Source organism: Pelophylax lessonae (assembly GCF_965119305.1).
Source record: "Pelophylax lessonae genome assembly, chromosome: 7".
NCBI lineage: Eukaryota > Metazoa > Chordata > Amphibia > Anura > Ranidae > Pelophylax > Pelophylax lessonae.
Window position 1 is genome coordinate 53943601 of NC_138774.1, and position 60998 is coordinate 54004598.

Genomic DNA, 60998 nt, shown 5'->3' on the forward strand with positions numbered 1-60998 from the left:
TTTCGGCCGAAAAGTCGGAGTCGGTTCTTGGAAGCACCATACTAACAAACCGAAAATCGGCAGATCGGTCGTCGGACGAAATTTCCCAGCCGAATTTCTACTCGTGTGTACGGGGCTTTAGGCGCTTGAAAACTGCCTATAAAATCCCAGGTGCTTTTCAAGCGATTTTGAGGCGTTAGCGGTGTGCTTTTTTGAAGGCCACGTGACTCAAAAGAAGCATTTTTAGGCGCTTTTCAGGCTCTTTTGAGGTGCTCCCCCTTCATTTCAATAAGAGGGGTGATTTTTAAAGCTCTTTTTTTAGCGCTCCAATGATGCTGATTTCAGGATTTTTTTCACCGCCCCACCAGCGCACCGCCGCAGTGTGAAAGCATTAATTGATTTTAAAGTGCCTCAGTGTGAAAGGGGTCTTATGGCTAAATTCAGAAAGAAGATTGTAAAGGTTGTACAGACAATATTGAAAGGAGTCCGATTGGTTCGGTTGATTTCAGGGAACACAAAAAATCCTAATGATCTGAAATGAGAGTCTGCAAAAAAACCCCCGAAAAACTTAAGTCCCGTACACACGTACCGAATGTCGGCCGAACGATCGGCCGTCTTTTGTCCGTTGCTGTCCTGTCGGTTGAAAAGTGCTAAAGACTGCACACGAATTTTGTCGGCCAACAACAGCCAACTGCAGAAGTGATGTCATGTGATGGTTAACTTTCCGTGTGTCTTTTCTTCTCTGAGCATGCCCAGTCTTGCTCATCTGCTGTTAGTCGGCCGAATTCTGTACTGACTGGCTAACAATCGGCCGTTCTGGTGACGGCCAACAAAAATTTTATAGCCTGCACACCCGATTCTGTTCGGCCGAAAAGTCGGAGTCGGTTGTCGGAAGCATCATACTAACAAGCCGACAATCGGCCGATCGTTCGGCGGCCGAATATTTACGGCCGACAATAGATACGTGTGTACGGGCCTTTAGACTGCAAAAATCATAATGGTCTGGAATAAATTGCAAAAGATATCCCTGAGCAATGCAAAGAAACATCTGAATGAAGAAATCTGCATGAAAACAGGAAGCAAGAAAGTACAATGCATTCAGTCTGAGCTGCTGGAGGACATTTCTCTAACCAACAGCAGCAAGCTGAAGGCAAACCTTTTTTTTTTATTTTGTATACAATAAGGGAGGGTTATAACCCCTGTAAGGTTTATTTTTGCCACCTGGGCCTTATTGGGGAGATTTCCCTTCATTTCCTGTACCATAGCCAAACAGGAAGTGAGAGGAAATTCCTGCAAATGAAAGTGATTCTAAAGGATCAGGGTGTTTTACCCTTATGCATTCTATGTTTGAAAGTAAAAAAACCTTCTGTGTGCAGCAGCCCCTCTAATACTTACCTGAGCCCCCTCACGATCCAGCAAAGTGCATGAGTCCCTCGGCTCTCCAGGGACTCTGCTTCCTCATTGGCTCCCACTGCTGTCAATCACAGCCACTGAGCCACTGAGGGGACGAGGCTAAGCAGCAGCTCTGTGTGTGTCCCCATTGCAAGCTGCTTGCTGTGGGGGCACTCAGCAGGAGGGAGGGACCACGAGTGCCAGCGAGGGACCCGAGAAGAGGAGGATCCGGGCCACTCTGTGGAAAACCAACTGCACAGAGGAGGTAAGTATAACATGTCTGATGTTTTTTTTTTTTTTAAGAGACTTTAGCCACTTCTGGAGCAGAAGGTTTTACCCCCTTAATGACCAGGCCATTTTTTGTGATCCGGCACTGCGTTTTTTTAATGGACAATTGCGCGGTCGTGCGACACTGTACCCAAATAAGATTGATGTCCTTTTTTTAACCATAAATAGAGCTTTCTTTTGGTCGTCTTCGGAGACGTCACTGGATGTGACGAAACGCGTACGTTTGGAACGCACAGCGTGACGTGTGATGACAGGTGGAACGCAAGCCGGATATCTCCCGCTCGCCACTCTACAGCTGGTTTGCTACTAGCGTACACACGATCACAAACGGCCTATAATGGCCTAAAAAACACTTTTTAATGTTTTTTGCCATTTTACCTGTACTTGCTTGATATTACTTGCCCATGGAATGGGAATAAAAATTTATTTTTAAATACTACACTATCCGGAGCACCTTTTTTTCTTCCTATACTGGTGAGAAATGAGGTGAGAGGAGAGGAGGAAGCCCACCACCCCATCCATCCCACATTTGGAGAGCCATGAGGAGACCCCTATTAATCTGGAGGCTACTAAAACGATATTGGTCTTGATGCTATAAGGCATACAAGACCCACTCCATCTGGTAAGTGACCCACCCTTATCTTACCAAGGTGGAAAAGGAATCGGAGCTGCACTTTTGTCACAAAGTGGACCGAAATTTCCACGTTGAGCACCTGCACTCTTTTCGTTGGATAAGCGTTACTTGCACATTTTTTGAACTTTTATCACTACAGTTACAATATATGAACTTGAATAAATAAGCCACAAGCACTTTATATCTCACCAATATATATATATATATATATATATTTTTTTTTTTTATTTTTTATTACTATCACTATTGTATGAAATATATGTATATCATTTATCACTATTTATAATTTTTAATAATGAATCAGATGTTTTATATGGTGTGAATCAGCTAACATATTGTTTATAAAACACCAGGGTACATATATAATCTTTACTACAGATAAAAATACATTATTTTCATTTCTGCACTAAACCTCTTTATTAAAGTGTGCACATACCAGCAAGCGCAATCGGTAGCCTCACTACCAGGATGGAAAATAGGGTTCGGATTTGACGGATCGGATGTCAGCAGACATGTCTCCGCTGACATCCGATGCCCCATAGAGATGCATGGGGCATCCATTCATATCCGCCTGAAAAACGGGCAGTTTTTACCTTTATTTCCAAAGTTCTTATTTAGACCCAACCAGAACAGAACACTTTTCTTTGTTTTGCATTATTCTAATTTTTTTAAATTTCTGGGTGCTAAAACCAAATATCGGATTATGATTTTTATTGCCTGCTAATAATGTTTGCAATAGGTGACTGGGCAAGGAGCACTTGTAGTCAGTGGAGGCTTTGGGAGAGATGCATTCTGTCAAGTCTTCAGCTAGCGATTGATTAGGAAAGTAAGTTCTAAAATGAGTGAAATATTCTCATAGTAGAAATACAGGGGCATACATATTTCTGGGCAAAGGTTCCTAAAATAGCACTCTTACCCAGCTATGTACCAACAGCTGTGGCTGCCGAGTAGATGACCTCCTGCTGTCAGAGGACCGATGGTCACACTGCTCGAGCGCTCTATTCTCTCAGGTTCTTAGGAATAGTAGGAGGTAGATACAGCTTGATCATAAAGGTGGTTCTTTTCTGATATTTATGCTTGGTATATATCTTCATTTTGCATTTCAATAATTTATATTAGAGGATGAGAAAATAAAACTTCTCAGAATTTCCCATACTGTTGCTTATACACACAATGCTCCGGCATTCTGACCCCCTCCCTCTGGATCACACTGCTGCCTTATACACACAATGATCCGGCTCTCTGACCCCCCCCCCTAGATCAAACTGCTGCCTTATACACACAATGCTCTGGCTCTTTGACCCCCATCCCCCTGGATCCCACTACTGCCTTATACACACAATGCTCCGGCTCTCCATCCCCCCCCCCCCCTCTGGACCATACTGCTGCTTATACACACAATACTCCGGCACTCTGACCCCCTCCCCCTGGATTACACTGCTGCTTTACACACACAATGCTGCAGCTCTCTGTCCCTCCCTCTGGATCACACTGCTGCCTTATACACACAATGATCCGGCTCTCTGACCCCCCTCCCCCTGGATCAAACTGCTGCCTTATACACACAATGCTCTGGCTCTTTGACTCCCCTCTCCCTGGATCCCACTACTGCCTTATACACACAATGCTCTGGCTCTCTGCCCCCTCCCTCTGGATCACACTGCTGCCTTATACACACAATGCTCTGGCTCTCTGCCCCCTCCCTCTGGATCAAACTGCTGCCTTATACACACAATGCTCTGGCTCTCTGACCCCCCTCTCCCTGGATCCCACTACTGCCTTTTACACACAATGCTCTGGCTCTTTGACTCCCCTCTCCCTGGATCCCACTACTGCCTTATACACACAATGATCCGGCTCTCTGACCCCCCTCCCCCTGGATCAAACTGCTGCCTTATACACACAATGCTCTGGCTCTTTGACTCCCCTCTCCCTGGATCCCACTACTGCCTTATACACACAATGCTCTGGCTCTCTGCCCCCTCCCTCTGGATCACACTGTTGCCTTATACACACAATACTCTGGCTCTCTGCCCCCTCCCTCTGGATCACACTGCTGCCTTATACATACAATGCTCTGGCTCTCTGACCCCCTCCCTCTGGATCACACTGTTGCCTTATACATACAATGCTCTGGCTCTCTGACCCCCCTCCCTCTGGATCAAACTGCTGCTTTATACACACACTGCTTCAGCTCTCTGCATCACACTGCTGTCTTACACAGAACTTGCATTGGAGCTCCGTGCTCCCTCCCACAGTCGGTGATCAGCACTGCCATTGGAAGTCCCCTCCTTCTTTGCCTTGAGTTCACGGGAGGGACAACTGCGCAGGAGGCATCAGGTATCAATGCACGCTGACAGTATTGACTGTCAATGCGCATTGAGAATAACACTGGAAACAACATTGGGATGTATACATCAGTCACAATGTTGATTTGCCGCAGAACCCCCAGGGACCACCAACATTTTCTAAAGGACCACTGGTGACTGCTGCTTTAAAGTAAATCTTTGGTCACAGCATTCGCTTTCATTTTTTAACATCAGCATTGTAATTACAAAACAAATAATGGAAAACTGTATCAAATACTTACGATAATTATGCTTTCCTTGCGCCAATCCATGGCAGTATACTACCACTTGTATGCTGCCACGTTGACACCAGGAAAGTTATTTTTGACAATTCAATATACAGTAAGCTTAAAAATCTCCTTCCATATACAGGCAGTCCCAGAATTACAAACATCCTACTCATACTTACAAACCAAGGGAGGCGACAACCCAAAATGTTTAAAATCCAGTTGTCACAGAGATAGAAAGTGAGGTGAAATCTTCATATCAGGGGCACAGATAGCAAAAGAAATTCTTCCAGGGGTGTTAACCCCTTCCGATGCTATCCAAAAAACATACAAAATATTCTTTTTGGCTGGATTTATACCTAAAAAATTTACCTGTTTCCCATTACATACAAATTCAACTTAACCACTTAAGCCCCAGAAGATTTTACCCCCTTCCTGACCAGGGTTTTTTTTGCGATTTTTTTACTGCGTGACTTTAACAGACAATTGCGCGGTCGTGCGACGCTGTACCTAAACGAATTTCACGTCCTTTTTTTCCCACAAACAGAGCTTTCTTTTGGTGGTATTTGATCACCTGTGCGATTTTTTGATCATGCGCTATAAACAAAAAAAAGAGCGTAATTTTTGCAATATTTTTCACTTTTTTTTATATGAAATTGACCCAAAAAAAAATGTAAATTTTTTTTGCGGTACTGCGACATTGCGGCGGACAGATCGGACCCTTGACTGACATTTTTGACACTTTTGGGGGTACCAGTGACATTACTGCAGTAATCAGTGCTATAAATATGCACTGTTACTGCAAAAATGACACTGGCAGGGAAGGGGTTAAATGTATTGGACAGGGAGGGGTTAAGTGTGTCCTAGGGGCGTGATTCTAACTGTAGTGGGACATGGCTATTGGTGTAAAAACAAAGATCAACGGTTCTACATAGTAGAACCGTCTGATCTTCATTTTTACACAGGGGACAATGACAGGCGGTTTGTTTACATCAGCCGCTCCGCCTTTCTCCCGCTGTACCGACGATCGGCGAGTGACCGGCAGACATCGGGTCCGCTGGTCACACGCTCGCACTCCTCCCTGAACGAGCCCGCTATTGGCTCCAATACCAGTGACAGGCGAGTGACGTAGATCTACGTCACTCTGCCTGGCCGGGGCTGACTGCCGCAGTAAATATACTGTGCGCAGTCGGCAACCGGTTAAGAACAAACCTACAGAACCTATCTTGTTTGTAACCCAGTGACTGTCTTGAGATCTGCCTGTTTGCTGGCCTTCTCTTTCCACAACTTTGGTGATGGGATGGGGATGGGGGGGGGAGATGATTTGTGCAGGCAGGGAAGGATTTTAAGGTGGGGGGGGGGGGAAATATGTGTACTAGGAGGGGAAATTTTAGGGGTAGAGGTTTTGTGCTAGGAGTGGTGAATTTTTTTGTGGGGGGGGGGTGCATTTGAGCTGGGGGGATTTGGGGGCAAAGATTTGTGCTGAGAGGGGGGTTTTCAGAAGGGGCAGATTTGTACTGGGAGGAGGGGGGATTTATGCTTAGGGGGTAAGCATACAGAGTTTTTGTGGGGGGGAATTTTACTGACGCATAATGCTCATACATCTTGGGGGGGGGGCACAATTTGGCATGTTCGCCCTGGGCTGTAGATGACCTTGTCCCTGCACTGCTGAACCCACCTGAGATAACCTGTCGGGAATCTGTCAAAGCCGTCAGCCAATCATAGGCTATGGAAGCATTCCCTGCCCTGCAGCAGTATACATGCTGCTTGTATTTGTGCAGCTGCGGGGCAGGGAATGCCTCCATAGCCTATGATTGGCTGTTGGCTTTGACAGATTCCCAGTGGGATATCTCAGGTGGGTTTGGACTCATGTCTGAATCCGTAGTCTGGATTCCACCAGATAGCTGAGGGCTACCATGAGTACCAACCATCCATTACTTTCAAAGGCTGTGCTGTGCTGATCCACATAGTAAAGAGCTCAGCAACAGGGGTCTCGACTTCTATACAAATTAGCTCTACATGTCTAAATCTCCCTTTCCTCTAAAGCTCGATCTGTTTTCAGATCACGCTTCAGAGGCTACTGACAGATGGTGAGGAAGCAATGTGACGCCTCCTCACCACCTATTTTAACCCCATTTTTGCTGACAAAATGACACTTCCCCATCTGCTTGAGTATTTAGCGTTCAGCAGGCTTGCATCTTGGGGGGGCATTGGCAAAAATGCAGCTCAACTGCTCACTTTTGCCACTCCTCCCCCCCCCAAGTCTAAATGAAGCCTAACTACACTGCTCAAAAAAATGAAAGTTCACATCGGGCCGATTTGACATGTGATTTGATGTCAAATCGCATGCCAAATCAGAGCCTATTGCTGGCAACGGCACTGTCCAAATCGGGGTGACGCCGACTTTGCGGCTCTGCACCGATTCCCAAAAGTGGTTCCTGCACTACTTTTGGTGACTTCAGGGGAGATTCCAATAGACATTCTGTGTATCAACCCGGACAGATGTCTCTCAAATCGCACAAATTTGCACGATTTCAAAACCGCATTCAGTGTGAACCTGAACCTAGGCTAAATCAGAGTATAGCATCAAGTCAATTAAACTCCTGGGATATTGATCCTGTCAGTTAGGTAGCAGAGGGGGTTGTGAATCAGTTTCAGCTGCTTTGGTTTTAATGAAATTACCAACAGGTGCACCAGATAGACAACAATGAGACAACCTCCAAAGCAGGAATGATTTTAGTTAGAGGACACTGACATTTTTTTCCCTAGTCATCCTTTTTGACTGTTTTTCACTAGTTTTGCATTTGGCTCAGGTCCGTGTCACTGCTGGTATCATGAGGTGATACCTGGACCCTATAGAGGTTGCACAGGCAGTCCAACTCCTGCAGGATGGAACATCAAAACCTTCCATTGCCAAGTTTTCTGTGTCTCCCAGCAGTCTCATAAGCTTGGAGGAGATTCCAGGAGACAGGCAGTTAGTCTAGGAGAGCTGGACAGGGCCGTAGGAGGCCCTAAACTCATCAGCAGGACCGGTATCTGCTCCTTTGTGCAAGGAGGAACAGGATGAGCAATGCCAGAGTCCTACAAAATGACCTACAGCAGGCCACTAGTGTGAACGTCTCTGACCAATCAAAAACAGACTTCATGAGGGTGGCCTGAGGGCCCGACGTCCTCTAGTGGGCCCTGTGCTCACTGCTCCGCACCATGGAGCTCGATTGGCATTTGCCATTAAAGTGGAGTTCCACCCTAATTTTATACTTACCTCCATCTTCTCGCTCCGGGTCACCTGAAAAAGAAATGGCTAATCGCATTTTTTTTTTTTTACTTACCTCGTAGCGAAGAAAATATACTTACCTTACTTCCTTCTTCCTCCTTCCTCGGCCGCGGCCCGTCGTCACTTCCTGGCTCTGCAATGATTCCTGGGAGCTGAACGTCATCGCTCCCAGGAATCCTTGCGCCTGCACCGGCCCCGACGTCAGTTCCGCGCGACCCGGAAGTGACGGCGCGCCCGGCGCAGGGCATCGTGGGACCGAAGGCGGCGGAAGAGGACGCCGAAGAGGATCTCGCTGGCTTCAAGCTGCCCACATCTGAGATGGCAGCGATGGACAAGACGTTTTCAAGGTAAGTATTTGTCCTAACAGGTAAGTGCAACCCGGGACAGATCAGAGGCTAGCCATTGTGGAATGCACTAGCCCTGACTGTCCCGGGGGTATTTAAATAAAAAAAAAAAAAATCCAGGGTGGAACTCCGCTTTAAACACCAGAATTAACAGGTCTGCCACTGGCGCCCTGTGCTTTTCACAGATGAGAGCAGGTTCACCCTGAGCACCTGAGAGATGTGAAAGGGTCTGGAGAAGCCATGGAGAATGTTATGCTGTCTGTAACATCCTTCAGCATGACTGGTTTGGTGGTGGGTCAGTGATGGTCTGGGGAGGCATATCCATGGAGGAACACACAGACCGCTACAGGCTAGACAATGGCACCCTGACAGCCATTAGGTATCGGGATGAAAACCTTGGACCCATTGTCAGACCCTACGCTGGTGCAGTATATTCTGGGTTCCTCCTGGTGCACAAAAATGCCCAGCCTTATGTGGCGAGAATATGCAGCCAGTTACTGGAGGATTAAGGAATTGATACCATTGAATGGCCCCCACACTCGCCTGACCTAAATCCAATAGAACCCCTCTGGGACATTATGTTTTAGTCCATCTAACGCCGCCAGGTTGCACCTCAGTCTGTTCAGGAGCTCAGTGATGCCCTGGTCCAGATCTGGGAGGAAATACCCCAAGAGTACCATTTTGAGTTGCTGCAGTGAAATTTCAGCAAAATGGACAAACCTGCTGCATGATTTTTTCACTTTCATTTTCGGGGTGTCTTTGAACTCAGCCCTCTGTAGGTTGAAAATTTTTATTACCATCAATCGATGTGGCATCCTTTCATTCCTAACACATTACCCAGTCCATGTCAGTATAGATATCCAGCATGATGTTTTTCTCCTTTGAGATCTGATGTGTTTTCAAAGTGTTTCTTAAATTTTTTTGAGAAGGGTATTTACCAGTCCAGCGTAAGACCCTCAGCAGCTCTGGCAATTGGTCGGTAAATGGTAGCAGGGCTTAGGCACAACTTGGACACAGACCAGGCCTGGGATCCAGGATCATCTCCTGGCACAAAATATTTGATTTAAAGACAAACAGGAATACTTGTGGCCACAAAAATATGCTCACATTAAAGTGGTTGTAAACCTCAGAAATATGAACAAAGCATATCCCTCTATAGTGTGTACTTGTCTCAATCCAGAACACTAAGTGTAATTTCTGTCTGCTGCTTCGTTCCTCTGCTATCGGCATGAATCACTTCTGATAAATTCTTACGACACCAAGAGAAAAATGGTGACAGAGGAGGGACCCCCAGCTGAGAGACAGCCTCCGCTCTGTTTCTGTGTGAAGGGGGGGGGGGTTGTCCCTTCCCCCCAATCAGCTCTCCTCACTGATGTAACTTCAGCTCTACGCCCCCCTGCTTTTCAGAGCTGAGAGATCCGGTGTAAATTCTGCACTTTGAATGAATGTAGGGGAAAGACATCTGTAGATAAACAGGTACAACTTATGCAGGATTTGTTTCATCTCTGTGTATAACCTAAGACCAGTCACTTCATTCAGTATGCATGAGGACTAATGCTGGTTCCCACTGTAGTGATGCCAGACATTCTCACCGCTGTGCAAATCACATGCGATGCCTGTGCAATGCAAATTCAAATTGCATCGCATTTGGACCAAACTCGTGCAGGACCCTTTTTTTGGTCCACCCCATAATTGGCGAACACCCATGCAAATCCAATCCCTGTCCGAATTGACAGTTCGCACTGTGATATGCGCACTGATCTGGGGGTGTCATTAACTTTGTATGGACACTCCTAGCGGCCAGTGGCGTCACTAGGGGGGGGCAGAGGGGGCCATGGCCCCACCAAAATTAGTCTGTGCCCTCTCACGTGCCCCCCCAATTAATTATGTGTAAATATACACTGACTGTCATGGAATATTCTGTCCCGCCGTGCCGCGCAGCGCCTCTATAAACACACTGTACAGCAGGCAGGCGAGCGGGATGGGCAGGGCGGCGCCCCGACGAGCGGGCGGAGGGGGGCGGTGCACAGCGGAGCGGCATTACGTCAGGGAGAGTGCGTGGCGCGCATTATGTCAGGCCGAAAGCACGCGCGGGAGTGGCGTGACTGGCGGGCAACCGACCGGACGTACGTGTCAGACTCAACACAGCAGTCACGCTGTCCACACTGTGTGTTTGGCCTGTCGGGACTCGGGGACCGGGACGGGACGCCAGGACGGTCGGGACCAGAGGGTGAGGCGGCCGCGGCACGGAGGCAAGTCCAAGACACACACTGGCGTCTCTTTGGCAGGAAGCACTGCACATTTCCTTTCTCGTACCGCTTTCACGCCCATGAAAATGACAATGTGGACTGATCTGCTGACAGAACTTTACAGTTGAACATGGCAAACATGTATAGTACATGTCCGTACGTTTGCTATGTCCAGCTGTAAAATTCTGTCAGCGTGTCAGTCCACATTGTCATTTAATGTTTAAGCTTTTAATATCCATTGTCAGGAATGCTTATCTCCGGGGAATTCACAGGGGCTGGGATAGTGTTAGTGGGGAGTGGGGCAGTAGTTGGTGGGATGGGAATCTGTCAGTAAGGGGGGGCAGTAGTTAGTGGGATGCGGGGCAATAGTTGGTGGGGTGGGGGGTCTGTCAGTGAGGGGTGGAGCAGTAGTTGGTGGGGTGGGGGGTCTGTCAGTGAGGGGTGGAGCAGTAGTTGGTGGGGTGGGGGGGTCTGTCAGTGAGTGATGGGTCAGTAGTTGGTGAGGGTCTGTCAGTGAGGGGTGGGGCAGTAGTTGGTGGGGTGGGGGGTCTGTCAGTGAGGGGTGGAGCAGTAGTTGGTGGGGTGGGGGGTCTGTCAGTGAGGGGTGGAGCAGTAGTTGGTGGGGTGGGGGGTCTGTCAGTGAGTGATGGGTCAGTAGTTGGTGAGGGTCTGTCAGTGAGGGGTGGGGCAGTAGTTGGTGGGGTGGGGGGTCTGTCAGTGAGGGGTGGAGCAGTAGTTGGTGGGGTGGGGGGTCTGTCAGTGAGTGATGGGTCAGTAGTTGGTGAGGGTCTGTCAGTGAGGGGTGGGGCAGTAGTTGGTGGGGTGGGGGGTCTGTCAGTGAGGGGTGGAGCAGTAGTTGGTGGGGTGGGGGGTCTGTCAGTGAGGGGTGGAGCAGTAGTTGGTGGGGTGGGGGGTCTGTCAGTGAGTGATGGGTCAGTAGTTGGTGAGGGTCTGTCAGTGAGGGGTGGGGCAGTAGTTGGTGGCACCAAGTATTTCCCGTGAAACGTTGACGCTCATGTGTATTGTATTTTCAACAAATAAAACAAAGTGAATTTGTAACAAGGCCTCTGGAGTGCATTCTATTATAGATAGATAGATAGATAGATAGATATATATATATATATATATATATATATATATATAGCGTTTTTATAGTTGGCCCCCCTACTTTTGTCCCTGTCCCCCCATGTGCCCCCCCCCTAAATATGAAAGCTGGAGACGCCACTGCTAGTGGCTCGCATATGGCAGTGTGAACTACCTGTGAGTTGGGTGCGATTCGTGAACCCACAGTGGATTTGCAGGGTTCCCGCATCGCACCAATGTGAACCGAGCCTAAAAATAGAATGCCAGTTCTGTATTCATTTAATGTTTTTTTTTTAACCACATGTCTGCTGGGCACTTTCACCCCCTTCCTGCCCAGACCATTTCTCAGCTTTCACCGCTGTCACACTTTGAACGACAATTGCGCAGTCATGCAACACTGTACCCATATGAATATTTTATCTTTTTTTCCCACACATATAGAGCTTTCTTTTGGTTGTATTTATTCGCCACTGGGTTTTTTTGTTTTTTTTTAGCTAAACAAAAAAGTTTTGAAAAAAAAAAAAAGTTTTAGTTTCGGTTATTACGTTTTCTAATGTATAGGGACAATAGTGATCCTTACTGATTCACATCATAATATACATTATTAGGAATAAGAATAATCTCATATATGGTTGTGTTCTCTCCATTTTGGTTAAATGAAGCTAAAATGGCCACTTTAGCTGTATAGTAAACAACTCTTTCAAGTAAACAGCTTAGAAGGGGACTTTCCTGGCATCTCGGGATGCCCAATGGATGTTTTTATGTGTGTTCAGTTGTATGATAGGAAACCATATATAAAGAGGATGCTCTGATAAGCATGCCAGAGCACATACTGAACAGCCAGTTATGTGATTGCCATAATTATAATCCAGAATTATGTAACAAATAAAAATAAATTGGAACTTTATCTCGCCTGCAATTCAACAGGTTTCCTGCAAATTAAGGAACTTGTAGAGCTGTACGATTAATTGTTAAAAAAAAAAACGCGATCTCGATTCACCCCCCCCTCACAATCTTAAACCCCCCCCCAAAAAAAAATACCCGTGGGGGAGGGTCTGCGCCCAGTTGTGTCATGTTCAAGAGGTCATTGTCTAGTATTTAAAGCAAAGGCTTAAAGCTGTTACTAAAGGGCCGTACACACTTGACGAAAATCGGACGAAATATCCTCCGATTTTTCTCTGTCTTCTCAGCGTTCATTACCGTTTTTAGTCGACAGTGCATAAATGTTCACGAAATTTCTCATTCGATTTTTATTTTTTTTGGGACATTTGTTCCTAGACTTCCGGGTTGTCAGTAACTTCAGATCATGCGCGGTCTTTCGTATCCGATTTTTCACAGATGTACTGCATACACATTAAACGAAAATCGGTCGTCTGGGGACGGACGGAAAAAATTTTGGTGTTTGTCCCTCCGTTTTTTTTCATTGAAAATGTCGGCATCGACTGCTGAAAGTTGTGTATACACTAGGCGAAAATCGGACGATTTCACATCGGGCGGGAATTTTCGGCAGATTTTCTACTAGTGTGTACCCCACTTAAGGCTCTGAGGCAGAGGCTAAAGACTCGTACACACTTGACGAAAATTGGACGAAATATCCTCCGATTTTTCTCTCTCATGCTCAGGGGTCATAACCGTTTTTAGTTGAGTGCATAAATGTTCACAAAATTTCTCGTTTGATTTTTTTTTGGGACATTTGTTCCTAGACTTCCGGGTCGTTAGCAACTTCCGATCATGCGCGGTCTTTTGTATCCGATTTTTCACAGACGTACTGCAAACACATTAAACGAAAATCGGTCGTCTGGGGACGGATGATAAAATTGTTGGGGTTTGTCCCTCCGTTTTTTTTTTTGGTTGAAAATGTCGGCATCGGCTGCTGAAAGTTGTGTACACACTAGCCGAAAATCGGACGATTTTACCTCGGACGGGAATTTTTCGGCAGATTTTCTACTAGTGTGTACCCCACTTAAGCCTCGAAAAGCGTAAGTCTTTCCAGCTTCAGGGGACGGTACAGCCTTTGATCTTGATGCTGATGACAACGTACCTAATAGATATGCTTTTACCAAGAACTCATTTGTGAGTACCGGTATTTTTATACCTTTTATTTGAATAAACCATTTTTAAAGGGTAATGCACTGGGCCAGTGCGCCCTTGTGTTTGTTTTTCGTTTTCAGTGTTCTTAGACTACCCAGGTCTTATAATTATAAAGGGGCTGCTAGGCCGAAGTTATCCAGTGATGCCAAGTCGAAAGTTCCCAGCAGCTGCATGATTGTGGCTGAGGAGGATAGAGGATCACACTACTCTGAGCGCAGGAGATAGGTGCTTAGCACCGAATTTTTGGTTTGTTGATGCCAGAAGGCAGACTTCTGGGAAAATTGGTGAGCCAATCACACGAGCAGGAAATGATGTTTCTGAGGTGTGGTCAGTATACATTCTGTGTACAGAACAGCTCCAGGTAGCCATATTGCATTGCATTTTCAGAAAATTTCAACAGCTGCAGATTGAAAAGGTAATTTTTAATAACATTCAATTACAATATGATTTGTGTCGCAAATGTATACGCTATATTTTTTTTTTTTATTTGCTATTTTTTTTCCCCCCACAAATGTCGAGTTACCCTTTAACCACTTCAGCTCTGGAAGGTTTTACCCCCTTAATGACCAGGCCATTTTTTGCGATTCGGCTCTGTGTTACTTTAACAATTGCGTGGTCGTGCGACGATGTACCCAAATACAGTCGATGTCCTTTTTTCCCCTCAAATAGGAGCTTTCTTTTGTTGGTATTTGATAATCTCTGCGGTTTTTAGATTTTGCACTAGAAAAACAAAAAAACTGTGACAATATAGAAAAAAAAAAAAAAACATTTTTTACTTTCTGCTATAAAAAAATAAAATAAAAATCAAATTTTTTTTTATCAGTTTAGGCCAATTTGTACTCCGCTACATATTTTTGGTAAAAAAAAAAAAATCCCAGATTTTTGGACTTTTTATATATTTTTTTTGTCTTTTATTAGTAATGGCGGCGATCAGTCATTTTTAGCGGGACGGCGACATTGCGGCAGACAGATCGGACCCTTAACTGACATTTTTTGACACTGTTTGGGGACCAGTGACATCAATACAGTGATCAGTGCTAAATAATATGCACTGTAACTGTATAAATGACACTGGCAGGGAAGGGGTTAATACGGGGGGGGGGGGGGTGATCAAGGGGTTAAATGTATGACTACAGTGCTTGCTCACTGTCTGGGGGGGAGGCTCTGTGACAGGCACACAGAGATCTGTGTTTCAGCTTAGCTGAGACACACACAATCTCATTGTGTCTGTCTGACAGGAGAGTCGCCTGCCTTGTTTACATAGGCAGATGGCTCTCCTGTCAGTTTCCCTGAAGATCGCGGGAGGCCGGCGGCGATCGGCGGTAAACACAGCGGGAGAGCAGCTCCGGCGGCGCATGTCACCAAGACCACGCGCACATAATCACCTAGATCTACAGGATTATGTGCAGCTGAGCCGCCCTGCCGCAGTAAATCTGCGTGGAGCGGTCGGCAAGTGGTTTAAAGACGAAGCCTTTTTCTGACACTTGTGGTTTACAAGTTAGGCCCCTTTCACACAGGCGCACCGCTCGACGGAGCCGTTCTGCTCAGTGGGGGATCGATCCGCCGATTTCCGCTAAGCAGGCGGATGACAGCTCAGTTTCAGCTCTGTGTGCAGAGATGGAGTTGTCAGATCCTCGCTATCCTCTATGGGGGAATCGGATGAGAATGGACCGCCTGTCCGTTCTCATCCGATGTGATCCTCCAGACGGATGGAAATTAGGGTTTCCATCCATCCGGATTTCACGGACAGGATCGGATAGCAGCGGGTGTCAGCAGAGATGTCTCCGCTGACAACCGCTGCCCCATAGGGATGCATGGAGCATCCAATCAGGTCCACCTGAAAAACTGACAGGCGGATTGGATCAGATCGCCCGTGTGAAAGGGGCCATAAAATCTGTATTTTTTGCTAGAAAATCACTTAGAACCCCCAAACATTATATATACATTTTTTAGCAGAGACCCTAGAGAATAAAATGGCGATTGTTGCAATATATATTTGTATTACACCACACATCTCATCACAATCTTCAAGTGATGTGCAAGTTGACACAGCAGGCATAGGATTTTGCTCATGTCAAGATTCTTCGTTTTGTATGATACGTTGATTATTGTACTTTTTTTTGGGTAGGCCATTTTTCTTTGCTGCCAAGATAAGGAGGTCCTGAGGAAGCTAGTAGATGTGAAACGCGTCGACCTCTCGAATCACATAGCAAAGATAACTTGTTGCAGTCTATGAATATGGCTGACATTGTATACAAGATTGTGTCTCTATGGTTTTACTCATGATTTTAATAATTTTAGTAATAAACATTTAAGTTTTTATAGTTTTGTGTAGTCGTCCCTCTCTGTTACCAGCAAAGTCCAATATGGTATTTTTTGGAGAGAATAGTCAAGATTGAAGAGGTACCAATTATTTCTATTTTTTTTTTTTTTTTAGAACAAATTGAACCAATCAACAAATCGAATTAAGAAATTCGGTTTTATTCCAATCATAAATATTCACCAAAGGATAAATAATAAAGATAATTCAGGCATTAAATTACTAACAAAATCACTTCTCACAAAGTAAGGTCAATAAATACCATCACCAGATATTTCCAAGGCAGAAACACGGACAAAAAATGTACAATACTCGTCCCAGTGTCCTGGAGCCCCCCCAGACTGTGCATGGGGGACTTACCTTGCTAATACCTCATCAAACACTATAAAGGCAAGTCAAATTGTAAAATAAATACAAAGAAAAACATTAAAATGAGGTAACAGCACTGGCCTTTGTAGTCGTTTTTCAGGAAACCAATCATTTGGACCAATGGAGTCCTGAATAGAGGCTGGCGAAAGACAGATATGGCTTTTTAACCCAACGCTGCACAAATATAAAATATTGCTTTATTTCCACAATTTTTTATCATTTAGAAAACCATGATATTCGCAAAATCGTGTTTGTAGCAAGTGGCCAAGTTTCCAATTAATCCAAGGAAAAAAAAAAAAAAAATATGGCTTTTACTGGACATATCTATTAAATAAAAAACACATGCACACCATCACTGTTATGGTGGGAGAAATCAAAGCGAGCCCAAAAGCAATATATAGAAACGTAGAATGATTAAGGCAAATTTTAAACATTACATTTAAATTAGTCTTAAAAATAAAGATTTATATATATATTTTTATCTCTATATATGCCTTTTATATACATTGTATATATATGAAGGGGTAAACGGTCTTGGCTTCCTCTTGTGGTTTCATTTAAAAGACGGCGGTCTACAAACTGTGTTGTAATCGGAATTTATAAAAAAAATAATTTACCTGGTGCAGAAATTTTATGAAAAAGGCTTAAAAAGTGAAAAAAAAAAAAAAGGTATTGTTAAACTGTTTTTTTTTTTTTTTTTTTACACTGGATATTTAAAAATTGTAGCTACTTTTAACTCATTAGATCTTGGCCAAAATTGATGTAGTTCAGTTTGTGTTCTTCACATTAAAGCGGAGTTCCACCCATTTTTAATACGTTGGATTACATAGATGTATGTAATCCCCTTTAAAACGACTTTTACCTTTTTTTGCTAGTAAATACCTTATTTTCTCGTTTATTCCTCCTCTCCTCACTTTCGGGTCCGATCGGCGATTACGTCATTCGATGCTAGAAATCTCGCAGTATTACCCAGGAGCTGAGCTGTACTGAGCCGTGACCTGTCCAGCCTCCTCTCAGTGAGTTGTACTGTATGCATTGTATTCAGCCCGTGCTCTGCCCCGCCTCCTCTCAGTGAGGATATAATGCTTTCAGTCCTCGCTCACTGAGAGGAGGCGGGGCAGAGCACGGGCTGAATACAATGCATACAGTACAACTCACTGAGAGGAGGCGGGGCGGAGGCGGGGCAGAGCACGGGCTGAATACAATGCATACAGTACAACTCACTGAGAGGAGGCGGGGCGGAGGCGGGGCAGAGCACGGGCTGAATACAATGCATACAGTACAACTCACTGAGAGGAGGCGGGGCGGAGGCGGGGCAGAGCACGGGCTAAATACAATGCATACAGTACAACTCACTGAGAGGAGGCGGGGCGGAGGCGGGGCAGGTCACGGCTCAGTACAGCTCAGCTCCTGGGTAATACTGCGAGATTTCTAGCATGGAATACATCCCAGCACACAATGCAAATCGCCGAATGACGTCATCGCTGATCGGACCCGGAAGTGAGGAGAGGAGGAATAAACGAGAAAATAAGGTATTTACTAGCAAAAAAAAAAAAAAAAAAAGTTTCCATTGGTAAAAGTCGTTTTAAAGGGGATTACATACATCTAAAGTTACGAAAATGGGTGGAACTCCACTTAAAGAATTTTGTAAATTCCAAAAAAAAAAAAAAAAAAAAAACACTGGTACAGAAATTTTGTGAAAGTCTTAAAAAAGTGAGAAATTATATGGTTAACCTGCTTAAGTTTTTATATTTAAAAATTGTAGCTACATTTAAAACTCATTAGATCTTGGCCAATAGTAATATAAAACTCAACTTGTGTTCTGCACATACACTTTTTTTGGATTCTCTGCGACAATTAGGGTCCATTCACACTTGCGCGACTTGTCAGGCGACTTGGTCTGACAAGTCGCGTTGGTTCGCTCGCCATTGAATAGTACAGGACCCGTTCTAATAGGAGTGACACAAGTCGCTCCGACTTAGAAAAAGGGTCCTGTACTACTTTGGGGCGACCTCGGAGCGACTTGCATTGACTTCAATTATATGAAGTCCGTACAAGTCGCGCCGAGGTCGCGGTGCACAGCAGGTCGACCCACCAAGTCGTGTCGCCCCTGTCTGAACGGGGTCTTACTGTGGACATTAATGCCCCTCTTTCCCACCCCAATGAAAACCGTTAAGTTCATCTGCTCAAAATAAATTAAAAAGTCTGTTATTTACAATAGTGTCTTGTTACAAGATACAATTTGAGTCCTTCAAACGTTCTACTGAGATCATCAGCAGTTCTGAGTTCCCACCAGAACATCCATCAGATAGTCCAAGTCACTAAGCTCCAGCATGGAATCTTGTCCATCTGACAAGGATTTCTCCCCAGTCTCACTGATGGTAGAAAATGTTTTAAAGTTTAAAAGATTGCTACTGGCCCAAGGATCACTGTCATACATAGATGTGTCAATGTCTTCAAAAATGTCCTCTAGGTTTTCACCAAGAAGGTAGGTAGAGGAACCTAAAAAGGAGGAGGAAGGTGTCAACTTCCCAGATTCCTCTCGACTCCCATCTCTAATGGAGTCCTTAGGAGAGCAGAGTTGTTCGTCTTCTGTCTGAGGCAGGGGGGAGCAGCTCAGCCCCTCAAAATTATTTAAATCCTCAAGTATGGTGGAAATAGAGGAGTACAAAGAAGCATCCATGCTGGAAATCAAAGCATCATCTCCTGGAATATCCGAAGATGAATTTTTGCTCTCGCTGACCACCGAAGTAGAGTCTTTTCTAGAGTTGTCTTCCATGGGTTTCCACCCTACTAGAGTGCTCGATTCTGCCTGCATATTATCCTGAAGGCGACGTAGGGTGTTGGCCACCAGTACAAGATGTCTCAGGTTGGGTTCCACGTGGTGCAGGCTGCGACGGAGCTTCAGTAGAGATATGTTCATTAAACAGCGAGACTGCACTGCAGGCAACGAGCTCTGGTATCGCCCAGGCATTTCTGGTTCCAGGCCGCTGCCCATCTCCCCTTCCACCTCCGAGTATTTACGTTTGATTCCTTTGGCCAACATGGGTCTGCAAAAATAAGACAAACTGTGATAAGTCTTAGCTCTGAATCAAGAAAGCATTTAGAAAAAAAAAAAAAAAAGTATTAGTAGCATTTAAACCGGGGTTTCTCAACCAGGGTTCTTCTACAACAATGGTCTCCAAACTGCAGCCCTTTGCTTGGCTTTATCCGGGCACTAGCCCTTCCACCAGACACCAGTAATGGGGCACTGGCCCTTCCACCCGACACCAGTAATGGGGCACTGGCCCTTCCACCCGACACCAGTAATGGGGCACTGGCCCTTCCACCCGACACCAGTAATGGGGCACTGGCCCTTCCACCCGACACCAGTAATGGGGCACTGGTCCTTCCACCCGACACCAGTAATGGGGCACTGGCCCTTCCACCCGACACCAGTAATGGGGCACTGGCCCTTCCACCCGACACCAGTAATGGGGCACTGGCCCTTCCACCCGACACCAGTAATGGGGCACTGGCCCTTCCACCCGACACCAGTAATGGGGCACTGGCCCTTCCACCCGACACCAGTAATGGGGCACTGGCCCTTCCACCCGACACCAGTAATGGGGCACTGGCCCTTCCACCCGACACCAGTAATGGGGCACTGGCCCTTCCACCCGACACCAGTAATGGGGCACTGGCCCTTCCACCCGACACCAGTAATGGGGCACTGGCCCTTCCACCCGACACCAGTAATGGGGCACTGGCCCTTCCACCCGACACCAGTAATGGGGCACTGGCCCTTCCACCCGACACCAGTAATGGGGCACTGGCCCTTCCACCCGACACCAGTAATGGGGCACTGGCCCTTCTACCCGACACCAGTAATGGGGCACTGGCCCTTCTACCCGACACCAGTAATGGGGCACTGGCCCTTCTACCCGACACCAGTAATGGGGCACTGGCCCTTCCACCCGACACCAGTAATGGGGCACTGGCCCTTCTACCCGACACCAGTAATGGGTCCCTCGGTTTAGAAAGTTTGGAGATCCCTGCTCTAGTAGTAGCTAGGGGTTTCTTAGGTAATGTAAAATTTCTGCCTAAGTTCCCACTGACACCACTGATCTCTTTAGCCATCTGTTAGGGCGGTAATTCTTCCCAATCGCCATAAACGTAAGAACATTCATTCTTCTCACTGACCATCACACTAATGTATCATGAGATGTAGATATAGTCATTTTTAACAGGGGGTTCCCTGGGACCAGAAAGTTATTTTAAGGGTTCCTCTGTGTTGAAAAGGTTGAGAAAGGCTGGTTTAAAAGAAACATATGAACACCATTTTATATTCGAATAATCCATCGCAATTTGTGATGGAGTCAATGCTCTGTGCTAACACAGAGCAGAAAAGGCAAAGGCTACACTCTATGCACTGCTCTTGTGTATGTCTCGTAAAGTGACTCATGGTTGACATGGTAAAAATGCTTTCATTTTCTGTATGATGAGTAACAAAGAAAGAAAATACAGGACCGTGGCTAACAAAAAACGATCACCTCCTCTAATCATATGAAAGTGATACCTCTATTACCAATCACATCTTCACAGACACGATCGCTGTCTAATTCAAGTCTAGGCAACAAGGGGGAGATTTACTAAAACTGGTGCAGCTTTGCATAGTAACCAGCTTCCAGGTCTAACCAGGGCGGTTCACACCAGTGCGATTTCATTTAACAGAAGTCCCTGCAAGTTGCAAAGAAATTGCAGAAAAGGAATGCAGGAATTCCACCTCCGAGTATTTACGTTTGATTCCTTTGGCCAACATGGGTCTGCAAAAATAAGACAAACTGTGATAAGTCTTAGCTCTGAATCAAGAAAGCATTTAGAAAAAAAAAAAAAAAGTATTAGTAGCATTTAAACCGGGGTTTCTCAACCAGGGTTCTTCTACAACAATGGTCTCCAAACTGCAGCCCTTTGCTTGGCTTTATCCGGGCACTAGCCCTTCCACCAGACACCAGTAATGGGGCACTGGCCCTTCCACCAGACACCAGTAATGGGGCACTGGCCCTTCCACCAGACACCAGTAATGGGGCACTGGCCCTTCCACCAGACACCAGTAATGGGGCACTGGCCCTTCCACCCGACACCAGTAATGGGGCACTGGCCCTTCCACCCGACACCAGTAATGGGGCACTGGCCCTTCCACCCGACACCAGTAATGGGGCACTGGCCCTTCCACCCGACACCAGTAATGGGGCACTGGCCCTTCCACCCGACACCAGTAATGGGGCACTGGCCCTTCCACCCGACACCAGTAATGGGGCACTGGCCCTTCCACCCGACACCAGTAATGGGGCACTGGCCCTTCCACCCGACACCAGTAATGGGGCACTGGCCCTTCCACCAGACACCAGTAATGGGGCACTGGCCCTTCCACCAGACACCAGTAATGGGGCACTGGCCCTTCCACCAGACACCAGTAATGGGGCACTGGCCCTTCCACCCGACACCAGTAATGGGGCACTGGCCCTTCCACCCGACACCAGTAATGGGGCACTGGCCCTTCCACCCGACACCAGTAATGGGGCACTGGCCCTTCCACCCGACACCAGTAATGGGGCACTAGCCCTTCCACCCGACACCAGTAATGGGGCACTGGCCCTTCCACCCGACACCAGTAATGGGGCACTGGCCCTTCCACCCGACACCAGTAATGGGGCACTGGCCCTTCCACCCGACACCAGTAATGGGGCACTGGCCCTTCCACCCGACACCAGTAATGGGGCACTGGCCCTTCCACCCGACACCAGTAATGGGGCACTGGCCCTTCCACCCGACACCAGTAATGGGGCACTGGCCCTTCCACCCGACACCAGTAATGGGGCACTGGCCCTTCCACCCGACACCAGTAATGGGGCACTGGCCCTTCCACCCGACACCAGTAATGGGGCACTGGCCCTTCCACCCGACACCAGTAATGGGGCACTGGCCCTTCCACCCGACACCAGTAATGGGGCACTGGCCCTTCCACCCGACACCAGTAATGGGGCACTGGCCCTTCCACCCGACACCAGTAATGGGGCACTGGCCCTTCCACCCGACACCAGTAATGGGGCACTGGCCCTTCCACCCGACACCAGTAATGGGTCCCTCGGTTTAGAAAGTTTGGAGATCCCTGCTCTAGTAGTAGCTAGGGGTTTCTTAGGTAATGTAAAATTTCTGCCTAAGTTCCCACTGACACCACTGATCTCTTTAGCCATCTGTTAGGGCGGTAATTCTTCCCAATCGCCATAAACGTAAGAACATTCATTCTTCTCACTGACCATCACACTAATATATCATGAGATGTAGATATAGTCATTTTTAACAGGGGGTTCCCTGGGACCAGAGAGTTATTTTAAGGGTTCCTCTGTGTTGAAAAGGTTGAGAAAGGCTGGTTTAAAAGAAACATATGAACACCATTTTATATTCGAATAATCCATCGCAATTTGTGATGGAGTCAACGCTCAGTGCTAACATGGAGCAGAAAAAGGAAGAGCTGCACTCTATGCACTGCTCTTGTGTATGTCTCGTAAAGTGACTCATGGTTGACATGGTAAAAATGCTTTCATTTTCTGTATGATGAGTAACAAAGAAAGAAAATACAGGACCGTGGCTAACAAAAAATTATCACCTCCTCCAACCATATGAAAGTGATACCTCTATTACCAATCACATCTTCACAGACACGATCGCTGTCTAATTCAAGTCTAGGCAACAAGGTGGAGATTTACTAAAACTGGTGCAGCTTTGCATAGTAACCAGCTTCCAGGTTTAACCAGGGCGGTTCACACCAGTGCGATTTCATTTAACAGAAGTCCCTGCAAGTTGCAAAGAAATTGCAGAAAAGGAATGCAGGAACTTTTTTTAAACTTGCTGCGATTTGAACGATTCCATTACCACAAATGTGGTGCGACTTGTCATGTGATTTTGATCTGTCAAATCGCATTGGTGTGAACAGGGGCTTATTGTCAAAGCTTATTTGAACAAGCTGAAGTTAGAATCTGGTGCAGCTCTGCATACTAACCAACCAGCTTCAGAGTGCTCCAATTGTAGTAAATCTCCACCCAAAAGTCCATACACTTCACCTTTAGGCCCCTTTCACACGAGCGATCCGATCAGATCCACCTGTCAGTTTTTTAGGCGGATCTGATCGGATCCCCCATGCATCCCTATGGGGCAGTGGATGTAAACAGACACCCGCTGACACCCGCATCTGATCCTGTCCGTGAAATCCGGACGGATGGAAACCCTATTTTCCATCTGTCCAGGGGGATCGGATCAGATGAGAGATGACAGGCGGTCCATTCCCATCTGATTCCCCCATAGAGATGCATGGGGCTCTGACATCTCCCTCTCCGCACACAGAGCAGAGAGGGAGCTGTCACCTGCCTGCTCAGTGGGGATCTGTGTATCGATTCCCTGCTGAGCAGCACGGATCCACCTACAGAGGCGGACCGTGTGAAAGAGCCCCTAGGCCCCTTTCACACTATCCGTCTGTTGGACGGATTCCGTTTTTCTCAGCGGGGGATCGAGCCGCCGATCCCCCACTGAGCAGCAGGAGCACAGCTGTGCCTCCGCGCTGTGTGCGGAGACACAGCTGTCAGTTCCCCATGCATCTCTATGGGGGAATCGGATGGGAACGGACCGTCAGTCCGTTCTCATCTGATCCCATCCGCTGGATGGATGGAAAATATCCGTCCAGATTTGACGGATCGGATGTCAGGGGACATGTCTCCGCTGCCATCCGATGCCCCATAGGAATGCATGGGGGGGACCGTTCAGATCCACCAGAAAAAACGGACAGGTGGATCTGAATGGTCTGCCTGTGTGAAAGGGGCCTTAGGCTCCATTCACACCAATGCATTTTTTTTCCATGCTTTTTGTAGAATTGCAGTACATTTTTAACATGGGTTCCTATGGAACACGATCACATCAATGCATATTTTGTGCCTCTGCATTTTTTGGAAGGGAGCAGGGACTTTTATAAAAGCAAAAAAACGCAGCTTACTTTGGTTGAGTAGACTTCAATGGGGACGCTGCAGAAAAGCATGTATTGTGTTTCACACTATTTAATCTGCCCAACAACAAATTGGCCAAGAAAAAAAAAACACAGCAAAATGCACTGCAGAAACGCTCAAAAGCAACATGCATAGGTATGAATCAGGCCTTAGTCCTAGGCAATCTGCATTAGGAGAGCTACTGGTGAGAAGAGGCGTAGCTGCACTCCCTTGGAAGTAGGTTTATTCAGGAGAAAAGTCCACTTAAAAAATCCTGACCCTCACCCTAATATTTAACCAAACTACCAACACCTAAGGGCCCTTTCATACAGGCTTTTCTATCTGCCTGTCAGTTTTTCAGGCAGACCGGATCAGATGCTCCATGTACCTCTATAGAGCAGCGGATGTCAGCGGTGACATGTCCTCTGACACCCGCTGCTCTCCGATCCGATCCTGTCCGTGAAATCCGGACGGATGGAAACCCTATTTTACATCCATTGGGAGGATCGGATGGGATCAGATGAAAAAACGGAGAGGCGGTCTGTTATCTGATCTCCCATAGAGGAGAGCAGGGATCTGACAGCTCCGTCTCTGCAAAGTAAGCGGAGACAGCTGTCATCTGCCTGCTCAGTAGGGATCGGTGGATCGATCCCCACTGAGAAAAAACGGAGTCCGCCAGGCGCATCCCCTGTGTGAAAGAGGCCTAAAGCCATATTAGATCCAAACCAAAAATGTATTGTATTAAAAAGCTTATCAATCAATGGCTGTGGTGGCTGAATTATTTTTATTTTAGGCTTTTTTCATCCTTGGTTTTCACCTGGTGATCTTGCCAGTAACACCTCTCCTGTGTTATTGTGCCCACACTCTGGATGAAGGAGCACAGGGGGCATCTTTGGAGAGCAGCATTGTCAGTCTTGGGTGAGGGGAGCGTTAGATGTACTAGCAGATTTATATATTTATTTTATAACAGGTACTCTACTTCTATAGTGCCATCATTTTATGCAGCGCTTTACATATACTATACATTCACATCAGTCCCTGCCCTCAAGAAGCTTACAGTCCAAGGTCCCTAATTCACATTCATACACACATACTAAAATATATCAACAAATTGAAGCCAAACTCCAGCTAATACTTTAACTACTTGACCTCTGGAAGATTTACCCCCCCCCCTTGCGCGGTCGTGTGAGACTGTACCCAAATAAAACGTCCGTTCCCCCCCCCACAAATGGAGCTTTCTTTTGGTGGTATTTGATCACCTCTGCAGTTTATTTTTTGCGCTTTAAACAAAAAAAAAAAAAAAACACCACACTATTTTTTACTTTTTGCTATAAAAACACAGCCAAGGAAAAAAAAAAGTCAAATTTCTTCATAAATTTAGGCCAATATGATAAAAAATCGTCCCCAATATGCATATATTGATTGGTTTGCACAAAAGTTACAGTGTCTACAAACTACGGGATATTTTAATTCATTTATTTACTAGTAATAGCGGCGATCAGTGACATAGTGGGACTGCGATACTGCGGCGGACGAATCGGACACTGACACTATAATAGTGATCAGTGCTAAAAAAAAAAATGCACTGTCACTGTACTAATGACACTGACTGGGAAGGGGTTATCAGGGGCGATCAAAGGGTTAACTGTGTACTTAGGTTGTGCTTACTCACTGTGTAGGAGGTGCTTTGACTAGGGGAAGGCATGGATCTGTGTCCCCGCTTTGCAGAAAAGCAGGATCCATGCCTTCCCTTCTGACAGAACGGCGATCTGCCTTTTTTACATAGGCAGATGTCAGTCTGCCAGTGTGTTGTGTAATCGATGGGTGCCAGCGGGCAGAGTCTGCTGGGCTCCCGCGGTGTGTGATCACAGTGGGAACGAGCTGACAGCGCAGCCCTAGACCTTGAAGGGTCAGATCATGTATTAAAGTAAGTGATCTGGCACAGAGCGGCCGCCCTGCAGCAGTAAACATATGGTGGTTTTACATAAATAAAGAGGTGATCATTGTAAGCACCCCTGTCAGTGTTGAATGGTTCGTCCCATCCCTGTAACTGCTACATCTGCGGGAGAGCTTGTTCTTTTGAAAAACAACAGACTTTCAGGCCAGATCACAAGGTGAAATTTTTTTTTAGTACATTTGGAGGGGGAGTTGCGGTGCAATTCAAAAATAAATGGTACTGTAATGTACTGAAATGCATGCAGTGTGGAAACACAATACACTCGGTGTGAATGAGCCAATCACAGTGCACATTGTTTATGGTGCGGCTTTGCTCTGCGTTGCAGCACAGGTGTATTCCGTTTGGGACATTCAAAAGGAATGCCACAGCAACCAGTGCATGCATTGTGCACCACGACTTGCTGCACTTTAATCCGCTTGCCACCCTATAAGGCCCCTTTCACATTTGTGCGACTTGTCCTGCGACTTAGGACTGCAAAGTTGCATACCAAGTCGTACCCCATGATTTCCAATGAGTACCGTTCATATCTTTGCACCTTCAACTCAAGGTAGTCCATGCAATATGTTGGTCCCACTTTGATGCGACTCGAGGTTCATAGACCTCAATATTACACAGACATTGCTTCAAGTCATGCGACTTTCAGGTCGTACAAGTGTGAAAGGGGCCCAACTGGACAGTTAGAGCGGAGCTCCAGTCAGTTTTTGTGTTTATTAAAAGTGTCAGCAGCTACAAAAAGTGGATCTGCTGACATTAAACACTCACCTGTCCCAGGATCCAGCGATGTGGCCTCCGGAACAATCAATTCTCTCCCTGGCACTGCCATTACAATTGTGGGCACAGCTTGCAGCTGGATGCTCACTGCGCCTCCTGAATGGTCGGGCAAACTTCTGGAACCTGCGATGTGTCCAAAAAGATTGCAGGGATGGAGGGGGGGGGGGGGGTAGAACTTCCACTCAAAAACATGCTGGTAGATTAGCTGGCTCCTCTCTAAATTGGCCCTAGTATGTGTGTGGATGGGAAATACTGGCCTTAGATTGTAAGCTCCTTGGGAGGGCAGGAACTAATGTGAATGAACTATATGTAAAGTGCCGGAAATAAATGGTCAGTGCTATACAAATAATAAATATCTTACAGGACTGATAGAAATGATTGGGAGCAGATCGCTCGCTCACTGCCGCAATGCCAAAGCATTCGCACAGACCAACACCAATCACCAGGAATATCGGGGGCCATTCAGAAATCACAAAGCAAAATATAGGCAGGACGAGATTAACTTCTCTGCATCCCCTGCAAATCCCCAACCTGAAATGCTTCCGTCACCCGGGTCCCCAATCTGCAATTTCCCTACAACCTATGTCTATTGGGGGAATAGATCAGAGCACGCCGGAGCTTCTCTAGGACCCAGATTCCACAGGAATGAGGGCACCAGGGAGCATAAAACAATGCAAAGCACACTCCATCCATCCATCCATCCCTCCCTCATTCACAGTCTATTCTGTGTGCTGGCTCCTGATAAGGTTTCCATTTTGCAAAAATATTATTTTTATTAATATTGTTATTACTCTTATAATGATGGATTATTATGATTTATATTAATGATAATCAAGATAATAACATTATACTGATATGATAGTCATCTGTTGGCCATCCCTATCCCTAATGTTGCTCTTTTGCTTCAACTTGCTTTTCATTGTATGGCAGAAATAATAATAATAATAATAATAATGTATTATTATTCGTATGACTTATTAGTTATTATTATTATTATTAATAATAATCTAAATTATAACATTGCCATAGTATATAAAAATCACATTATACTGATAGGATAGTCATCTGGTTGCCATTAAGGATGATCGAACAGTTCGGGTCGACCATCGGTTCGACCCGAACATTGGGTGTTCGAAATTCGGCCGAATTCCGAACTTTTTGCGGTAAAAATTCGGAATTCGACCACCAGAACCGCCCAAAATGCAATGGGACAGGAAATGGGCTTTAAAAGCCCATGATTGGCCCAGAAACATCAGTAAAATGTGATTGGAGTGACTACGGGGGCCAGAGCCCAATGAGGAGTGAATACGCCCCCCAGTATTTAACATAGCCCCGCCAAAACTCTAGCACTGTAATACAGGGGCTGTGGAAGAGAGTGGAAGCATTTGTGTTGCTCCAGTGTCATTTTGCAATTATTAGTGTAAGGAAAGGGATATGCAGTGTAGTTAGGGTACTATATACCACTATAGTTAGATTCAAACATCTAGTTTTTGTAGGGATAGCTTTAAGTGTCAGGGTGACCGTAGTGTAGTTTAGGATGACCTGACTCTACCATGTCAGGATGACCTGACTCTGCCATGTCAGGATGACCGTAGTGTAGTTCAGGGTGAACTGACACTGCCATGTCAGGGTGACCGTAGTGTAGTTCAGGGTGAATTGACACTGCCATGTCAGGGTGACCGTAGTGTAGTTTAGGATGACCTGACTCTGCCATGTCAGGATGACCGTAGTGTAGTTCAGGGTGAACTGACTCTGCAATGTCAGAGTGACCGAACTCTGCCATGTCAGGGTGACCCCACTATGCAGATTCTGGGTTAGGGGTATACATTATATATCAAAAACGACAATTTTTAAGAACTTTTTTTTGCCCGTTTCATAGTCCCTGGGGCATGAAACAGAACCCTAGGCACTTTTTAGGGTCATTTATTGGGTTTTAGGGATTCAAAATGGTGTTTTTTTGATTCCAGAAGTTCGGGTCCCATTGATTTCAATGGGGTTCTGGAATCCGAACTTTTGGAAAATTCGGGTGTTCTGGTCGAACCGAACTTTTCAAAAGTTCGATCATCCCTAGTTGCCATCCCTATGTTGATCTTTTCACTGTAAGGCCTCTTTCACACGGTCCGCTCCGCAGGCGGATCCGTGTTGCTCAGCGGGGTTCAATCCGCGATCCCCGCTGAGCGGGCGGATGACAGCTCCGTCTCCGCTTGCAGTGCGGAGAGGGAGGTGTCTCAGCCCCCGCTGCCCTCTATGGGGGATCGGATGAGAGCGGACCGCTTGTCCGCTCTCATCAGATCCGATCCGATTACTGAACGGATGGAAAAATAGGGTTTCCATCCGTCCAGATTTCAAGCACAGGATCGGATGCGGATGGCAGCGGGTGTCAGCGGAGGTGTCTCCGCTGACACCCGCTGCCCCATAGAGCTGCATGGAGGATTCCCCGGCTGACAGGCGGATCTGATCGAATTGCCCGTGTGAAAGAGCCCTATGGCAGAAATAATATCATCATAATATTATTTTTATTATTATGCAAAAGATCAACACAAGGATGACCAGCAGATAACTATCATATCACTATATTGCGATTATTTTTATTATTGTAATGTTGTTATAAATTTAGATTATTAATAACTAATAATTGTCATAAGAATAATAACATCCTATTATTCTTATAACGATTATTAGTTATTATAACATTAGTTATTAACAATCGAAATTATAACAACATTTCAATAGTAAAAATAATCACAAAATATTGATATGATAGTCATCTGTGGGACATCCCTATGTTGATCTTTTGCTTCAACTTGTTTTTCATTATATGGCAGAATTAATAATAATTATTAGTATTAATATATTATTAGAACAATGATTAGTAGTATTATAAAATACTAATAATAATCATAAGAGAAAATAACGTACTAATAATAATCATCCTAATAGTAAATCAATTATTACTACCAATAAAATGACAATTTTTATTAGTATTGTTAATAAAAATAGTAAAGTGAATACTAACAATAATCAGTCATAATAAAATTCTAACAATCAGAATTACAAACTGTTATTATTATTATTATTGCTATTATATCTGCCATGCAATAAAAAGCGAGTTGAAGTGAAAGATCAACATAGGGAATCGGTGATCAGTTGGACAACAAATATCTATCATATCTATGTACTGGGAAACTATCATATCAGTTAGTCTATGAATGGTTAGTACATGGCTTGTGATGTTCTAATGCCCCGTACACACGTGCAGATTATCTGAAGACTTTTGTCTGCAGACTTACCAAAACCATATAATATGAGGTCAAACCTAAACACTTTCAATTTGTATGCAATCCGGCAGGCCCTTGCACTACATAGAAAAGGTAAATCTGAAGACAAAAGTCTTCAGATAATCTGCACGTGTGTACGGGGCATAAGGGTCTGCCATAGGCACAATCACACATTTTAAACTATCATTATGGATTTTATTACGCTTTGCGATATTCACTTTTCTTCATATTTCATGTATGCCCCATCCTACACGTGTATCTCCGAGTGGCTCTGGACTTGTATAACCTGTATCTGATATCCCCGGCTGACCTCGGATTCTACACACTGTATTGCACAAGTCTTCCTTCACCGTCACACCGAGCGTTCCCTGGCTATAGATCTAGATTAGAAGTCAGATTTCCTTAGCCTATCTAGAATGATCAAACCTCTCTCTATACAAGAGACTACCACTCACCTCTACCACTGACCCACCAGTCCTAAAGATCATCCACTGAACATAGAAGAGTTGACCATGAAGACGGAGAAGTGTGTCCTGTTGGTGTCACAAGCCATGATATGAGGGGACGGAAGACGTACACGGCTCACACACACAGACAACAGCTACTCCAATCCACACTCATGATGAACGGTTCAATCTAAGGCAGGCGTCCTATTTTTCCTCCAGTAATCAGTGTTACAGCTTCCGTGTAAGACCCCCCGGTGACTCATCGACCAGCTTCGAAGCTTCTACAAAAATGTATTACACAAGAGAAGCCTACTGAGGACTTGTTTTTGTCGCTCGTTACCGATTTCTAACTTGGCGTGGTGACTTTCAATTAGAAAAGCCACCTAATTACATCCTATAATGTAGATTCAAGTGTATCTAAAGCCAGAGCTTGGTCTGGGGGCTTTCAAAGAAGACAGCCACCTAATAACTTCCTAAAATGTGAATTAAAATGCATCTAAAGCCAAAACTTGAGTCTGGTGGATTTCAAAGAAAAGAGTCCCCTAACCACTTCCTAAAATCTATCTAAAGCCAAAAATTTGGTCTGGTGGCTTTAGGGCAGGGGTCTTCAAACTACGGCCCTCCAGCTCTTGTGGAACTACACATCCCATGAGGCATTGTAAAACTCTGACATTCACAGACATGACTAGGCATGATGGGAATTGGAGTTCCTGAACAACTGGAGGGCCGTAGTTTGAAGACCCCTGCTTTAGGGTAACAAAGCCACCCAATAAGCCCTAAAATATAAATGAAAAAAATGCATCTAAAAAAAAAAAAAAAAAGTAAAATGTGGGTCCAATAGCGGTCAAAGAAAATAGCCACCTAACAACAACTACCTAAAATGTATCTAAAGCTAAGACTCAATCTGGTGGCTTTCAAGTAAAAGAGCCCCTTAATGTCCTAATATAAAAAAAATAAAAGTGCATCTAAAGCCACACCTTGGGTCTGGTGGGCTTCAAAGAAAAAGAGACCCCCTCCCCCCCCCAACAACTACCTACCATGTATCTAAGGCCAAAACTTGGGTCTGGTGGGCTTCAAAGACAAAGAGCCCCCACAACAACTACTTACCATGTATCTAAAGCCAAAACTTGGGTCTGGTGGCTTTCAAAGAAAAGAGCCATCTAATATCCTAAAATGTATCTAAAGCCAGAACTTGGTTAGAAGGCTTTCAAAGAAAAGAGCCATCGAAAAACCTCCTAAGGGCTCTTTCACACGGGCGATCCGATCAGATCCGCCTGTCAGTTTTTTAGGCGGATCTGATCGGATCCTCCATGCAGCTCTATGGGGCAGCGGATGTCAGCGGAGGTCACCTCCGCTGACACCCGCTGCCATCCGCATCCGATCCTGTGCTGAAATCTGGACGGATGGAAACCCTATTTTTCCATCCGTTCAGTAATAGTATCGGATCGGATGAGAGCGGACAGGCGGTCCACTCTCATCCGATCCCCCATAGAGGGCAGCGGGTGCTGAGACACCTCCCTCTCCGCTCTGCAAGCGGAGACGGAGCTGTCATCCGCCCGGCTCAGCGGGGATCGCGGATCGATCCCCGCTGAGCAACACGGATCCGCCTGCGGAGGCGGACCGTGTGAAAGAAGCCTAAGGCTCCTTTCACACGGCCGCTCCGTGTGTCCGCAAATCATCCCATCCGTTTGCGGATGATTTGCAGACATAATGTAAGTGAATGGCACTGCGGGTGTCAGCGGAATACCATCCGCTGACACCCGATTTTCCTCCTGTCAGTTCTGTTCCGTTTTTATGAATGGAACAGAACCCCATTTTTCCTTCCGTGTAAAAAACGGAAAGGAAGGAAAATTGGATGTCAAGCGGTGTCATCCGCTGACATCCGCAGTGCCATATACTTACATTATGTCCGCATATCATCCGCAAACGGATGGGATGATATGCGGGCGCACGGAGCGGATGACACAAATGTCATCCACTCCGTGGAAAAAAAAAAAAAGAGTCCCGCAGCGGACTTAAGCAGCGGAGCGGCCGTGCGAAAGGAGCCTAAGTTGTATCTAAAAGCTAAAACCTGGTCTGGTGGCTTAAAGAGCCCCCTAATAATATCCTAAAATACAAAATAGAAAGTGCATCTAAAGCCAAAACTTGGGTGTGGTGGGTTTAAAAGAGGCCCCCCCCCCCCCAAACAACTACATGCAATGTACCTAAAGCCAAAACTTGGGTGTGGTGGGTTTAAAAGAGCCCCCCCCAAACAACTACATGCAATGTACCTAAAGCCAAAACTTGGGTCTGTTGGCTGTCGAAGAAAAGAGCCCCCTAATATTATCCTAAAATGTATCTAAAGCCAGAACTTGGTTAGAAGGCTTTCAAAGGAAATAGCCGTCCAAAAACCAAGTTGTATCTAAAAGCTAAAACGTGGTCTGGTGGCTTTCAAATAAAAGAGCCCCCTAATCACTTCCTAAAGCCAAAACTTGGTCTGGTGACTTTCAAGTAACAGAGCCACCCATTAAGTCCTAAAATATGAATTAAATGTGTCTCTAGGCCAAAAAGTGGTCTGGTGACCCCCAAATAACATCCTACATTTTTTCTTGACTAGAGTAAGGAAGGGTTAGAACCCGTCAATTTATATTGCTGGAAATGTGTAAAGTTGGCCAAACACTGACCAGATTTTGGCCAGTTTCTTATGGACCAGAAGAAATGTGCTCAGTGTGTGAATTGTGCCCAAAATCTCTCAACTAAAAAGGTGTAAAACCATTCGCCAAACAGTGGCGGCATCCAATCAGAAGCAGGCTCTTTGGTATAGCCATGGCGGGAGATTGGTTAATCCGCACCGTGGAACATGGATGGAAGAATCTGTTTTGCCAAAGAAAAAAATAAATAAATAAATAAGTGTCTCTATAGTTCACACTTGCAGAGCGTTAAGACCCCATTCACACAGGGGCGACACTACTTGCTGGGGCGACCTGTGAAGTCGCGGTGCACAGCTTGCACCGCGACCTCGGCGCGACATGCACGGACTTCATATAATTGAAGTCAATGCAGGTCGCCTCCAGGTCGCCCCAAAGTAGTACAGGACACTTTTTCTAAGTCGGAGCGACTTGTGTCACTCCTATTAGAACGGGTCCTGTGCTAATCAATGGCAGGCGACTTGTCAGGCGACCAAGTCGCCTGACAAGTCGCGCTAGTGTGAATGGGGTCTAAAAGCATGTGGTTGACTCCCCCATCCCCCGCTGTAGTCGATGAGTGGTCAGTGCCCATACTTCTGCTGTGGCGGTCCCGGGATTTGAAATCTGCGCTCTTCCATCTGTAGGGCTTCTGGGACAGATCAGAGTGATCTGTGTCTGCGCCGACCAATCAGAATGGCTCTGATCTCTCCTGGAAGCCCTACAGATAGAAGAGCTCGGGTTTCAAATCCATGGAGAATTCTGGGCACTGACAGCTCATCACCCATGGAGGGAAGTACAGCGGGGACCAGGGAGGGGGGAGGGGTGTTTATTTTTTCTGAAAAAGGTGAACACTTTACAGTAGTCACCAGGACAAGTCCCATCAATCTCCATCATGGGGACACAGACCAGCATATGAAGGTAAGAGGTCCAATCACTGTGAGCTCTGTGTTATCCCAGCACAGGGGTTACGTGTATTCCCCTACCAGAGTCCCATTCATTTCTATGGGGACAGGAGGCTGTGTCTTCATAGGACATCGTTTTGGTAGCCATACACATTACAATCTGGTTGTACAACCCCAGTACACCCTAATGTACCAAAACGTTGCAATATAGAGGAATAAATGTATCCAATCTAATCAATGCCTATCAAATTGCACATCCTTATATTATAGTTGATGGCAGACCTAAAAGGAGATTGTACAATCAGATTGTATAGTGTATGGGTAGTTTAGGGGTCACCTTACATGCTACAATCTTTATACCATTTTTTTTTTTTACTAGTAATGGCGGCAGTCATCGATTTTTTGCGGGACTGCGGCATTGCAGCGCACAGATCGGACCCCTAACTGACATTTTTTGGGGGAGGGACCAGTGACACTACAGTAATCAGTGTTAAAATAATGCACTGTTACTGTACTAATGACACTGGCAGGGAAGGGGTTAACACAGAGGCAATCAAAGGGTTAAAAGTGTCCCTAGGTGGTGTTTTCTAACTGGGGGGGGGGGCGGGTTATGGGATCATGGCAGGGACTTGGGATCCTAAATAGGAAGAACACAGGCTCTCTGTGCTGATTGCTGACAGAAGTCATTCTGTATCCGCGGGGAGAAGTCGCGGATGCCATGCGGCAGTGACACCCCCTGATTGGTCGCAGATCGCAGTGCAAACTGTGAAATGATGCAGGAATCGGATTGCATAGATGTGACCACCCATGTGATCCGATTCCAGTGCGACACAAAAAAGGATCCTGCATCACTTTGGTGCGAATGTGATTTCAGCCTTACAGTTTGTATGGCTGAAATGGCATTGCACAGACATCGCATGTGGATGATTAGAAGTTGAGTGCCCCCTCCAAGGAGATTGTAAGGGCGAGTGCCCCCTCCAAGAAGATTGTAAGGGCGAGTGCCCTCCCCTAAGGAGATTGTAAGGGCGAGTGCCCCCTCCAAGGAGATTGTAAGGGCGAGTGTCCCCCCCCCCCCCAAGGAGATTGTAAGGCAAGTGCCCCCCCCTAAGGAAATTGTAAGGCGAGTGCCCCCTCCTGAGATTGTAAGGCGAGTGCCCCCCCCTAAGGAGATTATAAGGCGAGTGCCCCCCCCTAAGGAGATTGTAAGGCAAGTGCCCCCCTCCTAAGGAGATTGTAAGGCAAGTGCCCCCCCTAAGGAGATTGTAAGGCGAGTGCCCCCCCCTGAGATTGTAAGGCGAGTGCCCCCCCCTGAGATTGTAAGGCGAGTGCCCCCCCCATAAGGAGATTGTAAGGCGAGAGCCCCCCCATAAGGAGATTGTAAGGCGAGAGCCCCCCCCTAAGGAGATTGTAAGGCGAGAGCCCCCCCATAAGGAGATTGTAAGGCGAGAGCCCCCCCCCTAAGGAGATTGTAAGGCGAGTGCCCCCCCTTAAGGAGATTGTAAGGCGAGTGCCCCCCCTTAAGGAGATTGTAAGGCAAGTGCCCCCCCCTAAGGAGATTGTAAGGCAAGTGCCCCCCCCTAAGGAGATTGTAAGGCAAGTGCCCCCCCCTAAGGAGATTGTAAGGCAAGTGCCCCCCCCTAAGGAGATTGTAAGGTGAGTGCCCCCCCCTAAGGAGATTGTAAGGTGAGTGCCCCCCCTAAGGAGATTGTAAGGCAAGTGCCCCCCCTAAGGAGATTGTAAGGTGAGTGTCCCCCTCCCTAAGGAGATTGTAAGGTGAGTGCCCCCCCCTAAGGAGATTGTAAGGTGAGTGCCCCCCCCCCCCCCCTAAGGGGATTGTAAGGTGAGTGTCCAGCTTCTCTGCTCAGATCTCAGGGAAGGAGTATTGAATGACCCCCCATCCCCATGGAGGAGCTCAGAACCTCCCCTGGGCGGGGAGAGGATGATATCTGCCTCCTGATTGGTGATCACACCGGACATCCGACCAATGGGAGAACTTCCAGTCACATTTATACTTTGTATCTTTTCTTCTATATTTCTGATCACATCGTATTCTTCCCATATCACCGATCTCCACACATCCAACTCAGATCATACAATCAGATTGTACAGTGTATGGTCTGTAGATCTAATAGAGACCATAAATTTTAATAGCACAGTAAATGGTCTGTGGATCTAACAGAGTTCATACCATCAGATTGTACAGTGAATGGTCAGATCTAATGGATCATACAATCGGATTGCTGAGTGTATAATCAGTAGAGCAAATGGAGATCATAGGATTGAAATGGACAGGAAATGGTCTGTAGATCTAACGGAGATCATACAATCAGATTGTACAGTGAATGGAGAGATCTAACAGAGAGCATACAATCGGATTGCATAGATCATGGTAAGTAGATATAATAGAGATCATACAAGCGGATTGTACAGTGAATGGTCAGATCTAATGGAGATCATACAATCGGATTGCAGTTTATGGTAAGTAGATATAATAGAGATCATACAATCGGATTGCAGAGTGAGTGGTCAGATCTAACAGAGATCATACAATCAGATTGCATAGTGTATGGCTGGTAGATATGACAGAGATCATACAGATTGTACAGTGAACGGTCAGTAGATCCAATGTAGATCATACAATCGGATTGTATAGCACAAGCTGGTCATACACTATACAATCTGTGACCGATCTCAGTGATCTGAGAAGCTCTCAGTACATTGATATCAGTTCGGTCCTCACACTTCATATCTCATCTATAGAAGATCGTCCGATCAGATTGTATAGTGTCTGGTGACCTCTATGGCCCCCACTACTACAACTACAACTCCTCCCCCATGCTGGGACCCTCAGCGGTCACCTATCTCCGGCACCCCGGACTCTCTCCGGACACGGAGATCACTCAGCCATCGTCCGCCATTACCCTCCCTCCTACCCACGCATCTTACCTGCCCCAGCTGCTCAGCAGCCAATCAGACTCCTCCGAGAGACGGTCAGCGGCCAATCACAGGGAAGCATCCCACCCCCTTCGCGAAGAGCTCTAGCAGCACGGCCGATCACACCGCACAGCTGTAAGCGAATGCGGCTCTGATTACTCTCCACCAGCTCTTGCCTCCCACAAGCCGCGCCTACCGCCCGTCCGCATTGGTCGGCTCTCGGAAGCGGAGGCCAATAAGGGCGGGTCTCGGGTGTGGCTTTAGAAGCCGGCGCGTGCCGCACCCGCCTCCCTTCGCTGCCAGTGTGTGTGACTAAGCGGGCGTGGGCTGGGAGAGCGAGAGAGAGAGGGGGGGGATGAGTCACGTGTCCACGTCACGATGTGTGCCGGGGGCGGAGCTGCGCTGATAGACAGGGCTGGCCAGGGATGCGTTGTCACGGTAACACCTCAGCAGAGGCCTCTAGTGGTCAGCTATGCTAAGTAATGAGGAGTTCTATGGAGAAGCCAGGACTCCAGTGTTCACTCTATAACCAGAGCAAGGACTCCAGTGTTCACTACACGACCAAAGCAAGGACTCCATAACCAGAGCCAGGACTCCGGTGTTCACTACACAATCAGAGCCAGGACTCCGGTGTTCACTACACAACCAGAGCCAGGACTCCGGTGTTCACTTCCATAACCAGAGCCAGGACTCCAGTGTTCACTTCCATAACCAGAGCCAGGACTCCAGTGTTCACTACACAACCAGAGCAAGGACTCCAGTGTTCACTACATAACCAGAGCCAGGACTCCGGTGTTCACTACATAACCAGAGCCAGGACTCCGGTGTTCACTTCCATAACCAGAGCCAGGACTCCAGTGTTCACTTCCATAACCAGAGCCAGGACTCCAGTGTTCACTTCCATAACCAGAGCCAGGACTCCGGTGTTCACTTCCATAACCAGAGCCAGGACTCCAGTGTTCACTTCCATAACCAGAGCCAGGACTCCGGTGTTCACTACATAACCAGAGCCAGGACTCCGGTGTTCATTACATAACCAGAGCCAGGACTCCAGTGTTCACTCCATAATCAGAGCCAGGACTCCAGTGTTCACTACACGACCAGAGCCAGGACTCCGGTGTTCACTCCATAATCAGAGCCAGGACTCCGGTGTTCACTACACAATCAGAGCCAGGACTCCAGTGTTCACTTCACAACCAGAGCCAGGACTCCGGTGTTCATTACACAACCAGAGCCAGGACTCCGGTGTTCACTTCACAACCAAAGCCAGGACTCCAGTGTTCACTACACGACCAGAGCCAGGACTCCGGTGTTCACTCCATAATCAGAGCCAGGACTCCGGTGTTCACTACACAATCAGAGCCAGGACTCCAGTGTTCACTTCACAACCAGAGCCAGGACTCCGGTGTTCATTACACAACCAGAGCCAGGACTCCAGTGTTCACTTCACAACCAGAGCCAGGACTCCGGTGTTCACTTCACAACCAAAGCCAGGACTCCAGTGTTCACTTCACAACCAGAGCCAGGACTCCGGTGTTCATTACACGACCAGAGCCAGGACTCCAGTGTTCACTACACAACCAGAGCCAGGACTCCGGTGTTCACTACATAACCAGAGCCAGGACTCCAGTGTTCACTTCACAACCAGAGCCAGGACTCCAGTGTTCACTACATAACCAGAGCCAGGACTCCGGTGTTCATTACACGACCAGAGCCAGGACTCCAGTGTTCACTACACGACCAGAGCCAGGACTGCAGTGTTCACTACACAACCAGAGCCAGGACTCCATAACCAGAGCCAGGACTCCGGTGTTCACTACACAACCAGAGCCAGGACTCCGGTGTTCACTTCCATAACCAGAGCCAGGACTCCAGTGTTCACTACATAACCAGAGCCAGGACTCCGGTGTTCATTACATAACCAGAGCCAGGACTCCAGTGTTCACTACACGACCAGAGCCCGGACTCCGGTGTTCACTACACAACCAGAGCCAGGACTCCGGTGTTCACTACACGACCAGAGCCAGGACTCCGGTGTTCACTCCATAATCAGAGCCAGGACTCCAGTGTTCACTACACGACCAGAGCCAGGACTCCGGTGTTCACTACACAACCAGAGCCAGGACTCCGATGTTCACTTCACAACCAAAGCCAGGACTCCAGTGTTCACTACACGACCAGAGCCAGGACTCCGGTGTTCACTACATAACCAGAGCCAGGACTCCAGTGTTCACTTCACAACCAGAGCCAGGACTCCAGTGTTCACTACACAACCAGAGCCAGGACTCCGATGTTCACTTCACAACCAAAGCCAGGACTCCAGTGTTCACTACACAACCAGAGCCAGGACTCCGATGTTCACTTCACAACCAAAGCCAGGACTCCAGTGTTCACTACATAACCAGAGCCAGGACTCCGATGTTCACTTCACAACCAAAGCCAGGACTCCAGTGTTCACTACATAACCAGAGCCAGGACTCCAGTGTTCACTACACAACCAGAGCCAGGACTCCAGTGTTCACTTCACAACCAGAGCCAGGACTCCAGTGTTCACTACATAACCAGAGCCAGGACTCCGGTGTTCATTACACGACCAGAGCCAGGACTCCAGTGTTCACTACACAACCAGAGCCAGGACTCCGGTGTTCACTACACAACCAGAGCCAGGACTCCGGTGTTCACTCCATAATCAGAGCCAGGATTCCGGTGTTCACTACACAATCAGAGCCAGGACTCCAGTGTTCACTTCACAACCAGAGCCAGGACTCCGGTGTTCACTAATCGAGTCTGTGGTACCCGTATGATCAAAGCAGGAAGGAGCCGCCACCGGCTCACGTTTGCGCTCCCTACCCAGAAGAGCCGAATTACGTATATATACGTGATCTGGCGCAGAGGTGCCACCCTGTAGCTGTAAATCTTATAGGGCGGTCAGCAAGTGGTTAATAACATAACCTAAGAAAACTGAAAATTGTCCTGGGCAGGAAGGGGGTGAAAGTCCGGTATTGAAGTGGTTAACCCAACGCAGTGACCAGGGGGGGGGGGGTTGTACGAACGCCATGGCAGTAATTATACCCCTTGTACCAAACGTAACCCTTTCAAGTAAATGCAGCTGTGCTACAACCTCATACATTGCAACCTCTGAGGACCTGAGCTTCCACAGCCATGCTGTTAACCCCTGTGACCCTGAAGCAGGATGGTGGGGCAGTCCCCAGGACAGAAGGTCCGGATGACCTGCAAGAGTTGATTATGCCTGCCAGGAGTCGGAGTACCTCCAAGTACTATATCCTCCCTGACCAGCTGGGTGCAATGAGAGCCACTGGAATACCTTCCATCTCAGTCTTGAGCTATAGAGGAGGAAAGGCACAGATCAAGTGGAACCAGTGGCGAAACTACCAGGGTCACAGAGGTCGCATTTGCGACCGGGCCCTGGCGTTTCACCACTGTAGGGGGCCCTTCGCCCCCACCCACAGCAAAATCAGTTTAGACACTGTGCTAATTTCCAGAGCCCAGTGCCAGGGAACAAGCTCTGGCACCGAGCGCTTGCCTAATGTAGAGCGCTAGCGTAGGCACCCAGGACACCTCCCCGCCTCTCTTGGGGGGTGCCCATTGTCCCACATGCTGGATCCTCCCTCTTGGCTCTGATGTTCTCTCCTCTCCTTCAGGTGCGGCCGTGCGGGAGACACGTGTAGGAGAAGGAGGCATGTCGTTCACCAGAGGAGCGAAGAGTGTTCCCGCTATTACTGCCACCATGGGCGAAAACCCTGCGGAGCAAAGCCAGGAACAGATCCAACAGCCTGCTCCCCCCCCCCCCCCTGTCTGGGATACCGGTATCCGGAGGGTGCCTGACGGCGGACTCACGTTTTGCACCGGAGGAGAATGAGAGTTCCTTGGAGTGGTACGTCCCCAATGTGCCACCATTACTCTGAAAGTGCAGGCGTGGGTTCAATGTGGGCAATGTGGTGATCTGCTGCTCTGGGCAGAGAAGGGTGAGGGCTGTCCCAGGAAGCTTACTGTTATGTGGGAGACCGGCTTCACCCAGGAGGTGACAGGGAACTAGTCGAAGTTCCTCAGCGGAGCAGGAAGGGGCATGTTCAGGCTCATGATGCAGCTGGAGGCCCTGCCAGCAGTCGGTGGGCCTACAGTCTGTGGGAAGGGAGTTTGGTCGCAGAGCTCCATGAGATTCCAGAGAGTGCTGAGTTGAGCTGAGGGGATCCGGTGCGCTGAGAACCAGCGGAGAGTGAGAGGGGTCCCGTCCCAGGAAAGCCTACACAGGTCGTGAGTACTGAGGATTGCCCCTGGGGGTCTGCATGAAGTGTTAGAGGAGGCCACTCCGGAGAAGGTTCTTGGATCCAGTGTCAGCTAGTTGTAAAGGGGGTACCTAGGTTGAGGACCCTGAAGTTACAGAGGGGGTGCATAGTCAGTGGACCCCGAAGAGCTAAAAGTGTAAAGAGGGCGCCTGCAGTTTGGGCCCTGAATTGTACAGAGTGCCAGTTGAGAGTTGCGGCCATACAGGAATTCAAGTCAAGCTACCTCAAGCCAGTGCAAGGCTAGGAGGGAGTAGTCAGTGACTTTGCAGTGCAGCTGTGTCAGTAGTTCAATACTTCACAGTCATGGGTCTTCTGGACTTAAAGTCAAGGATTCAGCACTTCTTCCAAGTTACAGTGTGTTTCAAGCGTCAGTGAGCGTTGGCTAGCGTCAGCTGGCCTCAAGACAGCGTTAACAGACATTTGTCAGGAAAAAGTCCCAAGTTGTACTTAGTTGAGCCGAAAGGAGTATCCCACTCATTCCCTTCTCCCATCCCCTTCAAATACAGTAAAAACAACAAACAAAGATGCCGGAGTTGTCCATGTGTCAGTTCTCACATCCAGGGCTACACCTCACATGGGCTGGAGAGGTAACCGGTAACGATTGACAGACCCACATCAGGCCACAGAAATGGAAAACCTGCTACATAAGCAACTGATAGTTTATTTAAAATAGATAAATCCTACTCACATGTAAAGAATATAAGAACAGCACAGCACAAAGCAAAGTAAAGCCCACGCAGGTGTTCCCTTCCGTGGTTGTTGTGAGGGTGAACAGCAGACAGCCCGACCTTAGCCAGAGTAGATGTCAGAGAAACCTCGAAGTAGACCAATTCCCCAGATCTGGGGAAGGGTACAGAAAAATTTCTGCTGCATTGAAGGTCCCAATGAGCACAGTGGCCTTCATCATCCGTAAATGGAGACTCGTCCTAGAGCAGACCACCTGGCCAAACTGAGCGATCAAGGAAGAAGCGCCTTAGTCAGGGAGGTGACCCAGAAACGGAAGTTCACTCTGACTGAGCTCCAGTGTTTCTCTGTGGAGAGAGGAGAACCTTCCAGAAGAACAACCATCTCTCCAGCACTCCACCAATCAGGCCTGTATGGTAGAGTGGCCAGACGGAAGCCACTTCCTCAGTAAAAGGCACATAACATCCACCTTGAGTTTGCCAAAAGGCACCTGAAGGACTCTCAGACCATGAGAAACAAAATTCTCTGGTCTGATGAAACAAAGATTGAACTCTTTGGCCTGAATGGCAAGCGTCATGTCTGGAGGAAACCAGGCACCGCTCATCACCTGGCCAATACCATCCCTACAGTGAAGCATGGTGGTGGCAGCATCATGCTCAGGGATGTTTTTTAAGTGGCAGGAATTGGAAGACTAGTCAGGATCAAGGGAAAGATGAATGCAGCAATGTACAGAGACATCCTTGATGAAAAACTGCTTCAGAGCGCTCTGGACCTCAGACTGGGGCGAAGATTCATCTTCCAACAGGACAACAACCCTAAGCACACAGCCAAGATAACAAAGAAGTGACTACGGGACAACTCTGTGAATGTTTATGAGTGACACAGCCAGAGCCCAAACTTGAACCCAATCAAACATCTCTGCAGAGATCTGAAAACAGCTGTGCACCGACACTCCCCATCCAACCTGGTGGAGCTTGAGAGGTCCTGCAAAGAAGAATGGGAGAAACTGCCCAAAAAAAGGTGTGCCAAGCTTGTAGCATCATACTCAAAAACTTGAGGCTGTAATTGGTGCCAAAGGTGCTTCAACAAAGTATTGCGCAAAGGCTGTGATACTTATGTACATGGGATATTTTGTTTTTGTTTTTTATTTTTAAATAAATTTGCAAAGATTTTAAACAAACTTCTTTCATAATGTCATTATGGGGTATTGTTTGTAGACTTTTTCGGAAAATAATAAATGCAATCAATTTTGGAATAAGGCAGTAACATAAGAAAATGTGGAAAGAGTGAAGCGCTGTGAATACTTTCTGGATGCACTGTAGTTGAAAGTAAATCTAAAGGAAATTGAATAAGAAAGTTGTATAATGTATGTCCAGCTTAAAGGAACACAGGATCCATGCCTTTCCTCCTCACAGAATGGCAATTTGTCTTGTTTTCATAGGCAGATCGCCGTTCTGCCTGTGTACTGAATAATCGGCGGGTGGCGGCGGACATTAGGTCTGCAGTACCCACCGCTGGGCTCCCGCTGTGTGTGATCACAGCGGGAGCGGGTCCCTGGTGGCATGCGTGTGCCCTTGACTGGGAGAGACAGATCATGTACTGGGTAAGTGATCTGCCACAAAGCAGCCACCCTGCCGCAGTATATGTACAGTGGGCGGCCCGCAGGTGGTTAATATAAAATAAAGTAACAAAAATTAAAAAATGACTGACAACAGTGGTGGAGCTACCAAGTCACAAAGGTCGCACTTGCGCCAGGTCCTGGTGTTTTAGCCACCATGGGGGGGCTCCGAGCCCTCTTGTCCATATCAGTGTCTGACCTCACAAATGCACTTCTGGAAGAATGATCAAACATTCCCATAGACACACTCCTAAACCTTGTGGACAGCCTTCCCAGAAGAGTTGAAGCTGTTATAGCTACAAAGGGTGGGCCAACTCAATACTGAACCCTACGGACCAAGACTGGGATGTCATTAACCAGTTCTGGACCGGAAGGATTTGCCCCCTTAATGACCAGGCCATTTTTTGCGATTCGGCACTGCAGTACTTTAACGGACAATTGCACGGTCGTGCGACTCTGTACTGAAATAAAATTGATGCCTTTTTTCCCCACAAATAGAGCTTTCTTTTGGTGGTATTTGATCACCTGTGCGATTTTTATTTTTTGCGCTATAAATAAAAAAATAGCGACAATTCTAAAAAAAAAAAAAAAAAAAAAAAAAAGAAAAACAATATTTTTCACATACTGCTATATAACACTCGAAAAAAATTAAAAAACACATTTTTTCATCCTTTTAGGCAAATTTGTGGCCAGATTTTCGCTGATCTGCGATTTTTAGCGGGACTGCGACATTGCGGCGGACAGATTGGACCCTTAACTGACATTTTTTACACTTTTTGGGGGGCCAGTGACATTACTACAGTAATAATCAGTGCTTAAAATATGCACTGTTACTGTAATAATGACACTGGCAGGGAAGGGGTTAACCTAGGAGTGATCAAGGGGTTACTTGTGAGCCTAGAGGGTGTTTTCTAACTTTGGGGGGATGGGCTTGTAAAATGATTAGAGAGATCTGTGATCCTATATATAGAAGGATCAGAGGCGCTCTGTGATCATTTCAGAGAGAACAACGGTCGGCTGTGTTTACTTCTCTCTCAGCGGGGAGCGATCGCGAGTGGCCAGCAGCAATTGGTGCTGCTGGTCCTGTGGATCGGCATCCCCGTTGTCTAGTGGGTGCGGGAACGCGCCAGTGGTGGCGTGCGCTTGCCCCCCAGGAGCGCTCCCACAGATTGTTACGGTACGGATCAATAAGGTACGGTACGGCACAGCAGAGCCAGCCTGCGGCAGTATATATGCGGCGGGCAGTCGGCAAAGGCAGGCATCCCAATACTTTTGACAATACAGTGTATGTACTGTGCTGGGTGGGCAAGTGGCTAAAGTATAACTAAAGGCAAAACTTTTCTTTTTTTAGTTTTGTATAGAGTGGAGAGGGTTAGAACACCTGTCAGGTTTTTATTGCTGTTTGTTTCCCATTAGGGAGATTCACCCTTTCTACCTGTCCTGTTTTCCTTTATCACCAAAAGTAAAAGTAAAATAAAACCCAAATTTAGGTTGTCCCCAGAACAGTTTTAGAGGGGAAATCTTCCAATGGGGCCAATAGTTCTGGTGTCAACCAGAGATTCCCTTAACCACTTAAGCCCCGGAAGATTTTACCCCCTTCCTGACCCGGACAATTGCGCGGTCGTGCGAAGCTGTACCTAAACAAATTTGACGTCCCTTTTTTCCCACAAACAGAGCTTTCTTTTGGTGGTATTTGATCACCTGTGCGATTTTTTGATCATGCGCTATAAACAAAAAAAGAGCGACAATTTTGCAAAAATAACAATATTTTTCACATTTTTTTATATGAAATTCCCCAAAAAAAATGTAAAAATCAAATTTTTTTAACATTTTCGGCCAATTTGTTTTATGCTACATATGTTTGGTAAAAAAAATCACAAAAAGCGTATTTTGATTGGTTTGCGCAAAAGTTATTGCGTTTACTAACAAAGGGAAAGATTTTTGCCATTTTTGTTGCCGCCAAGTAATGGCGGCAATCTGCAATTTTTTTTGCGGGACTGCGACATTGCGGCGGACAGATCAGACCCTTGACTCACATTTTTTACACTTTTGGGGTTACCAGTGACATTTCTACAGTAATCAGTGCTATACATATGCACTGTTACTGTAAAATGACACTGGTAGTGAAGGGGTTAACTTTTCTTGAGAGGGAGGGGCTGTGTGTGTCCCTAGGGGCGTGCTTCTAACTGTGATTGGCTGTGGCTTGAGCTGTAGGAACAATGATCAACGGTCCTACATAGTAGAACCGTATGATCACTGTTTCTACACAGGGGAGAATGACAGGCGGCTTGTTTACATTAGCCGCCTGCCTTTCTCCCTCTCCACCGACGATCGCCGAGTGACCGGTGGACATCGGATCCGCCAGTCACAAGCGCGGGGGGGGCCGTGACCGCGCGGGAGCGCGCCTCCGGCGGTGCACGCTCGCTCCCCAGAGCCTCACAGGCTAGTGACGTACCCATACGTCACTTTGCCTGTGAGGGGCTGACCGCCGCAGTATATGTACTTGCGGCGGTCGGCAAGTGGTTAAGGCCCCTTTCACACATGCCGCCCTGTCAGCAGACTCAGTTTATTTCAGCGGGGGATAGATCCGCCGATCCCCCACTGAGCATGAGGATGACACCTGTTCGCACTGTGTGCGGAGACACAGCTGTCAGTTCCCCATACATCTCTATGGGGGAATCGGATGGGAACAGACCGTCGGTCCGTTCTCAGCCGATCCCATCCGATCTGCTGGAGGGATGGAAAATAGGGTTTCTATCCGTCCAGATTTGACGGATCGGATCGGATGTCAGCAGACATGTCTCCACTGACATCCGATGCCCCATAGAGATGCATGGGGGGACCGTTCAGATCCGCCAAAAAAACTGACAGGCGGGTCTGAACGGTCCGCCTGTGTGAAAGAGCCCTGAGAGTGATTTTTTCTCACTTCCTGTTTGGCTATGGGACAGGAAGTGAATGGAAATCTCTACAGTGGGACACAGGTGGCAAAAATAAACCTTACAGGGGTTATAACCCCCCCTTACTCCATCCAAAAAAGTTTTGCCTATAGATCTACTTTAAGTTCATTCTTATTAGTTTGATGAATACGTGTGATTTCCAGTAGGTTTATGTTGTGTCCTATGAGAAGAGGAATGTGGAGGATCGGGGTTTTTGTAAGCCTTCTCATGTGACCTTGAATCATGCCATAATAATTTATTCTGATTGAGGATTGTGTAACTATTGTTGCAGTTTTTTCCTGACCTGTCCTTGTGAACAAGCAGGAAAAGAATATACTTTATGTTGTGTTGCAGCATTGTATTGGACCTTATAAAACGATCTGCGGGCCCATTCACACTTGTGTTCCGCTAATGCACGTTAACACATGTTCTGGCACACATTAATCACTTTTCTTCTGCTGCATTTTTTTATTTTTTATTTAAATCCTTTGCACGCGTTAAAATGTGTATTTTTTGCTAGAAACTTTTATAACCACTTCAGCTCTGAAAGGTTTACCCCCCCCCCCCCTTTCATGGCCAGGCCATTTTTTTGCGATACGGTACTGCGTTATTTTAACTGATAAATGCACGGTCGTGCAACGCTGTATACATTTAAAATGTATGTCCTCTTTTCCCCACAAATAGAGCTTTCTTTTGGTGGTATTTGATCACCTCTGCTTTTTTTTTTACTATTTACGCTATAAACAACCGATAATTTAGCAAAAAAAAAAAACATTTTTTTTACTTTCTGCTATAAAACATATCCAACAAAAAAAGGAAAATAATTCTTCATCAATTTAGACCAATATGTATTCTGCAACGTTTTTGGTAACAAAATATTTCTAATAAGCGTATATTGATTGGTTGTGCGCAAAAGGTACCATACAGCGTCTATAACCTAAGGGATATATTTTTGGAATTTTTATGTATTTTTTTTTTTTACTAGTTATGACTGCGATCTGCAACTTATAGAGGGACTGCAACAATTGCGGCGGACAAATCGGAAACCGAACTAACACTTTTAACACTTTTTGGGGACCAGTGACATTATTACAGTGATCAGTGCTAAAAAAATATGCATTGCCACTGTACTAATGATACTGGCAGGGAAGGGGTTAACATCAGTCATGCCGCCTCATCAGTGTCCATCAGTGCCGCCTCATCAGTGCCTCCTTATCAATGCCCATCAGTGCCGCCTCATCAGTGCCTCCTTATCAATGCCCATCACGCTGCCAGCACAGTTAACAGTGGCTAATAGAAAGCCAATCACGGCAGTCACATGATAATAAACCCCACCTCCCGGCATCTAAAACCCCTTAAAAGGGAGGGGCGGGCACCAAGGGGTTAAGATTAGTTAGTATAGAATTCTAATTTAAAAGTCTTTACAGGTTACCAGTTTAGAGTTAGGCTTGTTCTATGGCCCTAAAATTATCGCTCCCACTTTGGCATTCACATTGATACCCCACATGCATGAATCAATTTATTTTATATATATATATATATATATATATATATATATATATATATACACAGTATGTGTGTGCTCTACTCTGCGCATTTGCATTGTTTGTACAGGGGGTCTTTTACATTCTTTCTTTCTTTCAAAAAAAGAGCGACAATTCTGAAAAAAAAACAATAGTTTTACTTACTGCTATAAAACATTTCCACTAAATAAAAAATTAAAAATCACATTTTTTTCATCATTTTAGGCCAATTTGTATTCTGCTACATATTTTTGGTAAAAAAAATCCCAATATGTGTATATTGATTGGTTTGCGCAAACGTTATCGCGTCTACAAACTAAGGGAAAGATTTTTGTCATTTTTCTCATTTTATTTTTTGCTAGTAATGGGAGTGGGACTGCGACATTGCGGCAGACAGATCAGACCCCTAACTGATACTTTTGGGGGGACCAGTGACATTACTACAGTAATCAGTGCTAAAAATATGCACTGTTACTGTAATAATGACACTGGCAGGGAAGGGGTTAACACCAGGGGTATTTGTCCCTAGGGGATGCTTTCTAACTGTGTGGGGGATGGGCTTGCTGGATGAACACAGAGACCTGTGTTTCTAAATGAGAGGAAAACCGGATCCCTGTGTTCATTACTGACAGAGCAGTGGTCTGCCGTGTTTACCATGAGAGCGCCCGCGGTTGCCCAGCGACAATTGTGGCTGCTGGACCCGCTGATTGGCTCCCCCTGCGGCCAAACGGTGTGTGCACGCGCCTCTGGCAGCGCCCCAGCTAGCGGTCCCGCAAAGCGACGTACGGGCAGGGGCAGACTGGCAACGTTCGGCCCAGGGGGCAAGTACAAACCAGAGGCCCATGATGCAGCGACTCAGCCCCCTCCCACTTTCCCTCACCCCCCCTCCCACTCTTTCAATCCATCTCCTGACCTCCATTCCAAGCTGAAGCCCTGCTCCAGATACTCTCTACTTACCAGCTGAATCCAGGTTCATGACCTGGCTACCAGGGGGAGGTTGGGGGGGGGGGGGGGGTAGCTGGGACAGCTTTCTTGGTGCTGGCCAGGGCAGAAAAGTCTCTAGTGGGGCATGGAACTGGCCTCTGCTCAGACACAGTTTACCCCTTCCATGCTGGGGGGGGAGGCCTGCGCTTTGTCCTTGTCCTCATCCCGCACTCAGTAGGTCAGCGGTGGGGACTTTTTACTTCTCTTCGCCAAGAATCCTTTAGGCATGTCTGTGGCAGAAGCGGTGCCTTTTTACGGGGCATCAGAGTGGCCCAGGGGCCAGGCAATTGCCCCCCTGCCCTCTGGCCCAGTCCTCCCCTGCCTGCAGTAAAACTACTGTGGCTGGTCGGAAAGTGGTTAAACAACAATGCTATCAAAAGGGGCTAACATGCCCCCTATGTGATAGCAGGGGCAGGTGACAGGTCCTCTTTCTAGAGACATCGAGATTCTATTAGACCCTCAATGTCTCAACTTCAGCTAATCAAGCACAGATCCCCGATACCTGATGTCAGCCCATCCCTGGTGATTGTTCCCGAGAAACACAGAACGGCCGTCTGCCTATGAAAACAAGGCAGATCGCTGCTCTGTAAAGGGAGGAAGATGGAGATCCTGTGTTTCTGCCAAGCAGGAACACGGATCTCTGTCTTTCCACATTCAAAGCATCCCCCACACAGTTAGTAAGCACTCCCAGTAAATACATTTAACCCTTTGATCGCCCCTAATGTTAACCCCTTCCCTGCCAGTGTCATTAGTACAGTGACAGTGCATTTGTTTTAGCACTGATCACTGTATTGGTGTCACTGGTTCCCAAAAAGTGTAACTTAGGGGGAGATTTACTAAAATTGGTGCACACATAATCTGGTGCAGCTGTGCACGGTAGCTAATCAGCTTCCAGGTTTTATTGTCATAAGCCTAATTGAACAACCGGAAGTTAAAAGCTGATTGGTTAGTAAGCAAAGCTGCACCCGATTCTGTGTGCTCCAGTTTTAGTAAATCTCCCCCTTAAGGGCCGTACACACTTGACGAAAATCGGACGAAATATCCTCCGATTTTTCTCTGTCTTCTTAGCGTTCATTACCGTTTTTAGTCGTGCATAAATGTTCACGAAATTTCTCGTCTGATTTTTCTTTTTTTTGGCACATTTGTTTCTAGACTTCCGGGTTGTCAGCAACTTCAGATCATGCGCGGTTTTTCGTATCCGATTTTTCACGGACGTACTGCATACACATTAAACGAAAATCGGTCGTCTGGGGACGGAAGAAAAAAATTTTGGTGTTTGTCCCTCCGTTTTCTTTCGTTGAAAATGTCGACATCGGCTGCTGAAAGTTGTGTACACACTAGGGGAAAATCGGACGATTTCACATCAGGTGGGAATTTTCGGCAGATTTTCTACTAGTGTGTACCCCACTTTAGTGTCAGATTTGTCCGCCGCAATGTTGCAGTCCCACTACACATCGCTGATCACCGCCCTTACTAGTAAAAACAATAAAAATTCCATAAATCTATCCCATAGTTTGGAGACGCGATAACTTTTGCGCAAACCAATCAATATACACTTATTGGAATTTTTTTTTACCAAAAATATGTAGCAGAATACAAATTGGCCTAAACTGATGAAGAAATTAGATTTTTGATATTTTTTTTTTTTTATTGGATGTGTTTTATAGCAGAAAGTAAAAAAATATTGTTTTTTTTTCAGAATTGTCGCTCTTTTTTTTGTTTATAGCGCAAAAAATAAAAATCGCAGAGTTGATCAAATACCACCAAAAAAAGCTCTATTTGTGGGAAAAAAATGACATCAATTTTATTTGTGTACAGCGTCTTGCGGGACCACAATCTAGATGCCAGCAGACTGAGAGCGATTGTCACCGGGCTAATTAAACAATTAACCCTTTCTCTGCCACCACCTCTACGTTATAATGAGCCTAGAGGACGCTCGTGATCTTACAAATATCAATTATGACTTTAGAATAACCGTCTGTAACACACACTGTCACCTCAGACAAGAATGTTTCAGATATGTTAGCCTAAACAGTAGCGCGCTTTCAGGAGGCAGGTTCTTTTGGGTCAGTTTGCGTTTAAGAGCTTAGAGACAAAGTTAACACTTTTCAAAATAAGGTTTAATTATAAGAAAGGTTAAAATTGGTGCGAATAAAAATATTTACAGAAAAATGGGTTACAAAGAAATAGAGACACAATACAGCAATTTAGAAATATGAATATAAAGAGTGAAAATACTTGCATTAAAACGGTCCTGGTATTACCTTAGTTTCAGAAGCTGAACATGTGATAGGTCCTTCTCTTAAAGTGATGTTATTGCTTGGATGGTAGAATGAAGACTGAACTCTCTATCAGTTCCTGTCTTTTTCTCTGACCCTCCGGGGGGTGTCACCAGAAGGACTTGGTCAATAGGCTCTGGGTCCATGGGCGGTTTCCCTGGAGGCTCACACATGCTAAGACACATCCCTTTTAGACAGATTATTAAAATAACTCATATCTGGAAATATGTAACGGTTACATGCTTGAAACTGACTTTGGATTGTACGGTTTTGAATCTCCTATTCATAGACACTAAACATGGGTTATCTCGGAATAACCTCTGACCTGTATGGCATCTGATTGCTAGCTTGTCTCCCTTAGCAACGACAGTGATCAAGTTTGATCTTAATTTGATCGGTATTTTATCTGGCATTCAAATATATATTTTCTAGAGACATATCTTGCTTGTGTAGGAAATTATGAAGTTTGTGGTTACTGTGTCCTAGACTTAGGAGCCATATGGCTGTGTTTTGATTACCAATTAACTCTAGAGCACGAGGAGACGGAATGGCTGGGCGGTCAGTCTGCTTGTTTATATTAAAGGTGTGAAAATTGTCAGCTGCGCAGGAACCTGGTATTCAGTGACCCAGGGGGTGATTAACACTGCCAAAAGGCTGGGGGATGAGGCTGGTAAGAAATGACCCATTTGGTTTTTAACACTGTCAACTAAGCTCGAAACACAAGATGGATGCTTGCGACAGCGTTTGAACGAAATGGCGGCCTGACAAACTAGGGTGCCAATGCACGATACCATTACAGTTACCTCAGCCCATTCACAATGATCGGGCCACCAACTCACCATAATGGATAAAAACAACGTACATGACTCTCGATGAAGCTTAGAATTTTGGCTGGTTGCTAATGGAAAACGGCTTTCCTAATGACTGCTTCAAGTATAGGGAGGCTTTATTGCTGTGCTTACAGAGACTTACATGGGCCCACCTGAACCTCCGCCTACACAGTGCAGGGCAAAAATGCAAGCAATATTATTATAATATCATGATGTCATATTAAGTAAGATCTCATCATGTGACTGGATTATTCACACTGAGCATTCACTATCCAAAAATCTCTGTAGGCAGCAGGAGGTATTTATGTTCCATACACAAAACCTCCCCAGTTTCTGGAGGGAAAAAAAGATTTCAGGGCCACAATATTGAAGGAAAAATAAAGTACATTAAAGTGATAATAAAGTATAATTTTTTTTCCCTAAAATAAAAAAGAGGGTATACTTACCTGCCCAGTGCAACTATATTGCTCAGGAAAGGTAAGTATTTCTCACCTGCCGTCCTTTACCTCCTCTTGCTGGCTCTGTCCGATCTTCCTTTCCTCCGGGTGCCACCTCAACAGGTGGTAGGGGGCACCTGTGCAGGTGTGTTCCAAGCTGGGCTGTGTGTGTCCATAGACACACACACAGCACCGTAAGCTACACCTCTGCTCTCTTTATGGCAGGCGCAGCACTACAAAGTGCCTTATGCGCTGTGGCATTAGAAGAATTGGCTCTCTCTGACTTCAGTCTAACCAGACTGTCTGTTACTCTATAAATTCCTCTAATACCGTTCTATGGAAAGCAGTAGGTTTAAAGAGCACACCAAACGCTTAAGATATCTTCTTTATTAACTTCAACTTTTCTTCATAGATAACAGTGACACTTTTGCAGCAGACAGCCCATGTACAACATGTGCTGAATACAGTATAACAAATGGTGGATATATTTCTCTCTCTATTGCTGTTTGAGTTTGTTTGCTTGGGTTTGGTTTTGAGTTGTTAGAGTTGTTTGGGTTTGTTCCATAGTTTGAATTCAATATAATTTTTGAAGTTTGATAGTTTGTTTGTTTGTGTGTTCGAGTTTGGTGGAACTACAAGTGAACACATAACTAGTTCAGTATACAGATTAATCACATTACTAACAATAGGAACATGTATAACTGTTAATTACCTATTTTTGGCCACTTGCTTCCATAAAACTGCTCTGTGGATCTGTGTGTCTATTCAGTTCTCTTGCTCTGTAGTGGAATGAGAGGGCTGGCTGAAGCATGAGGCTTCAGAGAAAAAAAATGGGTGTAAGGCTGGCTGTGATTGGCCAAGACTGTTGCTGAGTGTGAGATTGGCTGTGATTGGCCACAAACTCCTTATGGGTAATAAAGTTTAACTCTGTGCTTTCTGGTTTCAACTCTGCTGTGTCTGAGCTTACCTTACAGGCATATAAATGAATCTTACAGGCAAATTTTCTTTTGCTTCTGTGAACACAACATACAACTGTTATGTGACATCCAAACATGAAATCACAGTAAATAACTCTGCTTTTGTCTCTCACATATAAACATATGCACTGTATTGAGGTTATTAACAGGTCTAGCTGTATATGCATGTAGGTCATAGCAACCTAGGACAGGTTCTAGCTGGCCAGCTACACTCCCACCAAAATTACCTATAATTCTATGTTCTCTATAGTAGGATTTGAACACGAATTTGGGGAATTTTCTATCAGGTTCTCAACTTCCAAGTGTCTTTTATCACTTTCAAGTAGAACAACTAACTGCTGTATAGGACGTTCCAACTTGAGTGGAGTAGTGAGACGTTTTCCCTTTTTGTCAAGTTTTGAGTCTCCTATTTGTAACAACGCTCTTCTTACTAGTCTGATTGCAGATTCTGTGGACTCTAGACTTATAAGACCATCATCTACATAGAAGTTTTTCTTAAGAAAATTTGCTGCTGATGGGCAATCCTCTTCATTTTTGTTGGCCATGTACTTCATACCATAATTGGCGCAACCTGGAGACGATGCTGCTCCAAACAAGTGTACATTCATTCTGTATTCTGCTGGCTCTGTATCTGTATCTCCATCCTCCCACCATAGAAACCTCAGGAAGTCTCTATCTTCATTCTTCACATGAAACTGGTGGAACATCTTTTCAATGTCACACATGACCGCTACGGGATACTTTCTGAATCTACAGAGTACTCCAGGCAGAGTGTTTGTAAGGTCTGGTCCTTTTAGTAGATGATCATTCAATGCAACACCATCATACTTTGCTGAGCAATCAAATACTACTCTAATCTTATCTGGTTTCTTTGGGTGGTAAACACCTTGATGTGGGATGTACCACACTTCTCCTTCTTTAGGTTGGTTATTCACCTTCTCTGCATGTCCTTCTTCAAGGATGCCTTCCATGAATTTAAAATAATCTTGCTTGAATTTGGGATCTCTTCTCATCTTTTTCTTCAGGCATTTCAATCTTGCTAGGGCAAGATTTCTGTTATTTGGCAGACAAGGTCGTTCTCTAAAGGGTAAGGGCATTTCAAGATAACCTTGTTGATTCTGCTAAATACTTTCTTCTAGAGTGTGTACGAACTTTATGTCTTCTTGAGATACACTCTTTTCTTCAGAACTTATGTCTGCAAAGTCAGACTCAAGGATCTTGATTACTTTTGCTGAACTTACAGTTGGTAACTCTTGGACGGATATTCGATGACACAATCCTGTCACCTGTCTTGAGTTTGCAATCTGCTGTTTTCCTCCAACAACACCCCATCCTAGATCAGTTCAAACAGCGTAGGGTTCACCCTTTCCTCCTGTGATTACCTCTCGTGGTACCAAAGCTTCGGGACAATCGTAGCCTATCAACAGTCCAACACCAAACTCCTTCAGCGGGGACATTTCATGTGATATGACAGATAGGTGTTCCCATTTATTGTCTGTTTCACAGGTAGGTATGCGATCTCGATCTAGAGGTATATCGTCTTTCGTATAGGCTGGAGGTAGATTTAATGTGAGGTTTGAATGAAGTCCTCTAACTATCAATCCTTTGACTCTTTGACTGTTCACTAATGTATCTCTCCCCGTCATTGTGGTGAGTTTGAGCTTCACTGGTTCTGTAGCCACTTGTAATTTCTTGCAGATTTCTTGATCAATGAAGGTAACATCGCTTTGGGCATCCAATAGTGCATAGGCATATACCTTCTTATTCCTCCTTTTAGGATTTGAAATGCACACTGGTACGACCATTGATGTGCCGTTGCTTTCTCCTTCCCTTACTCTGCAAGAGAATACTGATACTTTCTTTTCTTCCTCAGCATCTTTAGGTATTGAGGATTCATCCTTCTTTGGACGTTCTTCATGTAGTGGTGTAGGATGGCGTCCTTTGCAAACACTACATGTGGCCCTTTTCTTACACTCCTTAGTAATATGTCCTTTTCTTAGGCATCCAAAACACAGTTGATTATCAAGTACAAATTTTTTCTTTTCATTTGAGGACTTCTCTTTCAATTGTTGGCACTTGTGTATGGAGTGGTTTTCTCCACAGAACATACACTTAAAGGTAGTCTGAGGATTTGTCAGTTCTGTCTCTCTACTGATCCCAGTAGTGACTTTGAACTTGCTCTCGTAGGTATCTAGACCTTTAGCTGCTGTGTTGGTTGCAAAGCTAGCTGCTCTTGAACATCTTATATCTCTCGCAGGCCTTTCTTCTAAGAATTTTAAGGCATAAGATGCTGTTACTGGGTTACATGCTATTCGTGCTTCCTTATTGACAAACTCAGAGAACTTTTCAAAACTTGGGAAGTCCTTATTTAGATCTAACTGTTCAGTCACATAGCGATTCCACCTAGAAGCCACTCTTTCAGGTAGTTTAGCTAGCATCCTGTGGTTTTCCAGATAGTCGTTCAGTACTTCTAGTCCTCGTACATGTGGGATGGCATTGCTGCATGCTTGCAGGAAGTCACCATACTCTTGGAGTTTGAAATGTTCTTTAGGACCTATCTTAGGCCAGTTATTCAATTTCTCCCTAAAGGCTCTTTGTACTAAGAAAGGATGACCATATCTTGCATTTAACTTTTCCCAAGCTTGCTTGTAGGCTTCTTCGTCTGTTCTATAGAAGTTACCTTCAAGAGCTTTCTTTGCTTCTCCACCAACATATTTCTGAAGGTAGAATAAATTGTCAACTGGCCTGGAGCAATAGTGCTCAATGATAATTTCAAAACTCGCCTTCCACTCTATGAACTTCAGTATGTCTCCTGAAAATACAGCAGGTTCTGGAACGGCAGTCTTGCTGGGACTGTTCTCTGTCGTCTTGCTGGGACAATAGTTGCAACATTTTCCTGATCATTGCAGTGACATCTAGGAATAGGATCATCTAGTTTTATTTTCTCACCTAGTTCTGAATTAGGTAAGTCTCTCTCTTTGTCTTTCTGAGCAGGGATAGAAGGGCACTGACTTTTTTCTTCACTACATACAGGTGATTTCCTTTCATTCTCCTGGGCGTATGAAAGGAAGTAGGAGTCTGCATCTTCACTTAGTACAGATTTGGACTTATGATTACTATTCATGTCCTCTTCGTGTACTCTCAGTCTGGCTTCAATAATCTTGACTTCTTTCAGCCTTTCCAGACTTTCCATTTTAGCTTCCATTTCAGCTTTTCGTAGGCGCTGCGCCTCAATGGCAGATTCCATCTCAATTTCTGCTTTCTTGACAGCAAGTTGTTCGACCAGTTCCTTTCTTTTGGCTATTAAGGTACTTGAGGACTCTGATATGTTACTGGCACTTCTGCTAGTGAAGGAAGTCCCACTTGAGATTGTGGTTCCCCCTAAGGACCTAGCATAGTCTCTCATAAAGAGCTCGTTCATTCTCTTTCTTGCCTTAACTTCATCATAGTTAGCTTCAGATGATAGTTCTCTCATGAGCTTTACTAAATCTTTAGTGACTGCAGTACACGTGTCCATGTTCCTTACAATATCCTGGGAAGGTGTCGTGGATGACCGCAGATTGACATATGCTGCCATGAGCTCTGATTCAGATTCTTCTATCGTCTCTACAATATCACTCAAGTTTCCTTTTATACTTTCTTGCTTTAGCCTTCTACGAACATCTTTAATGTATAATTTCCACTTATCATACATTCTGGTGAACTTTTTTCCTTTTAATGCTGCTTCTTGCTCCAAATTTTCCAGCATCTTTGCGGTCAGTTTTCTGATACGTTCTGAACGTCTTAGTTCGTCTGGTTGGGATATATCAGTTTGGGGCAAGACTAATGCTGCATCTGACTCTTTTACCTCAGATAGGTTCCCTTGCTCTTCACTTTCTAACTTATCTATCCTTGTATCCTCTAACAGTGGCATAGCAATACTAGACTTAGACATTTTTACTCTAAATGCTATAACACTCAATAAGAATATTAAGAAGACTTTCACTTTAAGTGCAATAGCAATAGGTGCAGGCAGTAAAAAATGACATTCACTTTAAATACTTTAGAGTCCGTGTACTACAACTGCCCCTTGTTTTTTTTTACTTTTATTCCTGAACACGAAAATGTCTCTTTCTTGTCAAGCCTATTGCAATAATAAGTAATAAAGGAAAGTTCTGACCTTATTCTGAAGAGCAGGATACTGCGATCTGTAGGTTGCTGGAACAAATATCAGTCTTAAAGGAGACTTGTCTTTTCTTGATCTGATGCTCTATGCAGACTTGCGATGCTTTGCACTGACTTGCGATGCTCTGCGCTGACTTGCGATGCTCTGCTCTGACTTGCGATGCTCTGGGCTGACTTGCGATGCTTTGTGCTGCAGGCTTTGGGCCTAGTGGCGGGAAACTAGCTGGCTGCAGTACGTGGTCTCTCCGTGGGTCGCGGTGCAGGCACTCTAGCTCTGGACTTTGGCCTCCCACCATGCGTCTCTTTCTCTCTCTAGGAATCGCAGGAGGGTTGGCGCTCTTTCTGTGTCTATCTTGCCTTTGCCAGGGCCGATCCTAGGGTCACAGGCGCCTGGGTGCAGAAATTTTTCTGGCGCCCCCATATGGGCGTGGTCATCTTACTAGCTCCTCCCCTTTACACATGTTTCTATGGCAACGACTCAAACACAGAGATGCTCCCCTAAGAAGTCTTCCTTACCCCGGGACCCTCCTACGATCTCTTAACAATAAACAAATTACAGGAAGAGAAGCAGAGTACTCTAATGGGAACTGGAGGGGGGTCTATCTAATGGACACAGAGAGGGCATCTGTTAGAGAGTCTGTTAGACAGAGCCCTCAGACAGGAGATGGTCAGAGACTGCAGACTTGATACAAGAGATGGTCAGAGACTGCGGATATGATACAAGAGATTAATGCTATGATGCAGCCTCATCAGTGCCCACCAAATGCAGTCTACCAGTGCCCACTAAATGCAGCCTACCAAAGCCCACCAAATGCAGCCTTATCAGTGCCCACCAAATGCAGCCTTATCAGTGCCCACCAAATGCAGGCTTATCAGTGCCCACCAAATGCAGGCTTATCAGTGCCCACCAAATGCAGCCTTATCAGTGCCCACCAAATGCAGCCTACCAGTGCCCACCAAATGCAGCTTACCAGTGCCCACCAAATGCAGCCTTATCAGTGCACACCAAATGCAGCCTACCAGTGCCCACCAAATGCAGCCTCATCAGTGCCCACCAAATGCAGCTTACCAGTGCCCACCAAATGCAGCTTACCAGTGCCCACCAAATGCAGCTTACCAGTGCCCACCAAATGCAGCCTTATCAGTGCCCACCAAATGCGGCTTACCAGAGCCCACCAAATGCAGCCTACCAGTGCCCACCAAATGCAGCCTTATCAGTGCCCACCAAATGCAGCTTACCAGTGCCCACCAAATGCAGCCTTATCAGTGCACACCAAATGCAGCCTACCAGTGCCCACCAAATGCAGCCTCATCAGTGTCCACCAAATGCAGCCTTCCAGTGCCCACCAAATGCAGCCTTATCAGTGCCCACCAAATGCAGCCTACCAGTGCCCACCAAATGCAGCTTACCAGTCCCCACAAAATGCAGCTTACCAGTGCCCACCAAATGCAGCCTACCAGTGCCCACCAAATGCAGCCTTATCAGTGCCCACCAAATGCAGCCTACCAGTGCCCACCAAATGCAGCCTACCAGAGCCCACCAAATGCAGATTACCACAGCCCACCAAATGCAGATTACCACAGCCCACCAAATGGAGCCTTAACAGTGCCCACCAAATGCAGCCTACCCCCCACCCTGACCACACGCTCAGATACCCCCCACTCTGATCACACCCCCCAGATACCCCACCATCCGGATCACAAACACATCCAGATACCCCCACCCTGATCACACGCCCAGATACCCTCACTCTGAACACGCCCCCCAGCTACCCCCCACTCTGATCATACCCCCTACTCTGATCACGCCCCCCCCCCCCCCAGATACTCCTTCATCCTTATCGCACACCTCCAGATATCCCCACTCTGATCACATGCTCAGATACCCCCTACTCTGAAAACACCCCTCATATACCAGCCCCCACTCTGATCACACCCCCCAAATACCCCCCCCCCACTCTGATCACAGCCCCCAGATACCCCCATACTCTGAAAACTCCCCTCATATACCCACCCCCACGCTGATCACACCCCCTTAGATACCCCCTCACTCTGACCACCCCCCCCTCCAGATACCCACCACACTCTAAACACACCACCTAGATACCCCCCCACCTAGATATCCCACCCCACTCTGATCACACCCCCCTAAATACCCCCCAGTCTGCTCACACACTACAGTCTTTCTTTACATTACAGTATCTCCCCTGTCTGGGGACACTTACTTTTGTCAGGCTCCAGAATGAGGACACATCATGGGACAGCCTCAGACATTAGGCTCACTACAGGCTCCTGGGGGAGGAGCCGAGTGCAGAGGGGTGGAGCCCTGTCCATAGTGCTGCATGTGGATCTTCTGATTGGCCCTCCGCTGTGGCCAATGGAGACAGAATAGGCGTGGACTAAAGCATGTGAGAGACACCGGCCGCTCTCTCTTCTCCCGCACTGATAAGGGAGGGGGAGGGGGGGCACTCTGACAGCCCGCAGCTCGCCTCTCCCCAGTGTCACAGCGCCGGCCCTGGGTACACCTCTGGAGGAGGAGAGGACAGACCGGCGCCGCAGCTAGTCTCTCCCCTGTGTCACAGCGCTGGTCTGTGTACGCCGCTGGAGGAGGAGAGGACTCAGTGCCACTGGAGCTTCGGCGCCCCTCCCCCGCCTCAGCTTGCGGCGCCTGGGTGCGGTGAACCCCGTGAAC

The 60998-nt window shown here is 46.3% G+C and overlaps 1 protein-coding gene across 4 annotated transcripts; it reads right to left on the reverse strand.

Moving 5' to 3' along the window:
- Positions 1-18730: 18730 nt before the first annotated feature.
- Positions 18731-37857, reverse strand: LOC309559562 (SERTA domain-containing protein 1-like). 4 transcript variants are annotated; one of them, XM_082262868.1, is made up of 2 exons: positions 37580-37757; positions 18731-19648 (listed from the first exon to the last, which is right to left on the reverse strand). In XM_082262868.1, exon 2 carries the CDS (start codon positions 19642-19644, stop codon positions 18871-18873), a length of 774 nt encoding a protein of 257 aa, XP_082118994.1. In that variant the 5' UTR covers positions 19645-19648; positions 37580-37757; the 3' UTR covers positions 18731-18870. The 4 variants fall into 4 exon arrangements, 2 of the variants coding, with proteins under 2 accessions (XP_082118994.1, XP_082118995.1); XM_082262869.1 differs by lacking the exon at positions 37580-37757 and adding an exon at positions 31075-31172; XR_014225472.1 differs by lacking the exon at positions 18731-19648 and adding an exon at positions 21358-21403 and having other exon boundaries at positions 37580-37857.
- Between the last annotated feature and the right edge of the window lie 23141 nt (positions 37858-60998).

What these genes read in the sequence shown, in the direction of transcription:
- LOC309559562 (XM_082262868.1), bottom strand. Translation starts at nt 19,644, where the DNA reads ATGTTGGCCAAAGGAATCAAACGTAAATACTCGGAGGTGGAAGGGGAG.